The 72,089-nt window shown below is 38.3% G+C and overlaps 2 protein-coding genes across 2 annotated transcripts; both read left to right on the top strand.

Moving 5' to 3' along the window:
* Positions 1-1,186: 1,186 nt before the first annotated feature.
* On the top strand, positions 1,187-28,955 carry TMBIM4 (transmembrane BAX inhibitor motif containing 4). The gene is made up of 7 exons (XM_045829581.1): positions 1,187-1,389; positions 11,723-11,831; positions 13,279-13,384; positions 16,942-16,975; positions 19,383-19,500; positions 24,794-24,839; positions 25,381-28,955. Exons 1-7 carry the CDS (start codon positions 1,293-1,295, stop codon positions 25,585-25,587), a joined length of 717 nt encoding a protein of 238 aa, XP_045685537.1. The 5' UTR covers positions 1,187-1,292; the 3' UTR covers positions 25,588-28,955.
* Positions 28,956-32,510: 3,555 nt separating this feature from the next.
* On the top strand, positions 32,511-41,117 carry LLPH (LLP homolog, long-term synaptic facilitation factor). The gene is made up of 3 exons (XM_045829722.1): positions 32,511-32,581; positions 34,102-34,313; positions 40,483-41,117. The coding sequence occupies exons 2-3, from the start codon at positions 34,109-34,111 to the stop codon at positions 40,659-40,661; spliced, it is 384 nt and encodes a 127-aa protein (XP_045685678.1). The 5' UTR covers positions 32,511-32,581; positions 34,102-34,108; the 3' UTR covers positions 40,662-41,117.
* The last annotated feature ends 30,972 nt before the right edge of the window (positions 41,118-72,089 follow it).

A 72,089-nucleotide genomic window follows, 5' to 3' on the forward strand; every position in this document is an offset into this window, starting at 1 on the left:
AAATTAAAAAATGGAACTGCTGTATGACCCAGTGATTCTGCTTCTGGTTATATATCCAAAGAAACCCAAAACACTAATTATAAAGACTATATGCACCCTTATGTTCATTACAGCATTATTTACAATGGACAAGATATGGAGGCAGCCCAAGTGCCCATCAATAGGTGAGATGATAAAGTGGTGTTACATATGCAGTGGAATGTTAGCCATAAAAAAAAAAAAATGAAACCTTGCCCTGGCTGGTGTAGCTCAGTGGATTGAGCCCAGGCTGCGAACCAAAGCAGCGCAGTTTCGATTCCCAGTCAGGGCACATGCTTGGGTTGCAGGCCACCGCCCCCCAGCAACCACACATTGATGTTTCTCTCTCTTTCTCCCTCCCTTCCCTCTCTAAAAAAATAAATAAATAAAATCTTAAAAAAAAAAATGAAACTTATGTATATTTACAACAGCATGGATGGACCTAGAGGGTATTAAGGTAGGTGAAATGAGTCAGTCAGAGAACAACAAATACAATACGATTCCACTTATATGTGGACTCTAATGAACAAAATAACAAACAAAATAAAGCAGACTCATAGACACAGAGAACAGACATGATTCCAGAAGGGAGGAGAGTTGGGGAACTGGGTGGAAAAGGTGTAAGGAATTAAGAAGTTCAGATTGGTAGTTACAAAATAGTCACGTGGATGTAAAATACAACATAGGGAGTATAGTCAATAATACTGTAATTACTATGTATGGTGCCAAGTGGGTCCTAGAAATGTAAAGTGGGTCCACTTTATAAAGTAGATGATTGCCTAACCACTAGACTGTACACCTGAAACATATAAAATGATAATAAATGTAAACTGTAAATAAAAAAATAAAATTAGAAAAAAACAAGTAAAATTTTCATCTGAAAAATTTTTTAAAAAATGCACGCTCAGTGTGATTATTGAAGGAGTACACGTATGTCTAACGGAGGGACTGCTAGGACTTCGCTTCAAATGCGTTTAGCAACTCTGAACGCCAGAGGATTATAAAAAAAGCTCGTCGAGGGCAATCTAAGAGAGGTTTCACTTCAGAAGACGCTGAAAATGTGACGTGTCTTCTCTCCAACCCCAACCTGAGCCACCGTTTCGTCCGTCTAACCAGTTTCTGAGGCAAGAGAGCGTGGATTGGCTAAGGCTTCTCTCCGCAGAAGCCGTTTGGCTCGTTCGGGCTGGGTTTCTTCATCCGGAAGTGGCCGACGGCCGTTGAGGTCTGTGTCGCCTTCCTCGCTCCGAGAGGTAGTTGGGGCTTCTGCTGCCGACATGGCCAGCTCTGACCCCCGCTATCCCTGCTCCTCGATAGAGGATGACTTCAACTATGGCAGCTGCGTGGCCTCTGCCAGCGTACACATCCGAATGGGTACGTAGCCTCCTCCTTCTGTCCTTCCACCCTCGTCTCCCCTGGTCGGTGGTGCTGCGCAGTCAGTCTCGGGAGGCGGGTTTCCGGTTTCAGAAGGGACAGCGCCCTCCCCGGCCGGTCTCGGAGGGAGAGCGCGGGTCTCCTGGGCTTCAGAAGGGAAGCCCTTCCTTCCTCTGCCTCCTCCCCTCCCGGCTCCGGGAAAGAGCGCCTCCCCGCTGTCGGTGCTCAGAGGCACGGCCGGCCTTAGAGAGGCTTTCTAGCCTCGTGCACAGGGATCGAAACTGGAGTCCATGCTACTTGAATCCCGTCGTCTTCGGTGTAGAAAGGGGCAGATGGAAATCCTCAGTGGCCTTACCTTGGCATCTTTAAATTAAAAGATGGTTATTAAAACTATGGTTATTTTTGCGGTGAAAATAAGTTTATTGTGTGATCATTTTGAAGCACACCAGCACCGAGTTATCTGCTGGCATGTTTGTGCGTTAGGGCGTGCGTTAGAACGCATTTTAATTTTTTATTTGTCTGTCTCCTTTGCTGGATCGTAAGATCTGTGAGGGATCTTATCTATTCTTGTTCACTATTTTCTCTCTGCAGGACCTAGAACTCAACATACGGTTGAGTATTACTGGGGCAGTTGTTCGAAATGGATGCTTTCTAAGTCAGTCAACATACAATACTAGTTTTAAGTTAATATGCAATATCCAATGGGCAGAAATTATTCTGAATTTAAAATGCTCAGTCTCACTTAAGTGGAATTCATTGTCCGCTGTAGTTCAGCCAGTTGATTGCAGGAGCTGTCCCAGATTTGCATCGTGTTGGAGCAGTTGGGGTTTGTTCTGGAAAGCTAATTATGAAGCTCTGATGCACTAAGAATCTTGATTTCTAGTATCTGTGTTTTTGAAATTGAATTTTGGAATTATTTTGGCAAGTGAGCTCAGTTTTTTAAAAAATTAAACATTTTTAAAATTGTGGTAAAATATACATAATATTAAAAGTTAACTGTCTTAACCATTTTTAAGGTACTAAGGTTCAACAGTGTTAAGTATATTCACATTGTTATGCAACCAACCTCCAGAACGTTTTCATCTTGCAAAACTGTACACTCATAAAGAATTGCCCACTTACCCCCTCTTCCCAGCCCTTGAACTACCTTTCTACCTTTTGTTTCTCTGAATTTGACCATTCTAGAGACCTCACATAAGTGGAATCATACAGTGTTTGTCTTCTTGTGACTGTCTTGTTTAAATTGGCATGTTTTCATGGTGCATCCCTGTTGCAGAATTTCCTTTCTTTTTAAGGCTAAACAATATTCTCTTTTATGTATACAACAAATTCATTTGTTGGTGGACATTTGGGTTTCTTCCACCTCATTGTGAATAATACTGCTATAAAATAAGTATAAAAATATCTTTTTGGGACCCTGCTTTCAATTGTTTTGGATATATACCCAAAAGTGGAGTTGCTAAATCAAATATGTTTTGGTAAAAAATTCTATTTTTCCATCAGAAAATCCCAGTTCTTCCTGTATCTCTCCTTGACTTTTCACACAGAACACTTTGGACATTTCTGGTCACTAAATGTGTGGAGGTTTGGGTTTTTTTTTCCTCCCCATACCAAGCAATTCTTTGTGACACTATCTAGGTGTCCTACAATTTAACTCAATTCTGACACTACTTACCAGGAGACAGTATCAAATCCCACAGGTTAAGGGCTCAGTTCCATAAGGCTGCTTCCACTCCACTTCAGATGCCAGTCACAAGTAGTAGGTCCCCAGGTTACCCACTGCTTTTGTCTGACTTGGCCACATATTGGAGATTCCCATGACCCCATCGTCAGATTTGATAATTTGCTAGAGTGGCTCACAGAACTCAGGAAAACCCTTTTATTTTCAAGTTTATCCAAGGATAGAGATGAACAGCCAGATGAAGAATACATAGGTCAAGGTCTCTTGGGGTGGTCCCAAGAGCAGCAGATTCTCTCCCCATAGAGTTGGGATGTGTCATCCTGCCGTGTGCTGGATGTGTTCACCAACCAAGAAGCTCTCTTAACCCTAAAGTATTGGGACTTTATGTAGGCTTCTTTATGGAGCCATGATTGACCTTAAGTGCATTTTCATCCTTTTTTTCTAAAAAAAAAAAAAGGTGGGGGAGGGATTGGGCTGAAAATTCCAACTTCTAATCATGGCTTGTTGTTTGGTGACTGGCCCTTGTCCAGGAGCCATCCAGAAGCCAACCCAAGAGCCACTCAATAGAACAAAGACACTCCTATCACCCAAGACATTACAAGGGACCAGCCGTTTTAGGAATAGGGGTGAAAAACCAAATATTAGAACAAAAGATGCACCTAGTGCTTTTATCACTTAGGAAATTATAGGAGTTTCAGGAGCTCTGTGTCAGGAACCAGAGACAGACACCGAGATATATTTTCTATTTTTTAATAATATGGTAATTCTATTTTTAATTTTTTAAGAAACAACTACACTGTTTTACAGAGGCTGCACCATTTTATATTTTCACCAACATTGTGCAAGAGTCCAATTTCTCCACATCCTCACCAATACTTTTTTTTCCAAGTAGCCATCCAAATGGGTGTGAAATATCTCATTGTGGATTTGATTTGCATTTCCCTAATAATTAGTGATGTTGAACATCTTGTATGGGCCTCATATATGTGTATGGGCCATTTGTATATCTTTGAAGAAATGTTTTTCAATTCCTTTGCTTATTTTGTTTTTAATAGACTTTATTTTTTAAAGTGGTTTTAGGTTCACAGCAAAATTAAGTGTGGAAAGTACAGAGAGTTCCTATATACCCCTGTAATGGGGTGCTGAGCTAGAGATCCCCCCAAATCCCTAAATCCCCACAGCTATCACTTGGGGTATCGGGAAGTGGTGGAGTAGGGCCTTTGAGAGCTACTTCGCGTATCTGGAGAACTTGGCCAGTGTTTTAGTAATATTAAAAGCAATGCCTGCTTGGAGCAGGGGAGATGGGCATGACTCTAACCCAAGATGCATGCATATAGCCGGAGGGGCTTCCTGTGCCTGTGAATCTAGCCATGCTTGCCCAGATGGAGAAAGGCAGAAGAAAGGCTGAAGAAACCAGAGTGCTGGCAAGTGTAAACCAGTGTGGGGGGAGTTAGACAAGGGGTCGCTGAGGGAGATCGAAGCCAGGGATTTAAACCCAGGCGTGGTAGCATGCTGGGGCTTAACCATGCGGTTTGGGAGCCAAGAAGGAGCTCTCTCTTTTAGCTATGCACCCTCTCTTGCAGCCATGCTTGAGCACTGGACCATGGGGGAAGGAGAGTAGGAGAACCATGAGAGGCTCTTTCTCACTCGCTGGGGAAGGTGAGTGAGAAGGTGAAGGTTGGGGAAGGTGAAGGAAGCCTCTTGATCTTGTAGCAGCAGTGCCAGGTCTTGGCCCTGCCGTTTGAAAGAATGCAGAAGGATTCCCCGGCCCACCATGAGGATACAGTTTTGGATTAAGAACGGGAGCCTAGCCAAGCTCCAGACTTCTATTTCTTTTCCTGAGATATGGTACCCTGACTGGCCTAGTTTGGCAAGAGGAGGCAGGACTCGTGTGTGTGTGTGTGTGTGTGTGTGTGTGTTTTAAAGGGACTTTGGGATTTAATGGCAACATTCTGCCATTACTCAAACCTGTATAACTTTTGAATAAATAGTTCTTTTTCATAAGACTCTGGCATTGGGAGTTGGTCACACTGGCAGCAGGCAAAAAGAACCCAGAGTAATGGAACCCACAGGGGGTCTCTGTAACACCCCTGCCTCTACACACTCAAAGACTCCCCCACTATCAACAGCCTGCACCAGAGTAGTATATTTGTTACACTATATGAACCTACACTGACACATCATTATCATATGAAGTCCTGAGTTTAAGCTCGGGTTCATACTTGGTATTGAATAGTCTCTGGGTTTTGACAAATATATGATAACATATATCTACCATTACAGTATCATACAAATAATTCCACTATCTTAAAAATCCTCTGTGCTGTCCCTATTTGTCCCTCCTTCCTGCCAACCCTTGGCAACCAACTCATCTTTTTACTGTCTCCATAGTTTTGCCTTTTTCAGAATGCCATGTAGTTGGAATCATGCAGTATGTGTAATCTTTTCAGATTGGCTTCTTTCCAGTTTAGATCCTTGTATTTCTTTTTCTTGCCCAGTTGCTCTTTTGAGGATTTACAGTACTGTGTTGAATAGAAGTGGCAAATGCAGGCATCCTTGTCTTGTTCCTGATTTTAGAGGAAAAGCTTTCAATTTTTTACTGTTGAGTATGTCCTTTATTATGTTTAGGTAGTTTCCTTCTATTCTCAGTTTATTGAATATGTTTTGCATTGATTGAGATGATCATATGTTTTCACCCCACCATTATGTTAATTTGATATATTATGTTAATTAGTTTCTGTATGTTGAACCATCCTTGCATTCCAGGATTAAATCCTACTGGGCCATGGTGTGTAATCCTTTTAATCTGCTGTGAATTTTGCTTGCTAGTATTTTCATGAGAATTTTTCATCAATATTCATCAAGAACATTGGTCTATAGTTTTCCTGTACTGTCTTTGGCTTTTGTATTGGGGTAATGCTGTCTCAGAATGAATTCAGAAATGTTCCCTCCTCTTCAGTTTTTTGGAAGAGTTGTAGGAGGATTGGTGTTAAAACTCAGTTTTTTAGTTTATGTTTTTTAAACCAATATGAAATCCTCAGATTCTAACCCACCATAAAGTTGACATTGACAGTGTGACACATTAGAGTAATTACGAACTAGTATGGAAGTACTAGGAGTGGATAAGAACTCCTGGCTATCTCATGGATGCCAGCGGCAGAATGAAAGTTTCTCCTAATTCCAGAAGTGATAAAGAAAGAGAATGAGTCCCTTCAAAGAAGGACAGGAATAAAAAAATGGAAGCCATCTCAGGAAATTAAATTTCTGTAGAGGTGGAATCCGTGTGTGAATAGAAGGCATTCACTAGAATGATCTTGTTGAGTCAAGGTACTATCAGTATACATTTAATAAGTAAACTACATTTTTAATAAGCAGCCTTTTTTTTTACTACATGTAAAGGCAGTAAGGAAATAAAAGGTTTGGAAGTCACAGTTGCTGTCCTAAAGGTATTAGGTAGGACAGTAGCAAAACTAATCTGTGATAGCAACTTAATTAAATTCTGAAGTGCCAAGTCCAGATGGAGTTTAGGGAAGGAACTAAGAGCACTGAAATATGGAGAGAAATTACTGACAGTGTTATTTGAACACTCAAAGCTAGCATTACTTTGATTGTATATGTAGATTATTCACAAAATTAGGGCAATAATCCCTTTTATTCTTATATATATTCCATTTCAAAGTGCAACCTTGTTCTTCCATTGGGAAGTGAAATCTATTTTCCCCATCCTTGGAATATGGGCTTAGCCATGTAACTTGCTTTGGTCAATGAGTCATTGACCAATGTGACATAAGCCCTGGCTGGTGTGGCTCAGTAGATTGAGCATCAGCCTGAGAACCAAGGGGTTGCTGGTTCGATTCCCAGTCAGGGCACATGCCTGGGTTGTGGGCTGGGTCCCCAGTAGGGGTGCACGAGAGGCAACCACACACTAATGTTTCTCTCCCTCTCCTTCTCCCTCCCTTCCCCTCTAAGAATGGGTGAATAAAATCTTTTAAAAAATGTGACATAAGGAACTTCTTAAGAGGTATTTGAACTTTGGAGTTCACCATCTCCTATTATGGGAAACTTTCTGCCCACTGAGAGTAATCTCAGGCTAACACTCTAGAAAGGAAAGACAATATGGGGAGCTATTTCAGCCATTGAGCTGAAATTCCAGACAGTGAGGCCATCCTTGACTATCCAGCCCCAGTAGAACCAGCCCAGAGAAGACTCACCCAACTAACATAAAGGTTGTAACCTAGTAACTTAAGCAAAAAAATATATAAATAAATAAAAATTAAAAAAGCTTGTGAACTGGAATATTTAGGAAACCTTCAAGAAGGAAGTGGAATCCCATTGGAAGGCGGGGTTTAGATATGAATGCTCAAAAATTTTCTAGTAAAAGTATTGTCATTTGCCCTAGAATTACAATCCCTGAAATAATGTATACCTGGACTTTACAGAAAACTAAGCTTCAGAACACTTCTCTAAAATAACAATGATTCTTTGCAGTGAAGCTGGGGGACTAGAAACCAGATTTCATAATCCCTAAATTAGGGTTGTCAAACTCATTTTCACCGGAGGCCACATCAGCCTTGAGGTTGCCTTCAAAGGGCTGCATGGAGAGCTCCTTGCCCCTAGTTAAGGAGTAGTTACATTTATGCTGTCCTAAAATTACCTTCAGCCCTTGGAAGGCAACTGTGAGGCTGATGCTCCCCCACCTTGTGAAAATGAGTTTGACACCCCTGCCCTAGATGAATGCTTTTTCTATTTTGTCTGCATATGTAGACTATTTTTAAACAAAAAATTAGTCTTATACTTGATTTACTTCTGTATGTCTCATATCACTATAACAATTCTGAACTAAATACCAGAAATAAACATTTGTTTTTTCATGAATATTTAAATTCTGCAAGAGCATTTTATTAACTTAGGAGCTCTGATCATTAGGATGGTAACTAAACTGACTACATCTAAACTTTTTAATATTTGGCAATCTGGTAGATCAGGATTTGATGAACACTTTCTACAAAGGCCTAAATAGTAAATATTTTCAGCTTGATGGTGCCATAAGGTGTCTATTGCAACTAGTCAGCTCTGTGATTATAGTGCAAAAGCAGCTGTAGGGGGAAACGTGAATGAGTGAGTGTGGTGGTAGCCAATAAAACTACTCACAAAATCAGATGGTGGGCTGGATTTGGTCAGTGGGCCATAGTTTGCTGACTCTTGCGGCTGGAAAAATACTATCTTGTTTTAATTAGCATTTATTTAGCCATGTGAGTGAAGGTGAACATTTTCCTTCCTTTATAAAACTTCATTGGACTCTGTACTGATATTAGGGATATAGTAGTGATCAGATAATATTTCAGTCTTCAGCAGTATTATTTGATTGGGGATAGGTAAGCAATTAAACAGAACGTTAGCTATGATAAGTTCTCTGAAGAAAGTAAATAGTGATGGAATAGACCCTCAGGGTTTATAGTGGCAGCTCTTTTAAAGAATGTTCAGGGAAAGGAGGTGACAGTTGTGTGAGAAGGAGCTAGCCAGGTGTATTAGCTATCTCTTGCTTTATAGACTATTACCTCAAAATGTAGAACCTTAAAACAACAAATAGTTACTATCTCACACAGCTTCTGAGAATCGGGAATCTGTGACAGATTTGGCTAGTCTGTCTGGCTCAGGGTCTCTCATGAGATTCTGGTCAAGATGTAGGCTGGGGCTGCAATTGGCTAAAGGCTTGTCTGAGCTGGAGGATCAGCTATCAGGAAATCTAATGTGGCTGTTGACCGAAGAGCTCATTTCCTTGCCACCTGACCCACTCCATGGGCTGCTTGAGTGTCCTCAACATGGTGGCTGGCTTCCCCCAGGAGAAGGTGATCCTTAAGAGTAATGAGGAAGCTGTAGAGCTTTTTATGACCTTGTCATGGTAATTATGCACACTGTCACATCTCCATTATTTTATTTATCAGAAGCAGGTCACTAAGTTCAGTCAACACTCAATGGGAGGGGACTTAGGCTTCATCTTTTGAACGTAGTGTCAAACAATTTTTAGGCATACTTTAAACCACCACAGTTTTTCCTTTGGCCACAAATTATTTATTTTTCTTCCACATGCGAGCCAAGGCCCTCTCGAATAGTTTGGCATTAAGGAGACAATATTTGTACCCATATACCCAGGATCCACAGTTATGACAGGCATAATTTGGTGGTTTTTTGCCAATAAAATTATTCAGTAAACTTCGAAGGTATCCTGTGCTTCTTATTAAGATTCATTCCATTAGATAAAACATAAACGGCTACTTCTGCCTGATTCTTTTTGTTAGAAGTGAGTCACTTAAAGCAAATGTCAAAAATTGTGGACGTATTTTAAACTACTATTCCATATAAAGAAGATAAGGGCATTCTACGCAGAAGGAACAGCAAGGACAAAGGCCCAGAAGAAGGAAGACTTTGGCATGTTTGGGGAATAGAAAGGTGGCTAATGTGGGTAACACATATGAGGAAAAGGAAGAGTGGTATGAGATGAGGTTGGATAGGTTCAATATACCACTCCTGGCCTTATAGGGCCCATAAAAGCTTCTAAATTTTGTTGTAAGTGTAAGGGAAACCATTACAAGTATCAAAGCAGAGAATCACAGGATCTGGTTTATTTTACAAAAACAATCACTCTTACAGCTGTGTGGAGCACAAATTAGGTGGGGCTAGAGTGAAAGCATGGAGACCAAGTAGGCTACTCCATTAGTCTAGGTCCAAGATTATACAGACTTTGACTAGAGAGGTAGCAGTAGAAACCAAGAAGTGGACATGTTCTACATTGCAGTTGGAAGCAGTAGTAGTTGTTAATGGGTTGGGAAGAGGGAGGGGAATCAGATGACTCCTACATTTTCATCTTCATGGATGTTGGTACTGGTTACTGAAGAGAAGACTGAGAGAAGGACAGAATTAAGTAGAAATGAAGTTATTGCTTTGGCTGTGTTAAGTTTGAGATATTAGAAGGAGAGAAATCAGGACTCAAAATAGAAATAGAAGATATTGCTGTTGGGCTTGTCTTTTCATACTGAATCTTATTTTTCTCTGTGATCTGTGTGTGCATATCCTTTGCCACTTTTTATATTAGTTATTCAAAATGGGTATCAAATGTTGCTTTTTCCTGGCATTTAAGGTCTCCCCCACCCACTTTTTTTTAATCCTCACCTCAGGATATACCTATTGATTCCAGAGAGAGAGGAAGGAAAGGAGAGAAGAGGAGAGAGAGAGAGAGAGAGAAAGATAAACATCTGTAGGTTGCTTCCCCTATGTGCCCCTCCTGGGGAGTGAATTCACAACCTAGGTATGTGCCCTGCCTGACCAGGAATCGAACCTCTGACCTTTCAGTTTATAGGATGATGCTCCAACCTACTAAGCCACAGCAGCCAAGGCAAGATCCCATTTTTAAAGAGTATAGAAAAAGCTGTGATCTGGAATATCTGCATAAGGATTATTTTGGCTAAGCACAGGTTTCTGCAAAATGTTTTTTAATTACAAAAGTAATACACATTTGTTAGTGATATATAAAAAACACAGCTTAGCAAAGAACTGAACATGAAAATCATCCTTAGTCATACTACCCAAAGAAAACTATTATTAACACCCTGGTCTGTATTCTTCCTTTTCTATCCCCTGTCAATATTCGCCATTCATTAATTCCATATAAATTTATTTGGCTGAGTGCTAATGGCATGAATATGAATAAGACATTCTCCATATTATTAGGGAGACTGTAGTCTTAATAGTCTAATGGGAGTGAAAGACAAGTAGGATTTATCAATTATAAAGTAAAATGATTAGAAGTATGTTTAGGGTCCCTTGGGAACATGAGGAAGAACATTTAATTTAGACTGGGGGAATATGTCAGGTTGAATCTTGGAAGGTGATTAGCAGGTAGCTAAGAGAATGAGGGGAAGAAATATGTTATTATCAGTATACTTACATAGAGGAGGTCGGAACTGTTAATATTTTATTTCTGAAGCTGGTGGTAAGTTGGGTGTTCAGTGTATTATTTATATTACCTGTATAGCAGAAGACTTTAATTAAAGTATTTTTAAATTATTAGGCCTTGGAGTCATTCATGGATATTGATAAAATATTCTGAAAGTAAGAATTTCTTATTGTATAGAAATTAGAGGCAGAGGTACTATAAATGAGAAATAAAAATAGGTGTGTGAAAGTAAGTTTATATATTGTTTGCCTTTTAAGGAGAAGTTTTGTTTTAGGGAAACATTTGTACTGCTTGGAAATTAAAATTACTTTGTAAATTTATATGTAACTATATGCTTTCTACTCCTGCATATCAGTTTCAATATAGAATTCTTTAAAAATACTGTGTTTTTAATCTTTTGTTTCGTTGTATGGTGCTGTTTACAAATATGCGTTTAGTACTATCTTTTTATTTTGATGAAAACGCTTACGTTCTGGCCCATAAATTTTGTTAAGTTCATACTTCTTAGAGGATAGTTACCATTAGAATTGTCTTTCTTTGGAAGCATTCTCTTTAAGTTTTAGTTACAGATTACATTATTTGGATTAAGATTTAAGAAAGAATACATATAAAAATTTAATATTTATGAAAAGAAATTTGATCTTGCTGTTTTATGCTAAATGCTTAAGAAAATAATCATGTGTAAATTTTTTTTTTAGCCTTTCTAAGAAAAGTCTACACCATCCTTTCTCTGCAAGTTCTCTTAACTACCATGACATCTGTGTTATTTTTATACTTTGAGTCTATACGGACATTTGTACATGAGAGGTAAGATGATTCTAAATCACTTTCAGCCACTGCATATGATCAAAAGGGCATAAACAAAGTTCTTTTTTTCTGTTAACTTTTTATGTTTGAGTATAAAGAAGGTTCATTATTGACTCTTGTAAATAAGATTAGTTTTGTTTTGGCAAATATGTTTTCCCAAACGGTTGGTTCTCTTTTCATTTTAATGCTGTTTTCTTTAGCTGTGCAGAAGCTTTTTATTTTGATGAGATCCCATTTGTTTATTCTTTCCTTTATGTCCCTTGCTCTAGGGGACATATCAGTGAAAATATTGTTGCATGGAATATCTGAGATTTTCCTGCCTATGTTCTCCTCTAGCACTTTTATGGTATCATGACTTATACTTAAGTCTTTTATTCATCTGGTGTTTATTTTTGTGTATGGTGTAAGTTGGTGATCGAGTTTCGTTTTTTTGTGTGTAGCTCTCTAGTTCTCCTAACACCATTTGTTGAAGAGGCTATTTTTACTCCATTTTATGCTTCTGCCACCTTTGTCGAATATTAATTGACCATAGAGACTTGGGTTTATTTGGGGGCTCTCTATTCTGTTCCATAGGTCTACGTGTCTGTTCTTATGCCAGTACCAGGCTATTCTACAACAGGGTTTTACTTCTGGACTTTTTAGCTTACAGTTTTGTAGGGTTAAACCCTTATCTCCTGGAATAGTATTCAGAATTTTTACAGTGTGCAGTTTTTAAGACTTAATTTTTTTTGTGCTTTTATTAGACAGATGCCATGTCCCCAAAGCCTAATAAAATGCTTGAAAAATAAAAGTATTTAATAAATGTGTATTTAATTTATCTTAGTGTTGGCTCATTACTAGGATAATTTCACTGAAAAGTTTTCAAAGGAGCTCCATGTGATTTATCTCAATGCTGTTTAAGATCTGACCTCCAAAGTGATTATTTTCAAGGCTAAAATAGATTCTTTATTACAGGAAAGGTAAAATAAGAAATAAATATTTCCTTAAGAGTACACAATTTCTATCCTCCCTGCCCCTACAGAAGGAGTCTTGAATTGTTAGTTTGCGATTTGGGGAAAATTCTTTAATTTAAATTATAGTTATATAGCAAATACCCTAAAAAAGTAGGTATAAAATATGTTTATTATTTAATAGCTTTTCTTTGTCTTTTAGTTAAAATGCAATATCCTAGTTGCAAGAATTATTCAAATATGATAGAAATTCATGAAGTAAAAAGGAAATTTTTTCCCTTTGCATTGTGGGCTCTTTTCTTTGTCTGGCTGCTCCTCCCTATCTCATGCTCCTCAAATTTCCCAGATGGAAGAATAATTTTCTTACCGTTTGGTGTGGATCCTTCCAGACTTTTTTTGTACTTTCACAAACACATAAAATAGACATGTTATTAAATTTGATAATATTATTTATACTATTTTTTAAACTCGAAACTACTTTTCATTTTGTCTTTCAGTCCTGCCTTAATTTTGGTGTTTGCCATTGGATCTTTGGGTTTGATTTTTGCATTGACTTTAAACAGATATAAACATCCCCTTAACCTGTACCTGCTTTTTGGATTTGTGAGTACTTTGACAATTATCTGTCCCTTTAACATTTATTACTGAGTTTTAAGTTTATTTACCTAATTGAATGTGTATATGTATAATCGTAGAACAAATTAATGAGATTTTTAAAAATTTGAATATTTTAGGAACTTTCCTGTAGTCTCTTACTCTGTAAAATGTTTTAAACTTTGTCAGTTTCAAAAGTTTTTTCTGTGTTATGATGTAGTTTAAAGAAATAATGAATTGGAATCATGACTGCCAAATATCTAGAATGTTTGCCACTATCTGGTTATGTGACATATGACAGGGCATGTACCTGTTTTCTCATATGTAAAATGAAAATATTAAAGTTGATTATCCCTGTGATACTTTCTACCCCTAATATTCTGTGCTTTTCTTGAGAAAAAATTATATTGTGGCCTTCATTTCATAGCCCTTAAATTGAAATCTTTATGCCTAACTCCTCAATATTACTTTTATCTTATTACACTGTTTTTTTAAAGGACCATTTTGTTCAGTTGATGTGCTTTACTAACATTTTTCAAAATCATTGTTGGGGGAACTCAAGTTTAAGTTATGTTTGTTAAGATACTTGTGAAAATTAAAATCTAAGCTACTACTTATAAAAACTCAGTCTTAGAATATGACCAGAATGAGTTGGTAAGGCTCCAGTTATATATTTTTAAAATTATTTTTCCCATTCTCATATCCAGTGTGACTTGGGTTCCGACTTAAAAATTTATATCAAAACATTCCAAACTAATGTTAAGAATATTTATAGTCAAATAAGATTGAAAATGCTATTTATCAGATTAAACTGCCTTAAACTAAAGAAAGTTTATGAATTCTGATAAGTTTTTGGTTAATATGATGAAATAAAAGCTCATGACTTTGGAAATTTCAGTTATAAGAAATGTTATTTATTTAAATATTAGGCTCTTCTGTTTGCCAGGTATCAATACTCTAACTCAAGTTATCACTAGTAGTAGAGAGTTGATTTTAAGGATATAAGTAAGATCTTGGGAACCCACCAACCCACCCCATAGGGCTTCAAGGAGAAAAGGAACTAGAAAGAAGGTTCTAGAAATGATGCTGTTGTAGGATATTCAACAGCAAGAGTTTGTGGTCTCCTCTCCCTTCTTCCATTACATTTCTTCTCTATTGTACAGCTGTCCTTACACAGAGTTTTCCCCTCTGCTCTCTTTGGGTTTAACATGGTTTATTGTGGGCTCTCATGTGATTCATGAACGTTTTAGCTTTAGCTCCTGCTACCATTCTCTGAGTTTAGATTTCTAAGTGATCTGATTGGTACAGCTAATTAATGACATAGGTCATAGCCAATATGAGTTGACAGCCCCTGGGTTAGATGCCAACTCCTGTCCCAGTCAGCTGTCCTAAGATAGAAAGAGGAAATACAAAAGGAAACAGCATCATGTAGAGTTCCTCTTCAACTCTAAATATAGGCAGTCTGCCTTCAGACTCTTAATTGATTTCTATGTGGGACAACAGTATGGACCAGCATTTGCCCAGCAAGGAGAAGAGCCACTAGAAAAGCATCAGCCAAATGCTTATGGGCAAGATATGGTCACTTACTGCTACAACTATTGATCATTTAGCTACAACTAGCTAAAAGTGGCTTCACAAATAAGGAAGTATGTAAAATGCATTTCTGATTACTCAGAGACCTCCGATACTAGTTTATTTTGTCCTGTTCCACCAAAATAGGAAGGAGATGGATCTCACTTTGCCTTAGGAGGCTGTATGTGTGTATGTGTATATGAATGTGTGTATATGCGTATATGAATGTGTGTATATGCACATTTAAAAAGAGGCATTATTTTGTGATGGTATGTTTTCCTAGTTTTACCTTTCCTTTTGTTTATATTGTTTTTTTCTTCTGATACTTGAGTATGGTAGGATTTCTTACCTTAAATCATGTCACAAGGCTTTCTCCCATAGGCATCTGCAAAACAATGAGGAATATTTCCTCTCTGTATCCTGGTCACTGCATGCCCTCCAGCCAAGTAACCAAACACAGGCATCATGCAGATAGTCTGTGAAACTTGGGCCCTGGAAGTAGCTAGGAAGACCTTTTGTCATAATGTCTAAGTTTCTGTGGCTTCAAAGAAGGACTAAGAGCTGCTGTTTTTAAAAGTTTGGCTCTTGTGGGTTCTAGAAGTACTTTGTGTTAATGGATAAGAGACTCCTGGGTAAGGACAAAAAAGGGAAGAAGGAAGAAAAGAGAGAGGAAGGGGGAAAGGGAGGAAAGGAGGGGCAGAAGCGGGGAAAGAGAAAGAGAGGGAGGGAGTCTGTCCTGCATTTGTCAGCTCAGTTGGTTTATAGGCAAACAGCCTGGTAGTTAGTAATAAAGCATCTAGAATATTGCCCAGAAAAAAATATTTTCTATCATCTTTTGCTACTACGTCCTTGACACTATCAACGACAAACATAACAAAATGTGTCAATGGCATCATTGTCTCCACATTATAATTTCTAATACCATTTTTGCTCTGGTTCTAATGATTTATTGATTTCAGGTAGCAAAGGTTTATAGGGAATGCTTCTATGTATCATTGTACAGCCACTGCTGTTACTTCTAGCTTTGCTTTTATGATAAGGTCTATCAGATGGTTGATTAAAAAACATCTAACTAGAGTAAGCATATAAAACAAGATACAGATATATAATTAAGGGGAAAAAGAAGCTAGAGGTTAAAGCTAAATATTCCTAAGTCTTTTATTTAGGATCTGAGTTCAGCTGCTTCTGACATGGTTTAAACAAGATGGCTTATTTTTTTTTCATGTAAAAAATATGAATGTTTAGTGGAGTTGTCATGGGCCAGGTACCCGCCATGGTTCAGCTATTCCTAGGGTGATGTGTTACCACTATATCTATATTCCATCCAGTTATGTGTTAAAAATGAGAAGAGGAAGGGGAAAACAACTTTGTTTTCAGAAGTTGTACACATCTTTACTCACGTGCTGTTGGCTAGAATATAGTCCTGTGGCCAGATTTAGTGATATAGGATACTGAAAAATGTAATGTTTAATCTTAGCAAACTGTGTATCCAGGTAAAAATTTTGTTACTAAGGAAGAAAGAGAGAATATTTGGAGACAGTTTTAAGAATCTGCCACACCAGAGTGCTATCTATATATTTAATATTAAATTAAGAATTAGCAAATCAATATAGTTAATATTCCTGAGTTTGAGTGAGATATTTAAGTTTGTATAAACATCCACGTGATTTACAATTTCATTTTTATTTATATTACACAAAGAAAATAGAATTTTCTGTGTTATTTCTATAATCTTCCTTTTATAGATATGAAAAATTTAGCTAGAGTTTAAGGAGTGATGGGATCACAATTAGAATCTAAATATTCTCACTCAATATATTGAGGTCTCATTTTCACTATGGTGGGCTTCTCTGTTCCATATACTTCAAAAGACTGCTCTGAAGCTAAAATGAGATCATGTATATGGAATCACATTGAACTAGAAATTGGAACCATGTATATAACATAGTATAAATTTTGCATGAATTTATATAATTCCAATTTCTTTTTCTTAGACACTGTTGGAAGCTCTGACTGTGGCCTTTGCTGGTAAGCCATAATTGTGCTTCTGTATGTCATACTTACTTTTTAAAAAATTTGTGAACTTTATTTTATTTTTAATTTTTGAAATTTATTTCTTAGCCCTGACTGGCGTAGCTCAGTGGATTGACTGCGGGCTGCGAACTAAAATGTCACAGATTCAATTCCCAGTCAGGGTACAAGCCTGGGTTGCAGGCCATGACCCCCAGCAACCGCACATTGATGTTTCTCTCTCTCTCTCTTTCTCCCTCCCTTCCCTCTCTAAAAAATAAATAAAATCTTTTTAAAAATTATTTCTTAAAGATTATATTTACAGTATTTATTTTTAGAGAGGGGGGAAGGGAGGGAGAAAGAGAGGAAGAGATACATTAATGTGTAGTTACCTCTCACACACTCCCTACTGGGGACCTGGCCTGCAACCCAGGTGTGTGCCCTGACTGGGAATCGAACGGGCAACCCTTTGGTTTGCAGGCCAGGCCAGCACTCAATCCATTGAGCCATACCAGCCAGGGCTACACTTACTTTTTAATGTAGATAAATATTCTGGGTAAAAAGATATTTGGGGCTAAATCTGAACATCATGGAGTATTATATTTCAAAAATATGGCAGAGGATGAAGAATTTCTAAAATATAAGCAAAAATTAGATGTTTAAACTTTCCATATTCAGCTGAGCTTAGAGGAAGCGCAAAAGAATTAGAAAAATAGGAATGGAAAACAATATTCAGTTATGTTTATCCATTTATAAAAATAAGACACCCATAGCTAATCTTTTCCCTAACTTAAAGGGATCTTAGAGGAGCTGATAACATGTTTTGAGTCATGTACTTTCATCACAGCTCAGCCTCTTAAATTGCCTGCATCATACTATGTTTTTTATTATATCCTCATATTTTATCAAAACAAAAAAGCTAGTAATTTCTGTTTTGTATTTGGTGTTAAATATGTGTTTGAAAGGAAGTGTCTGCTATAATTACTCAATGTACCCTATGTAATGCCTCAAGTGAAATATTTCATGATTTGTTAACAATTTAAAACATTATCTCAAAATGATTAATCTGGAGAATCAAAAGGGTCAGCATTAACTGTTACTATCAATAAATTGTTAATCCTTATGGTTAATATAGTTATCTATTTTATCAGTACTTTTTAAATCTTTCTGTGCTAGTTTATTGAATCTATGTATTCCACCTTTTTATAAATGAATCAGATAATAAGAAAATAATAACTACTAAAATAAATAGGACTGAAATTTCACACCACAGGAAGTATTATTATTTACTTATTGTTAGTATTATTATCTATTCTGTATTATTAATGTTATTATCAAGTCTAGCTCTGCCCTCCCTGACTCCCACCATTTGTAAGGGATGTAGAAAAGAGGTTTATTTCATGGTTATTAGAACTGGGGTAGAAATACATAGGTGGGATAATTTGAGAACATCATTTTCCTCATTATGATAATATCTTTCCACATAATTGTATACTGAAATTACTGACAAGAAGCAAAAGTGATTTCACGTTTTATCTTATGCATTCACCTTCCTAATCCTGTAATGGCATAAATAGAAGAATTCTAATAATGTAGCACTTAGAATAGAAAGAACTTGGATAATTAATCCCTGACAAATTAAAAATAACTTAAATGATTTTGGGTTCAAAGCAGTTAACTTCCTTTAAAGAGGTTATAATTTATCATAAATTTATCATTTAATGATAAATTTAATCACTTAACATTTGATATCATTTATCAAAATGTTAACCAGTTGCATTGCATTAGCCATAGTAAATCCAGAATATCATTCTAAATTATGCAAGGAAATTTGGTATACAGTGTACTCTGAGATACTGCAGATTTGGATATAAGGCAAATAGTGGTTGGTTTCTGTTCTCTGCAGGGTTGGTGAATGGCACACAATGCGAAATAGCTCCAATATTTTTCTTGCCCAATTTCTTTGATTTGGGCTGATGAACTTGGTGCAGTTAACCAGGTGATTGCTAGAACTGCTGTATCCAGGAATGCCCAGCCAGCCACAGTACCCAGAATCATCCCTATTGATATCTAAGCCATAATGGACAATCACTACAGATAAACTGCAGCTGTAACAGGGATTGGGTGAGAATCAGTCCACCATATCCCTAAATTCCTAACTGGCTAGCTATATAATCTCTGGTCATTTCTTTAATTTCATAATAATGTGACTTCCTTATTTTGTATTAATGAATACTTTGGAGCCTATTGCATTATGGGTGTGGTTTTACTGTATCAATTAATATTCAAGGCTAAATAAGGAATCTTTTCATAATTGTTTTTATTGCCAAGTAGCACAGTTAAAAGCATTTCATTTAAGTCCTAGAAAAAGCTATTTTACATTATGTTTATATGAATGTTTAATCAGTATTTTTCACTTTTACAGTTACTTTGTATGATGTGTATATTATTCTGCAAGCTTTTGTACTGACTACTGCAGTATTTCTTGGTTTGACTATGTATACTCTACAATCTAAGAAAGATTTCAGCAAATTTGGAGCAGGGTAAGTTACATATTCATGGCTATGATAGCTACCTTTAATATTATAGATAGTTTTGAGAGAAGTGCTATACTGTCTTTTAAAGTGGAGTGTAATGAAAGGTCATCTCTATGAGTTCTAGGACCTGGCCCTACTCTCCCAGAATATCCAAAGACATGAAAAGTGGCTTTGAATCATTTCCTTCCTCTCTATCTTGAAAGGGAAGTAAATGCTGCCCCTGCCTCCCCCCCCAAAAAATCAGGTTTCCAGAGAGTCTAGGCTTGTGTTCTTTATGAATTTTATGAATGGTATGGAATTTACCTATATTATTTAGGTCTTTGTTTTAACATAAATGTTACCAAGACCATCCACATCTTTGTGGTAAAAGCAAGAGTTTGGAGGTGTCTTTATGAACCTTAAAGTCTTTCGATCCATTTGATTAACCTGTATCTTTCTTCAAACTAATAGATACATGGAATGATCCTTTTTATATTACGATAATGGTACTTTGTTGCCCTCACTTGTTAAGAATGAATACTCTTTAAGCTCATCCTGGCTTCCTGTTGGCACATAATCAGGCAACCATTTTCTGTTCTTTTTCCTGTTACAACACTAAAAATTTACAAAAGTGTGGTCTTGCAAAACTTTCTTTTCTCTCCCTTTTTTTCCTGGTTATCCAGATTACCAGAAATCTCTGGTGGGATAAAATATAGTTGGTTAGGCAACACTGATAATTGTGCAACATGCATATAGTTTTATTAAAATGGAGTTTGATTTAGGGGCAGGTAGTATTTTTTACTCTTATTGGGGGGGGTGTTTCATACATATTTGTGGCTCTATATGATGAAAGATTTGCTCTTTGCTTCGTCCTGTCCCAGTCTCTAACTGCCCCACTTCTTCCCCATCCATTCTACTATAGTCTCTAGAATTCCTTCCTGGTATTGGGTTAGCTGAAAAGTCCGTATTTTTTTTTCTGTAAATTAAAAGATACATTAAAAAAATAATAAAATAATAAAAAATAATTGAAATAAAATAAACACTTGAACAACAATTAAAATAAAATAAAAAATAAAAGACACATTCTTCATTTTCACCAATAACTTTATTGATTTGGATATTTTGAGTATGTCAGTTATATCCCGCAATGTATAATATTGATTGTTCTCAATTAATGTCTCAATTTGACTGCTGTCAACTTCACCTGGTCTACTAACCACGATGGAGCTTCATGCAACAAATCTCCAGCATGAAACTTCACAAACCAGTTTTGACATATTTGATCGGTCACAGCACCTTTTCCATACACTGCATAAATCTTTTTTTGCATTGCAGTTGTGTTTTTACCTTTCTTGAAATAATAAAGCATAATATGCCGAAAATGTTGCATTTCTCCCATCTTCAATATTAAAATGGCTACACAAAAATTCACCAGTTTTGATGTTTTTTTTTAAATGCATGCTGATATGACAGCTGTCACAGTACAATCTAACAAAATTGTTCTAGTGAAATTAAAGACAATTAAGCATTACTAGAGCCATCTTAGAAAAAACAAACAAACAAACAAACAAACAAACAGATTTTTCTGTAAGATGGAGAATCCGTAAGTTGGGTAGAATTTTTTGGCCAACCCAAGAAATAATCTCCCCTATATTTCCATCTCTTCGTAATATCTTCTTTCTTCTTCCTTATCTCAGATGAAATTTGATTCCTCTCTGAGAACTATTCTCTAGCTGTTCCTTCTTCAACTCAGTGGTGGGGGTTAGTGTTGAAAACTGCTTCTGTTCCCTGGTGCCACTTTTCATCATCCCTTCAGCATAATAGAAATTCATTACTTTAAGGCTTATGCTTTCTGGTGGTACACTTCCTATCCTTCCTCATTACTGTCATTGATCCCCTTGTTGGTCAAGCCTCCCTCTTTTTTGAAGACCTTAGCATCAAACTACATGTTAGGCCCATCCATCAGCTTTGCCTCTCAGTATCTCTGAACCTCTTCTACCGCAACAGTTTTCATTTGCCTGCCATCGCCACTTTGTGGACCTTACCATCACTAGGTATTGTTCCATTGGTGAAATCTTAAATGCCAGTGTCCCACTTTCTTTCTTCAGCCTTCTGTCCTTCTCTCTCTTGAATTTCTTTACTTCCACAACACCATTCTATGGTGCCTGTTCTTCAGCTACTGTTATTGTCATAATAAACTGTCCTTCATTTCAGACCTAGGAGTCTCATGTGTCCTATTAGCTTTCATGAAATTGTGCCAGGCTAACTCATTAGTTTCTAAGGCAAAATTTCAGATGATCTGTAGTTCTTAATCTCACCTTCCCATACTTCTTGGTGTAGAAGCTCTGGAGTTTCCCCAGGGTTTAAGTATGTAAAAGCAAGTCCTGATTCCCTTTCAATCTTGAAGGATCTATGCTATGAGGTGGTAAGATACTTCATTCTAACTTATGTGTGCCAGATGTATCCTGACAAGTTTTGTGGCCATTTCACCAAGAGAGCTGAGGACTGGAATCTCACCATACCCTCAGTTCACTACACTGAATTATAATACATATATTTAATTTATTTAGTTCTGTTGTTAAAGAACATATTTTAAATGATTTTAGTCCTTTTGCATTTACTGAGATTCATTTTATAGTATCGGGGTTAATATCCTTTGTGTACTAGAAGATGTATATTTTGCTGTTGAATGACTAAAAAGTGTCAAATAGGTCAAGTTGCTTGATAGTATTGTTCAAGCCTTCTGTATGCTTACTTATTTTCCACCCACTTATTCTATCAATGTAAAAGTGGTACTAAATTCTCCATCTGCAAGTGTGGACTGGTTATTTTCTCCTATCAGTTCTATGACTTTACTTCATGTTATTTGATGTACTCTTTTTAGGTGCATAAACATTTAGGACTGTTATGTCCTTTTTGTATATGTGTCTTAGCATTTCACAGATGTTAATGCTTATTAAGTAACCTAACACTGGGCTCCCATGGGCATAACCTCTGCACAGTGTCAATGCAAAGAAACCATCAGCCAAGTTTAATTTTAACTAAGTCCACAGTTCTTTTTTTACATTTTTTTATTATTGTTCAATTATAGTTGTCCCCATTTTCTCCCATTACTCTCCCCTGCCCTGCCCACTGCCTCCTCATATTAATACTTTCCCCAGCTTTGTCCTTGTCCATGGGTCCTTTATACATGTTCCTTGACTTGACCCTTCCCCTTCTTTTCCCCATTTTCCACCTCCCGCCTCCCCCCTGGTCACTGTCAGTTTGTTTTTCCTTTTAAAGACCCTTTTATCATTATGAAGGGGTCATCTCTGGTAATATCCTTGCCCTAAAATCTACTTTGTTAATGTAGCTACCCTAGCTTTCTTTTGATTGTGTTAGCATGGTATATCTTTTTGTTTGTCCTATCTGTTCCTTGATCCTCTTTTCCTCTTCTACTCTTTTGGGTTGTTTGATTCTATTTGTCTACTTTATGGTTAATAGCTATAGCTCTTTTAAATAGAAGCTGCTCGAGGTTTTACAGTGTACATGTTTACATTATCACAGTCTACCTTCAAATAACATACCATTTTATGTATAGTATACTTATTGCTGTTCTCCCCTACCTTTGTACCATAACTTGTTGTTCTACATATTATAAACCTTATAATACATTGTTAATAATTTGGCTTTAAACATTAAATTATCTTTTTAAAAGATATGAAAAATAGATGACTTTTATGTTCATCCACATATTTACCATTGCTGTTCTCCATGTCTTTGTATAGACCTAATTTCCATCAAATGTTTTCCTTCTGCCTGTGGGATTTCCATTTAACACATCTTATGGTGCTGGTCTGGTCTCAGCTTTTGTATGTTTGAAAAAAATCTTTATTTTACTTCTGTTTTTGAAAGTTATTTAATTTTCTTTATTTATTTTTTGTACTTTAAAGATGGCACTCCCCTGCATTCTGGCTTGTGTAGTTTTGGACAGGAAGTTTGCTGTCTTTCTTATCTTTATTCCTTTGTACATGTTTTTTTTTTTTTTAAATCTCCTAGCTACCTTTAAAATTTTCTTAGTCATTTCATTAATATTTTCAGTAATTTGACTATGATATTCCTGGTATTTTTTTCTCTGCTTCTAGGATATATCAGTTTAAACTTTTCATCAATTTTTGAAACGTTTTTGGCTGTTATTTCTTCAGATACTTTTATGTTCCCCTTTTTCCTTTCCATTGAGACTCCAATGACGTATATGTTAGACTTCTTTTTTTTTTTTTTAAAGATTTTATTTATTTTTAGAGAGGGAAGGGATGGGGGGGGGGAGAGAGAGAGAGGGATAGATAGATAGATATCAATGTGCAGTTGCTGGGGGCCGTGGCCTGTAACCCTGGCATGTGCCCTGGCTGGGAATCGAACCTGCAACACTTTGATTCGCAGCCCGCACTCAATCCACTGAGCTACGCCAGCCAGGGCTTAGACTTCTTAATGTTGTTCCACAGTTCACTGATGCTTTGTTCATTTTTTTCTAGTCGTTTTTCCTCTGTGATTTTTGGTTAGTTTCTGCAGCTGTAATGAAGTTCAATAATCATTTCTTTCTCAGTGTCTAATCTGCTATTAACCCCAGTCAGAGTATTTCTCATTTGACATACTGTATTTTTTAGTCTATGGAAATTCAGTTCCATTTGTATTTTTTAACTGTATTTCTTTCACTTTTCTCATGATGATGCTTTCCTTTATATCCTTGAACTTATGGAGTATATTTTTAATGTCATTGTCTACTAATTCTATTTTTGTGTCACTTCTAAATTTGTTTCTATTTTTTAGTGTATATATTTATATATATAAATGGTATCGTACAACTTTAGCAGTGGCAAATTTATGTACATAATTTCTATAATACATTAGAATAAAATAGAGAATACATTTGGGAACTTTAATAGATATGCATATTCACAGAATAATCTGTTATTTGGTTTAAAATGCAATTACTTTTTATTTGTTCATGTATGTATTTTCTAGAAGTTTTATAGATTTCTGTTAAAATACTTCTAATTTATTTCTACTTAAATCAGAATTTTCTTTGCATTTCATTTGAAACCTTTAAAAATTGACACTCTTCACTAGTTTTGTATACCATTTTAACAAGTGTTGAATAGACAGCTGTTCTTTCAATTTCTGGGTATTCTACAGTATTCATTGTATGTTTATGAATTCATACATTTAAATTATTTTTTGACAAATATCAGGATGCATTTATTTCTTGAGAAAATATTGAATGGGTTTACAAAATTTTTTATAAGGAACAATATTCTAAATTATTAATATTTTGTTTTTATAGACTATTTGCTGTTTTGTGGATTCTTTGTTTGTCAGGAATCTTGAAGGTGAGTTGTTTCAGAATAGTAACTTAAAATATAATTCTAGTCATCTCAATATAAATAATCTCAAAAAGCTATGTAAGGTATATTCTTATGATAGGACACTTGGTTATAATTATCTGAAATATTTGTATATAGAGTGAGTATAAAATTATCTTTTGAAAAATCAAGGTCTTATGTTAACATCATTGATTGAAAAAAAAGATGGACAAATGAGTTAAATTACACAGAAAGTAGCCCTCATTTGTAATTGCTAACTTCCAAGTGGCACATGCAATTATGAAAAAAATATTTAATATTTGGGATGCTACTGTTCAAAGTCAAGTGGGTAATTTAATAGGGGATTATCCATTGATTCATCCATTCATTCTTTCATCCAACAGAAGCCAGAGTGGACCTGCTCTGCCTTTCTCTGCTTTTAACATTTGTATTCAAAGTTGTACAACATTATTAAATATATATGTAGCATATGTCACAAGAGCAAGTAACTTAAGTGTTTAATAGGGTTCTTTAATACAAACGTACTATTTTAATCTTTTGCCTACAGTTATTTTTTTACAGTGAGACAATGGAATTGGTTGTGGCTGCTGTAGGAGCCCTTCTTTTCTGCGGGTTCATCATCTATGACACACACTCACTGATGCATAGGCTGTCACCTGAAGAGTATATATTAGCTTCCATCAGCCTCTACTTGGATATCATCAATCTATTCCTGCACCTCTTGCGGTTTTTGGAAGCAGTTAATAAAAAGTGATTGAAAGCAGTATGTAGAAACTAATTCATTCATAAGAAGTGACTGCAAGTAGGATACAGAAACTGATTCATTAATAATACTTTATTACTGACTCAGTGATAAAGTTAGAGACATAATTGACTATTCAATACTTTTATTAATTTATTGTGTGCTCTGTACTTCAGAGCTATTACTATAATACAGCAGGTTCTTGGATAATGTCATTTCATTCAATGTCATTTCATTATAATGTTGGTGAGAAAAAAAAATTGATTCCCAGCCAAGGCCACTGTTGGTGTGATGTTTGAAAATTCTCCCTATGTCTGCATGAGCTTTCTCCAGGTACCCTGGTTTCCTTCCACATCCCAAAGATGTACACATTTGGTGAACTGGCACATCTCAGTTGTCCCAGTCTGAGTGAGTGGGAGTATATATATATGTGCTTCCTGAACCTTGAGCTGCTGAGTAGGCTCCACTACCCACCACTCTAGAGAAGTGGGTCAGAAAATAATGATATTACTTGTTTTTATTGATCTTTCTTAAATTTATAACTCACATTTATTTCAGTGTTTAATATTACAAGTGTTTTGGGTCTGTATTTAAAAGTTTGGTGTGCTTTTGTGACCAGAAATATGCCTACAGTAAAAATTGGTTTTGTTATATATGTTGTTTTGCTTAAAGTTGCAGTTTCCAAGAACCTATTGATGACATTAAATGAGGATTTACTGTATAACAATCTAATGTAATATACACATAATGTAATATAATATATAATGTAATATAACATTAACTACAACTATATTACTATTATATGACTAATTATATGTAAGATATAACAATAAAATATTAAATATATAATTACTAGGTTATATAATAGTAATATAAATCTTACTGTCCTTTATGGTATCTCATTTCTAAATCCTTGATTTAGAATCTCAAGTATGAGGGATATCAAAAATCTTTAAAAATTGTTTTCAATCCTGAATTTGCCATACATACATTGTTCATCTGAAATTCAAGAATAATTTAATGAGCCCTGGCTGGCGTAGCTCAGTGGATTGAGCGCAGCTGCGAACCAAAGCATCGCAGGTTCAATTCCCAGTCAGGGCACATGCCTGGGTTGCAGGCCACGGCCCCCAGCAACTGCACATTGATGTTTCTCTCTCTCTCTCTCTCCCCCCGCCCCCTTTCCCTCTCTAAAAATAAATAAATAAAATCTTAAAAAGAATAATTTCATGAGATTAGATTACAAATATCAATTTATCTTTGTCTAATGGTTTCATCTAATTTTTCCTTTAAATAACAGTAGATTGGATTTTGATTTTAAAGTACTTGTGTCCTTACCAATATAAATTATAAATCTCCTTTTACAAGGAGATTTTAATCTTATTTAGAAAAGAAATATTATAAAAGATAAATTCAAAAGAGAATTAGTTATATAAAAATGTTAATGACGCTTCATTATAAAGTATATTAAAAATTAGAAGCCTGCTTTAAAGTCAGATATTTTGACATAAAATTTGACATTGTTAATTTTCTTAAGTGCAGGTTTCATTTTAAAATTATAGCAGTGAACTAAGGGCCAGTGAAACTTTGGCAAATTTCCTCACTGTATTAGTTTGTTAGGGCTGCCCCAACAAAGTTCTACAGACTGGGTGGCTTAATCAGAAATTTATTTTCTCTGTTCTGAAGGCTGGAAGTCCAAAATGAAAGTGTTGGCAGGGCTGGTTTCTCTGAGGCCTCTCTCTTGGCTTATAGATAGATAGTCATATTCTCCCTGTGCCTTCACATGGTCTTCTCACTGTACTTGTCTGTGTCCAGATTTCTTCTTAGAAGGACACCATCATTAGATTAGGGACCCCCAGTGACTGCATGTTGCCTTAATTAACTATGTAGGACCCCATTTCCAAGTACAGTCACATTGTGAGATACTAGGGGTTAGTACTTTGCAGTGGTCTGATCTGTTTGTGTCCCACAAAATTCATATGTTGAAAGCTAATGCCCAGTGTGATGGTTTCAGGAGGTACAGCTTTGGGATGTGACTAGGTCAGGAAGGTAGAGCTTTCATGAATGGAATTAGTAAAAAAAGAGACTCTATAGAGATCTCTTACCCCTTCTCCCATGTGAGGTTACAGTGAAAAGACATGTAGTCTGTGACCCGGGAAGAGGGCCTTTACCAGAGATCAGATCTGCCGGCACCTTGATCTTGATCTTTCCTACCTCCAGAATTGTGAGAAATAAATTTCTGTTGCTTATAAATTACCCACTCTCTACTACTTTGTTATGGCAGCCCTAATAGACTAAGATAGACTTCATCATATGATTGGGGGAGGAGCCCATAACACTCACTAAGCATAATTTTTTTTCAGCTGTCAAGTTGAAATAAATTAGAGCAATATGGAACCCTGGTGAGGTGGCTTAGTTGGCTGAAGCATCATCCATGCACCAAAAGGTTGCATGTTTAGTCCCCACTTGGGGCATGTACAAAGGCAACTGATCGTTGTCTCCTTCCCTGTGCCCTTCCTTCTTTTCTCCCTCCTTTCCCTCCTTCCTTCCTCCTTTTCTTTCTTTTCTCTCTCTCTCCCCATCCCCCACCCTTCCTCTATCTTTAAAATCAATAAACATATCCTCCAGTGAGGATTAAAAAAAACTTAGAAAAAATTTAGTAGTATGTAATTAGGTTCAAGTTTTAGATGTAAAATTGACTATCATTATCAATTAATTAGTCATTGAATATATAATTGCACTAATGCTGTACTTAAGTTCAACACGGCATAGTGGGCAAGAGCATATAGATTAGAATCATTGCTGTGCAATTAACTGATGTAGCCTTTGGCAAGTTATTTATCCTTCCATACTTAGGTCTTTTGCAGCATCTTTATAAGGGTATAATAGTACCTATTGTACTGGCTGATACATGAATTAAATGAGATAGTTATAGCATATAAACTAAGAGGTTAGTTAATGTCAGCTGCTATTATTAATAATTTTTTCAGTTCAAAGGTAGAATGTACTGAATTGGAAGTAAAGATACTAAATAAGCAAAAGCAGATTTGACACTTCAAAAATGTAAAACAGTGCCACTGTTCTCAGTAAATTTTTTTTTTTTTGGTTTTGGTAATACAGTTTTTTAAATTAAAATGTAGACATGTAATTAATCTTTCTAAAATGACACATTTTCAAAAATTAATTTTTGGTGGGACAAATATTGTAATTTCTAAGAGTGTAAAGAGATCAAAAGACGAAGAAGTTTGGAAACCCCTGGTGTAGACTTGGAGTGGTGAACACACAACACAGTGTACAGATGATGTGTTGCACAGTTGTGTACCTGAAACCTGTATAAGTTTGTTAACTAGTGGCACACCAATAAAGTTAATAAAGAAAAAAAGCACTGGTGTAGAGTATTATGTTTTATAAATGAACAATAGTTATTCATACATTCTTCTATCATTGAATTTTATATGGTTCCTCCTTTTTTTACCATCATTCTCAGTCCTGCTCTGATAAGAGAGTTTGCCCAGGAAAGAAACATACCTGTAAGCAGAACTACTGGATAAAAGAGTGTGTGCAACTTCAGTTTTTTACATCAAGTGAAGATGAAACTATGCAGACTCCAGACATACTAAAAAAAAAGTGTAATCAGAAGGACTTAGAATGATAGGCAACTCTGATGCAAGGTACAAAATGGTAGCCAGAGAGATAGGAAGAAAACTAGGAAAAAGCAGTATTGGAGAACTGTTTTCACTGAGTGGAATTTGGGGGAAGAGGTGCAGCAGACCCTGTCTACCTGCCTTCATTTCTTCTCAAGCCTGGCTTTGATCCACTTGATGCATTGGGCATCAGTGGTGTCAGCAGCCAGCTGTGGACCTTTTGGAGTAGCTGGGAATTTAGGTTCTTTTCGCTTGTTCTTTTCATGTAGGAGTGTCCAACCTGTGGCCCCTGGGGCTGCATGCGGCTCAGGATGGCTGTGAATGTGCCCAACACAAAAATGTAAATTTATTTAAAACATGAGATATTTTTGTGATTACGTTTTGCAATGTAATTAATGTGTGACCTAAGAAAACCCTTCTTCCATTGTGGCCCAGAAAAGCCAAAAAATTGGACACCCCTTGGTAGAGCTTTGTCTTGAAGTTCCCATCATCTAGGGCCTGGGTAACATGGAGTCACCCTCTGAACCCCAGAAGTCTTCCTGGTTTTTATTCAGTGATTATGCAGATCAGGGCTTCCATGGAAGAGCCCTGACTGCAGGGGCCCCACTGGCTGGTGTCCATAGTGTTAGTATTCCATTTAAATGGAGAAGCAGCCTACTTCTTGTCAGGTACCCAACTGTGCTTCCAGTCCCACAGGCTCCATTCAGCTCTGCGAGGGAGCAAGAAGCAATGTCCAGTTTAGTCCTTAAGCCTTGTCCCTCCATTAGGGGTTAAAGTTTCCTGAAGACTGTGGTTTGGTTTCCTTCATCTTTGTATACCCAGCATAGTGCCTATCACAGAGTACACACACCCAGATGTTTGACAAAGGGAATTAATTAAGGATTTTTTAAATATACCAAGGCCATTTATTCTGTTAGAACAGCTTTTATACAAACTGCTGAGGAACTTAGGTTAAAATGTTTTTTTCCAATAATGCAGTCTAAAATTCAGTTTTTTAAAACATTAGTAAATGCTGAATTATGGCACCAAGACATTATCATAAGTCTTTTTTTCTCTTTTCTGGTGCCAAATGTCTATTCAAAAGCCTTGGCCTGGTATATTAAGCAAGGAGCAGTCAATTTGGATTAGTTAAAAGTGAGCTTTCTCAAATTTAAAATGCAGTGTGAACATTTATTTTTGGAAGAAGTGGCTAAGTTCTAATATATGGTTAACTTGTAAAATAGAAACTCACTTGCTCTATAAGAATTTAATGTATTTAAAGAAAGTAGGTCTCTCTGGAATGTTGGGAACCGCCCTGACTGGTATCAGAAGCTGAAACCCCCGCCTAGCTAAGGCTAAGGGAACGCCCTTGGAACCGTGAGCCGGCAAGGAGATAAAAGCTTATCTCCCTGGCAGGAATGCTGCTTCTGCTGCTGAACCCCAAAAAGCTTGGTCGGTTAGCCAAAGACGGGTAAGATTCCCCACGGGGGGAACAACCCAAGCCAGGCACAATCACTTTGGGAGGCCCCCAAAAGAAGGACTTGGGGGGCTGCAGCAAAAGGGGGTGATGGACCCTCACTCCTCGGCTTTGACAAAGCCTGAGTCAGCGTCCGGAAGAAAATCTCCTTATCTCTCGGTGGCCTTAGTTCCCGCGCTCCACCTAAGCCTGAAACAATGACAGGGTGGTGCAGCTCGGTACTGGGAAGTGCGGATTTCCCGGGGTGATCAGGCCTAAGAAAGAACATGTAAATTACTGTGAAACCTTCTTTGTTTAGAACGCTCTCAGTTGAATGAGAAGGGTCTTAGGAGGAAGTTATTTTGTTCCTCAGCCTTACAGCTCTTTGACCCCCAACTCAATAGACGGGCAGAGTTCTTTGTTTTCTATAGTTCCCTACTTCCCCTAATGAGTGCTGTACTTTACCTGAATTATTATGCAGGATGAGCCTAATAAAAGCAGGTATGGACGGTAAATCAGCGCGCTCCCCACTAGGGGGGGTGGCCATTCTGTCCCTACTTCCCCACAGAAACTAGTTTGTCTCTGTGCATGTTGTTATTTCTCGCGTGTTTATCGTCGAGCCATCCACAGCGTTCCGTGGTCACTGCTAGCCGGTGACCCACGCGCAACACTGGAATGCTTTTTATATACATATGTACATATATACATGTATATACATAGCTCTTTTCAGCTGTCAAGAAAAATTCAGTACATTCTGAATTTACTAATTTCCATATGATGCAAAGTTCCCAAAAGGACATGGATTTACAGAAAAAAGGTACCCACAAATTGTCTTAATAAGAACTCTATTAGCAACCAGGCAGGAATTTACTAGGCCATCATGAAAGATGATACATTTACTTATTTTTCATGTTGTAAGTCTCTAAAAAACATCCCTGAGGAATAGTATTGTTCTTTGTTTGAATTGTAATGTAAAAAGAAAGCCCTAGGAAGAACTGAGTTCATGTCACCTACCTACGGATCAATTAGGTTGTATTAGGTTCTTTCAAGAGACAAGAATTATCCAGGCTCTGAGACATTAATTACCAATATCACAAAGAAGTGTTGGAGTCAAAAGTACATCACAGACCTGTGTGGTTACATATTAGGAGCATATGTAAAATAATTAAAAGCACTAGTGTTGTTTGTGACCAATGTGACTATCACCTAAGACAGCTGTCCTAAGTTTAGCACCTTATGGCATACATTACTAATTAGCCAGGTAAACATTGGTTAAACCGAATTAGTTTGATCATTTTACCCTTTGAACTTGTCTTTTGGATGGGCAAGGCTTTTTTGTTTTGGTTATATATACCTCTTCTTTGAAGTATAACTGACATAACAATAAATTGCACATACTTAAAGTGTACAATTTGTTAAGTTTTGACAGACGCACAGATTCATGAGACCATCACCCAAAATGGGAAAATGTAATTAAGGGATGCAATAAAGACGATCTCAATTCGGCCTCTCGGTCTAAGGAAATCCATTAGATTTGTGTGAAGGTGTGAGCTAAAGGTCGGCTCTGAGCTCCCTACCTGACAGGCTGGGTCAGCTGGCCAGTCACTCCTAGAGTTAAAACCTCAGGGGAACCCGCTGGGCTGGCCCCCAACCTCCGCTGGGATTCTCTTCCGCATTCTTCAAATTCAATTTAGCGACCGGTTTGGGAAGAGCCAGACTCCAAAATCTGCACATGCTCCAAAGGCAGGAAGCGCGTTCGTCGCCGAACTCCAGGAGACCCCGCCTCTAGGCTTCCCGGGACACAGGGCTCCCGGCATGCAATGCGCGGGGGGGGGGGCGGGAGAGGTTAGTTGTGGCAGGCCGGAAGACGGAAGTGAGGAGACTTCCGGTTGTCGTGCTAGTGTGGACTGTGAGTGGTGATCCTTTTCAGGTGAGTTGGTGTCCAGCGGGGCGTGGGTCTTGCGCCTGATTCTAGCCTCTCGTAGAGAAACTTGTTTGTAGAAACTTGTGTCGTAAAGAAACCTGGTCCATCACTGGACAAGCTTGAGCCCGACCCAGAGACAAGCCTCTCGTGAGGGCGAGGGTTTCTCATGGCCTTGGTGGCTACCCTTGGGCTTCTCCGTGCTCTCTGCGAACTGAAGTTCTCCCTTCGTCTTCTCACTCGGGTGAACCTCTACCCTGAAGGTTGCTTAGCGAAATGCTTCTAATCCCGCCGCTTCCAGGGCTTGTGTTGTTGTACACAAGAAGACAGTGAGTTTGTTATTGCTGGCGTCCAAAAAGAAATGTTACTTCAATAGTCATTAATTCAACAAATCTTTATTTAGCCTTTGCTGTATATATCCAAAGAGCTGTGTATTGGGAGATCTAAAGGCGAAAGACCTAGTGGATCTCACAGTCAACCGGAGATGACAGAAAATAAATAGTTTCAGACTGTAGCACATATTGAAAAGGAAGGAAAAGAATGACAGCATGGAGAATAAAAGGAGGGGAATTTACAGGGTCTGAGAAGGCCTTTCTGACCTATCGAAGGAGCAAGGCTTGAAAAGATCAGTTGTCAGGCACAGGGAAACAAATGTAAAGTTACTGAAGTGGACATAGTTTGGACTCCCCCCGACCCCTTCCCAGTCATGTCTTAATGATTTATATATAATTGCGTTATTGATGTATAATTGACACAACACACGTCACAACCATAAATCCATCAACACAATTAAGATGAAGTTATAAATCAATCAAAAGTTTCCTTCTAAACTGTTTAATCCCTGTAATCCCTTCCCACCCCTCATCACATCCCCACTCTCCTAGCATTGTCACCAATTGGACTTTTTTCCGATGTAATTGGTTCTGGGGGTGAGATGGAGCATGTGGTGAGATAGTTGAAAGTGGGGGTGGGGGTCAACTCACAAATATCTTAGTAGATCTTGAATATATTGATAGGAGGTGAGAAGTCATCAAAGAAAGGCAATCGTGTGCTCTAGGTTTTTAAAAGCTCACACCACCTTGTGGAGGATTTGGGGCTGGGAATAAGGGATGGAGAGAAAGCAAGAGTGGAAACAGTCAAGTTTAAAATAGCTAAATTGACTTGAGGTGGTGGATAATGATGACTTAGGTTGTGTCCTGTAGAGTGAAATCAGGATTTGGGGGGAAATTAAATTTTTGCACCTTGTATGGAAACTCCAGAAACTTTCAGAATTGGCTTCACTTATAGCTAGTGACTGATGGGAGTTTGATCTGGTGTTCTTAATTCTTTAACAGCTGTGTATAGCCATGTTGATTCTCACATAAGTTGCACATTAAACCATCATAAATTATGAACAGTAAAGAGTCTTACCTTCTGTTTGTTCGTGTTTTGTGGAGGTGGAGATATCTTTTAATCTGGTTTTCCAAGCATTTGTCCCTTTTTGATAGTAAATACTTGCTTTTGAATATGTATCTTTGTTGACTTTCCAGATAAAACATGGCTAAAAGCTTACGGAGTAAGTGGAAAAGGAAGATGCGTGCTGAAAAGAGGAAAAAGAATGCTCCAAAGGAACTTAGCAGACTAAAGAGTATTCTTAAAGTAGACACTGATGTCTTAATGAAAGATGTTCAAGAGATAGCAACTGTGGTGGTGCCAAAACATTCTGAAGCGAAAACTCAGTGTGTGGTGAAAGACGAAAAAGGTGAGTTTATGTGCTTCCTTTTAAAAAAAATTCTTTCTTGTGACTTTTTTCTTTTTTTTTTCCTTGTCTTTGATTCATTCCCACACATGCTTCCTTACAAACCTCCTGCCATGCCCACATGATTCTTTGAAGGCTTATAGTGCTACTAGAGATTTTGTGTTAAACTATTTTATAGCCAGTTCATGTGAACAGGTATGTTTTCATATGCAGAGTGGGCCTTTGATGCTTACACAGTAGCCTAAAGGTCTCGGAAGTAGACAGTGCTTCAGGAGTAGACAAACCTGGATGCCATCGTTCGAAGGTACACAACTCAGTAAAAGACTAGGCAGGATAAAAGTAGGTCTTTCTTCATTTTACCCCTTGCGAAAACTAGTTCCCTCTCTAAGAGTCCTATGCCTTTGTATCATTATCCTGAATATCAACATTTCCTTGTATTTGATTTTGACAGACAGATTTTAGGGACCTCTATATTTTAATCATAGTCTAAAGTTGGAGGCTGAGTATAATAGTTTCAATACAGGGAAAGACTCGCTGGTTTTCACGTGGTTAATACACCACTTTGACAGCAAAATAAATTAAGTACTCACAATACCTAGGGTCTTAAAATACAAGTATATTTATGTGGTTTCTAATAATTAAGGGAAAAAGTAGCATTCCTTAACCTTCCAATCCTAGAAATTTCCTTTCCCATTCTTCACAATGATAGTTTCTTATTTTTTCTTCACATCTCACCCCCATGAATGAAAATTACAAAAAGCTTTTTACTTCAACTTTGAAAAGTAGGAAAAATCAACAGAAAAACCCTCACCTTCCCACTGTCCAAGTCTATAAAAATTTGAATGTGTAGTCTGTTTTCCCTCTTTCATTAATACTCTCTCAAAGGCAGTGTCTCCACCTGTGTTCTGAATCCTCTCCATTCTTGGGCTGTGCTCATGCATCCTACTTAGCAGTATCTCTTTTCTGCTAGGTCATTCACAACAGCTTAAATATATTCTGGAATGTCACATTGAGAAAGAGAGAGAGAAGCATTTAGTACATTGATGTTGTTCAACTGTCACTTCTATTTCCAAGACATTGTCATGATCCTAAAAGGAAACTTTATACCCATGAAGCAGTCTATCCCTATTTTCTGTCTTCCCCAGCCTCTGGCAAACACTTATATGCTTTCTGGTCCCTTTGGATTTACCTATTCTGGATATTTCATATAAGTGGTACTATATAATATGTGACCCGTTGTGTCTGATTTTTTTCACTTAATATAATGTTTTTGAGGTTCATCTATATACTACCGTGGATCGGTACTTTCTTTTTAAAGCTGAATTTTAGCCCATTTTATGTATATACCACATTCTATTTTTTCCATTCATTTGTTTGTGGACATTTAGGTTGCTTCCACCTTCTGGCTCTTTTATAGTGCCACTATGAACATTTCTGCACAAATTTTTGTTTGTATATCTGTTTTTAGTTCTTTGGGATATATAATTATGCGTGGAATTACTGGGTCATGTGATACTTCTGTGGTTACTGTTTTTTCCTCAGTCACACCATTTCACATTCCTACCAACTATCTACAAAGGTTCTAGTTCTTTCACATTCTTGCCAGTACTTATTATTTTCCATTTTTTAAATTTTTATTTATTTTTTCTCCTCACTTGAGGACAATTTTTTAATTGCTTTTAGAAGGAGAGGAAGGGAGAGATACATGAATGCGAGAGAAGTATTTACTGGTTGCCTCCCATATGTGTGTGGACTAGGGAATAAACCCACAACCTAGGCATATACCCTCACTGGGATTTGAACCCACATCTTTTGGTTATGAGATAACACTCCAACCAACTGATCCACACCAGCCAGGGTGGGCGGGCTTGCTTTCTTTCCTTCCTTCCTCCCTCCCTCCCTCCCTCCCTTCCTTCCCCATCCCAGTAGGTGTGAAGTGGTATATCATGGTTTTGATTTGCATTCCCCCATTGACTAAAGATGTTGAGCTTCTTTTCATTGCTTGTTGGTCATTTGTGTATTTGGAGAAAGATCTATTCAAGTTCTTTGCCCCTTTTTTAATTGGATCATTTGTCTTTTTGCTGTTGAGTTGTAATTATTTTTGCAAGTTTTAAACTGATTTTATTGCAGTGGGTTAATCAAAACATGTTTAATATTTAATAATATATATATATGTAGTTTCAAAGTTATATATTCTGCATACTAGTTGCCCATTCATTCCCAAGTCTCTTGGATTTGTCCTCTAATTTTATTTTCTCTCCTGTTTCCTGTTATACTTTGAAATTTTTTTGAACTTTATTATCTGGTTCTTGTGTAGAGTTACTTGGTTTTATATATTTGTAATTTCTAAAATTTTTTCTTTTTTTTACTAGTCTGAGATTCTTTATAGATCTATTCCTTCTCTGATATCACTGAGGGTATTAATTACAGTTTCTTTTACAAATTTTGATCTTTTCTGTGTGTTGTTTATGTTTCTTTTTGGGTTCTCCTTCTTTCTTCCATTCCTTTATTTTTGTCTCTTCCTTATTGGAGTCTTTTCTCCGATGTCTGGTATCAGTACTTGTTTATATCTAAAAGTGATGCACTGAAATGTTTGTTGGATGGAAACTTGTGGGGAGGTGGCAGGTGTGAAGTAGGGCTTATCACTTGCTAGACTTGCAGAATGATTGGATTGGCCCTGGAAAGCTTTGTTGTGGGAGATCTCTTTCAAAACCTATAGGTCCTTTCTGTTATCTCCTGCCTGGGGGGTAGTCTGGCTGCCCTCCTGTTTGGAGTATTTCAAGAACTGAATGGGATGGAACTGAGGTTGGGAGGATCTCCACATTTAGTAATCTACCTGTTTTCAACATGGTTCCTCATCTCTCCCCTCAAATTTATGTTTCCCTTCTGTTCTTTCAACTACCCACTTAATTTCTTAAGCCACAAACCTTGTAATTACCTTTGATCCCTCTTTCCTTTATCTCTGACATCTAAACCATTAGCACATCCTGAGTATTTCCAAAAAACACCTGAAATCTATCCATTTTTCTCATTTATGCTTTCACTCTAATCATTATCTCTTGGCTGAACTACCATAGCCTTTTTGCTTCTAAGTTCTCGTTCCCTTCTGATTCATTTCAGCTTATCAAGCAGTGTGACCTTTTTTAGAATATAAATCAAATTTTATCATTATTGTGCTTAAAACACTGCATTGTCTTTTCATGTGCTTACCAGAGTCTACCATGTCCTACTTAATCTGATTCTGGTGCAGAGAGATACAGAACCACTCTTTTAAAAACTGCATACCACAGGCCAAAGTTTGCTTTGTTATTCTCCTTAACAGACTATCGTAAACCTCATGAGAGCAAGGAGGATATTTGGACCACTATATCCCTAGAACATAGAATAGCATCCAGAATTATCATTCAATAATGAGTTATTGAATGGCTAATATATACCAGCCACTATTCCAGGTACAGTGGAAGCAGTGATGAATATCAGAGAAGTGGCTTTCATTCTAGTGGAATTTACATTGTTTTGGAGGAGAGAGAAATAAACCAGATAAATGAAATAATATAATGTCAGATGGTAGAGGTCATGGAAGAACTTCTGTACCCTGGTCAGTTCCCAGGGAGGGACACTCTGGCCATGTCCTTCACAATAAATAAGATTGGTGATGGATGTGTCATAGCATGGTTGTGCTGAGCTTCCTGCCATGTCTCTTGTTAGTAGAGCTGAGTCTGTAGGAGAGCTGGATCTCTTTGTGTTTTCTGGATAGAAAAATGTGGTAGGATATATCCAGTTCTTCTCTATTTTCCATCCATCTCTGTCATATAAAGCCTCTACTTTCTGCTACTCCACCTCTTCCAAGTTCATGCCATTAGAAGTGGACATTCATTCCTGATTAGCTCATTTACTTCTAAGGCCTGTCCATTAGAAATGTGGGTACATTTCTTATTGGCTCAATTATCTTATTTAGCTCAAGAATGCACTTAATTTAAGAATTATAATTCACATTTGCTCAGAACCATGTACTTATCCCTAATGCAGTGACTCAAAAATCACACATCTTAAATGGTCCCTATTTAACCTTTATTATTCCAAAGAAGGACATCCATGACAGTGTTCTTTAGAAGGTATCTTAGTGGCTAAATATATGGTGTCTCTTTCCTCACAAATACTTTTTGTGTCTTTCATGGTTGTGGGAACACACAGCAGCATGTGTGTGATTTCATTGAATGTGTTGTAAGGGGTTTTCTTTTTTTAAAATATATTTTATTGGTTATGCTATTACAGTTGTCTCATTTCCCCCCTTCACTCCCCTCCACCCTGTATACCCTCTCCCACCCACTTCCCCCCCCCTTTAGTTCATGTCCATGTGTCATACTTATAAGTTCTTCAGCTTCTACATTTCTCATACTATTCTTACCCTCCCCTTGTCTATTTTCAACCTACAATCTATGCTACTTATTCTCTGTACCTATTCCCCCTCTCCCCTCCTCCCACTCTCCTGTTGCTAACCTTCCTTGTGATCTCCCTTTCTGTGGTTCTGTGCCTGTTCTAGTAGTTTGCTTAGTTTCTTTTGGTTTTGCTTTAGGTGTGGTTGTTAATAATTGTGAGTTTGCTCTCCTTTTACTATACATGTTTTTTTATCTTCTTTTCTTAGATAAATCCCTTTAACATTTCATAAAATAAGGGCTTGGTGATGATGAACTCCTTTAACTTGACCTTATCTGAGAAGCACTTTATCTGCCCTTCCATTCTAAATGAAAGCTTTGCTGGATAGAGTAGTCTGGAATATAGGTCCTTGCCTTTCATGGCTTGGAATACTTCTTTCTAGCCCCTTCTTGCCTGTAAGGTCTCTTTTGAGAAATCAGCTTACAGTCTGATGGGAACTCCTTTGTAGGTTACTGTCCCCTTATCTCTTGCTGCTTCTAGGATTCTCTCCTTCATTTTTACCTTGGCTAATGTAATTATGCTGTGCCTTGGTGTGTTTCTTCTTGGGTTCAACTCCTTTGGGACTCTCTGAGCTTCCTGGACTTCCTGGAAGTCTATTTTCTTTGCCAGAATGGGGAAGTTCTCCTTTATTATTTGTTCCAATACGTTTTCAATCTGTTGCTCTACTTCTTCCCCTTCTGGTATCCCTATAATTTGGATGGTGGAACATTTAAAGATGTCCTGGAGGTTCCTAAGCTTCTCCTCGTTTTTTTGAATTCTTATTTCTCCATTCTTTCCTGTTTGGTTGTTTCTTTCTTCCTTCTGGTCCACGCTACTGTTTTGAGTCCCAGTTTCCTTCCCATCACTATTGGTTCCCTGTGCATTTTCCTTCACTTCTTTTATAGTAACCTGCATTTGTTCATCTAATTTGCGACCAAAATCAACCAATTCTGTGAGCTTCTTGATCACCAGTGTTTTGAACTGTGCATCTGATAGGTTAGTTATCTCTTGGTCACTCAAAAGGATGAGTTCTGGGGCACTGATTTGTGCTTCTGTTTGAGCCATCTCTCTCTCTGTCTGTCTGTCTTTTTTTTTTTTTTTTTGACTGGTCGTTCCTGTTATGGTGAGGGGCAGAGCCTTAGGTGTTCACCAGGGCTGGGCACCCCAGTCTCTAGATTGTGACATTGTATGTGAGGGCGGGGTCGAGAGGGAACAATGGTGGTAGCTCCGTTCTCCATGGGACCTCAGTCCCTTCCCTGGGATCCTGGGTTGCACGCTCTGCCCTGCTCCACAATCGCCGCCTCACTGGGTCTGCTGGCTGCTGCTTGTGTACTCAGCGTCTACCTGCTGCGATCTTGCGCGCCCCAGATGCCTTATGCGCTCCCGGTTGCCTTATGTGCCCAATTCTCCCTGTTCTGTGCGCCGCACCCCGAGCACCCGACTGTTTGTCTCCGCCCCTCCTACTGGTCTGGATGAACAGGTCTACTTCAACTTCTTGGCTGTCTGACTTCCATTCAGATAAATTTTCTGTCAGTTCTGGGTGTTATTCTGCCTCTAAATTGTTGTTCCAATCTTGGTTGTGCCAGGGGTTTTCAATGTGTAGTCAAAGTGCTATACACAAATAAGAGATTTTTTTCTTTTGTAGTTTCAGGCCACTTTCATTTCTGATATTCTTGTTGCATTAATATGCTTTTTTACAGGGTGGTTTTTTCATTCAGGAGTATTAATAGTTTTTCCTTTTTTTAAAAAAATTCAGATGACATGAAAATGGAGACTGATATTAAGAGAAACAAAAAGAGCCTTCTAGATCAGCACGGACAGTACCCCATATGGATGAACCAGAGGCAGCGAAAAAGGCTGAAGGCAAAGCGAGAAAAAGGGAAGGGGAAAAGAAAAGCAAAAGCAGTGAAGGCGGCTAAGGGATTGGCCTGGTAGACTTTTAAAAACGTGAAACGTGGCACATGGGACGGATCTTTGATTAGAATGTATACACTGATTTCAACTTCTACCAAATGAAAACTCCATTTCCATATTGTAACTGGCCTTTTTCTTCAGTTCAAACTCAACATAACTACTTAAATTTAACTCCTTAAATTTGTTTTGGAAACTTAAATAAAATATTTTCTTTGATGAATGAAATATATATTGATATTTTAATTGGATGCCGTTTGGTATGTAAGGATTACCATCAGACATTAAAATTCTATCAAGTATTAATGTAGTTGTGGCTGTTTTTGGTATTAGTAAAGATAAATGATATACTAACCCAGATTTAAAGAAACTATATAGTGTTATTTAAAAATACAATGTCAGTGGATCTTACAAGTAGTACTTGTTTGAGTTTTGATTTTGTATAATTTATAATAAAAGGTATTTTGTTTAGGTCTTGAATATCTTTTCTTTCATTTGTCCTTAAGGTATTCTAGTAGTAATGACCAGATTCTTCTTTTAAATCTTTAGATAGAATATTAACATGCACAAGTTAGTATGATCCATCTTTTAAGGAGATTAGACATCTTGGGCCTGGTTTGATTTTTATTAGTCTTTATATTATGTAACCTAACCTGCAAGATTTCTCAAAATCAGTTTTCCCAGATTGGTAAAAAAATATATTTCATGGTCACATCATTTTGGAAAATGCTACATACTTGAAGATGTACAAACAGTGTTTACTTAGTATTGGATTAAGGAAACTTTGAATTAAGTGGAATAGACTACACTATTGGAAATATTGGTAAAGTATTTTAAACTTCGCATTTCCTCTGAAATTTCACTGTAATCATATTTACTGTCACTTTACATTCATTGGAACAACAGATATTTATTTTGAGTCCCTGCTGGGTGCCAGAGACTTTTCCAGGTGCTGGGACACAGGAGCCACACAAGGTGTCTGCCCTTACGGGCAACGGCTCAGAAGAGGCTGTTTACATCAGAAGAAAACCAGGTTAAAGTGAGATGTTACAGTAAGGTCGTCAGGACACAAATTTTGTGCCAAACTGCTAGGCTGGGACACAATTTACAGACAAATAGGACCTGACTCAAATCTTTTAGGAGTTTTGAATCTATAAAACTTAATGCCAGTAAAATGTTAAAAATTATTTTAAATAATAGACTTTTCTCAGTTTACTCTGGTTAGTTCACTGAAAAGTTAGTGGATAATTTTTAAGCAGTTTTCTTGAAGTAAGTAGATGTGAGTTGGAAAATAAATGTCATTCATGGCTTTTTTTTGCCTCTTAGTATAGTTATGAACAATAAATGGAGTTTCTGAGGAAAAAATAAGTAATGTTTATGAAGTCAAGTTGCTAACGTTATCTAATTTAGGCACTAAGCCTAAGTATACTAACTAAATTATTTACCTTTTTTTCCCTATTGGGAATTGTCTATATCAGCGATGTTACATGCTGAATGTTTGTTTATATTTTGGCAACATTGTCAAGTATTTTTTAACTGGATTTTCCTTAGTTAAGGTCAGAGGCCACTGCCCAGGATATGTACATGTTTTCTGTTGCGGAAAACCTCTAACTGGACTCCAATGGTCGTTGCTTTGAGCTTTCATCCAGGGCCTCGTAATGATGTAGGTATGTTCACTTAAATGTGTCCAGTTGTAAAGTTTGTCCAGCCAGGATTTAACTTAACAAAATTGAAAATCAGAACACCACTATCAAAAAGCTGACTTGGGAAATATGTTCTAAGTGTCCTGGAGCCTCTGGCAATTGCCTTGCTCCGAGTTGGTGGGCTGCACTTCTGGCCAGATTCCCCTCCAAAGGAGGGCATTTAGACGGGCATTCAAAATTGGGTGCAGGGGTAAGATCACTGTTGCTGCTTTATTGCTAAAGATTATAAATTAAGAAGTATAGCAACGTCCTTTTATCTTTTAAGTGAGTAAAAGTTTCTTTTTTTGAAAGTTAATCATTCTATTTGACTCATGGTTTCCAGGGAATTGCTGTAGAACCAGCAGATGGAGCTCAAGCTAAGCGCCAAATCATTTTTGGAATTAGACTGAGTGGGCTAAATCACAGTCTGAATAGAATGTAACATTTTATGTTTGTTTTTTAAGAAATTAAAATATTTAAGGATAATTAAAATTGCCTTCATTTTATCAGTTGCTTCATATGTCAGGCCTTAGTGTAAGTTATTTAATCCTAAACTGTTCAGTTAAAGTTATTAACTCACCCAGCAATCAATGAGTTGGCTACTTAATATTATCTCTGTTACACATGGGGAAACTGAGGCACACAGTCCATACAGTTAAAACTGGAAGAGGTGGGACTCAAATACAGACAGGCTCCGGATTGTAAGAGTCTACAATCTTACAATGCTATCCTGCCTCTAAAGAAGGTGCAAACTTGCTAAGAAAGAAAGGTAGTTTTAGGAAAGAATACCTATATTGATTCAATCCATGATGCAAGCTTAGGATCAGATAGCATATTTTAGCAGAGAAGTGATTTATAGACCCCTTCTCAAATCTCTGGGGCTAAACAGGACTGTAGTTCCCGAGGTAGCACTCCCCTAGAACGGGCTGACCCAACCCCAAAGGTGAAGTCCAAGATTAGTAGTGCCCAAGCTACTAATCAGAGAAGAAATTGGAACTGCAGTTGAAACTCTAACGTAGAATAAGATAATGATTTTGATCCCTTCTTTTTTTGTTTTCAAATGTCACATTGATGTAGGTTCCTTTTTCTCCCACTAGTTCACATGCTGTCTAGCATAAATGTGTAGCAGAATATATTCACTTATTAGAGAGTTTGGATGTTTTCAAAATTTGAGTCTTAGCAGGGATATGATTTTTAGGAGTTGGAGAAGAAAAAAACTGGCTAACAATGACTTGATTTAAATATCCGAAATGGACTGGATAATGATGGCAAGGGGTAGTATGTGGTTTAGACTAGTGAAGTGGTAGCCACAAAGTAAGATAAATGGGAGAAATGTAAAGAGACTTCAAGGAATTGCCAAATTTATAAATACTTCTACTGAGATGCAGATGTTTGGACTGTTGACTAAGCTTACTATTTAAGTGACTGACTTTTGATGCCACCTGGCATCATGTTAGGCATAAAATGGAATTCTGTTCCCCTGTATTTGCCAGCCTATAAAAATACCATTGCAGCAGATGCATACCAGTTTTACAAGGAACTGTCGGAGGGGAGTGGGAACTGTTAAGTACTCACACCAGGTCAGCGCCCCCTGCTGTTCTCAGGGCCCTGTCATGCAGCAGGAAAGCTGGGGCCAGATTTGTGTCTGCCTACAAGAGACCCAAAATTTTCCACAGTTGAATGCCAAGGGTCTTCTCCACCTATTTTAGAGCAGGAGAAAAACAGAATGTGATGACATAAGACTCATTTGGTAGATTAATAATAATAACCAACATTTAGAGAAAGCATACTGTGTTAAACATTTCACCTACGTTATTTCATTTAACCCTTAAAACAGTACTGTGGACAGGAACAAGTATAAAAGACACATGGACAAAAACTAGGGGGGAGTGGAAATGGGAGGGAGGTGGGGAGGGCTGGGAGGGTTGGCTGGGAAGGGAGTAAAACAGAAAACTACTTGAACAACAATTAAAATAAAAAAAAAAAACCAGTACTGTGGAATCAATACTCTTATTATCTATCCCTCTTTTCAGATGAGGAAACAGTTTTGAAGAGATAAGTAAATTGCCCAAATTCATGCGACCATTCACTAGTGAGCACGACTGCTCCAGAGTGTAGACCGAATGAATGTGTGTGATGGGGAGCTTCAGAGACTGATTCACCCTAAGGAAGAACTTAACCAAGATGTTGGGAGGTGGAACAGGCAGCCTTAGGAGCACTGCCCTGTTCAGCTATGGCTGGAGAGCCACCTGGTTGGAAGGTAGCAGAATGGATTCAGATATTGTACAGCAATACCCACTTACCTGCAGGGGATGCAGTCCAAGATCCCTAGTGGGTACCTGAAACTGCAAATAGCAGTGATCCCTATATATACTATGCTTTTCCCTGCACATGCTTAAACTATGGTAAATTTAATTTATACATTAAGCACAGTAAGAGATTAACAACAACTAATAACAAAGTAGAAACTTTGTAACAATACAGCTGACCCTTGGACAACACAGGTCTAACCTGTGGGGGTCCACTTACAGGCAGGTTTTTTCCAATAAATACACAGTCAGCCCTCCTTGTCCCTGGGTTTTGCATTTGCAGATTCAACCAACCACAGATTGGAAACTGTTTTTGATCTGCAGTTGGCAATCCAGGGATGTAGAGGGCCAACTGAATGTGCTGTTCTACACCATTCCATATAAAGGAGTCCTGCATTGCAGATTTGCGGGGTTGCAGGGGGAGGGGGAGTCATGGAACCATTCCCCACAGATGCCAAAGAACAACTGTACTTAAGGTTTTGGACAGTCAAAGTTATACAATGTTTTTCTACTGTGTGGGAGGTGGGGTTGGTGCCCCTAACCTCTGCATTGTTCAAGGCTCAAGTATATACTGTAATAAGTTATGTGGATGTGGTCTCTCTCAAAATATCTTCCTGGACTGTGTGTACGGTGTGGATGCCCAAGACAAAGGGAGATTCCTGTTTCTGGCAGGATAGAGGCTGGACGGCTCAGGTTTCATCGCACTACTCAGAATGGCGTGAATTGTTTATTTCTGGAATTTTCCATTTAATATTTTCAAACCACAGTTAACCACAGGTAACTAAACTGAAGAAAGTGAAACCTCAGATAAGGGGAGACTACTGTACATGGAGTTTGGATTGAAAGCTGCAAAGGTCCTTTCCAGTCAAGAAATGCCTTGCAGGAAGTTGTCACATCTGACATGTATTGTACTTGCTTTGCTCTCTCTGTATAGTCTTTTGGCACAACATGATTGCAGACTTTAGTATCTTTTTGTGGAAATAACAAAATTTGAAACTTTCTTAAATTTGTTAATGTTAAGTCTGGTATTCATTCCACTAAGTTCCACTTTAAACTTTGGAAAAACGTTATAAACATCTGCTTTAAACAATGAATGGGGTAAAGTCCCCTGCATTTTGATTTAAAGAATGGCATAGTTTTATAATACACTAAGCTTATAATATGCAGAATGTATTTAATTTCCTAAAGCGATGACTTATCTTGTCATTGCACTATCTTATGAAACACTTTCGCATTCTCACATTGTGTCTTTATAGTTTTCAATATCAGCAAAACCTTTAAATAGTCTTAGTTGGGTAACTGCTAGTACATATGGTATTTCTGATCCATGTAATAAAGTACATTTGTCATGTATCTTGTGATCTGCATACCTTTCAGCTGTTACTTCATAAATCTATTCCATCGGAGAACTGCTTTGTACAGCAGTGGTTGAAGCTGCTTTTAATAAACTAATATTTTGTGTCTCATATGTAATCAACAGGGAGTATTATAGACTTGTGCCTCTGTGGAGAAACATTCCACTAAACTTCTTTTCTCTTGACAATAATGGGGAAAAAAATAGCTTGGGAAAAGCACAGATGTTTGAGAACATATGTTGTTTGCTCCTAAAAGTCAGCTGAATATCTTTTGTATTGCTCCAGGATTTTTTTTTTAATGCTTTAGAGAAGAAACAGTTTGAGATATGTGATGGGGAGAAGACAATTACAAATTTGAGAGAGAGACGAACATTGGGTGCTATTTGTCAAAATTCTAAAATACCTCACTGTGCTCACATAGAGAGGTGGTGTGCCTGAGCAGAGCTGTAGGCAGTTGGCCAAAGATTGGCCATTCCCACATGCTTCCCTGTTCAGACATAAGCAAGCATTGTGCTCTTGTTTCAGTTTTTGTTCTGTCCCAAACTTCCAACTAAGTGTTTTAGAAAAAGCACAGGTATTTAATAATTCAGGTAATCCCTTGAGTAATTGGATAGGGGCTATTGTTTTTCCTCAGCTGTAGAAATTTGCTCAATGAGTCAACTCTCCACAGACTAGGCAATTGGTTATTGATAACTGTATAGGAAAATATTCTTGGAAAATACTTAAGAAAAGGAAGCTATAGGTGAAGTTGGTATGGACGACCTTTCTAAGCCTATGAATCTTTAAGAAGAGTTGCCATAAAGAGAATGGGAACCAGCTGTTCCAAATCTCCACTGAGGAAATGGGTTTTAACTGTAGCAGAAGGGATTTGGGTTAAATGTAAAGAAGAACTTCCTGCATGTGAGTGTTATTTAAAGCCAGGTATAGGTTGAAAAGAGGCTGTTGAATTATCTCTGGAGGAGAGAGAGTGCTATTGAGCAAAAATGAAAAGGAACTCATGGACGTGGACAACAGTGTGGTGATTGCTGCAGGGAGGGGGGGTGTAAGGGGACTAAATGGTAATGGAAAAAATACAATAAAGATTAAAGAAAAACAGGAAGAAGTGGAAGGGGGTGGGGATTGGGAGATTCCCACATAATTAAGATGTTAAAATTTAATTCTGCCTGATGGTAATAAATCCTATATGCTCTTTTCTCACACTCACATCTCAAGTTACAAGGTTTAAAAGGTCAGAACTGAAGAGCATACTTTAGTTGTTAAAACTAAAGTGGCAGAGGACCCCATAGGTCTAGAGGTCCTCTTGGTGTAATTCTTAATTGAAAGGAAATGCTAAGGTGTGACCAATGGATGAGGAAATTGACCCATGGTTAATTTTCCACCCTTGTCATTAAAGACTGGTATACACACTGAGCTCACAGTGCCAGGGAGGAATTTGATATTGTGCAGTTTCTGGAGAAGCAAATGGTAGGCTGAGGCCACTTGGACTTGGGATAGGTTGCAAGGCTGGGGAACAGGGATGGCCATGTTACTGCTGGGCACGTGCCAGCTGAATATTTTGACCAGGAAATCTCCAGTGAGACCACAGGGTTGTAGGTCACACGTGGCACTTCGAATTCCAGAGGGCAGAAACTGAAAGGACAAGGAAGGTTGACACCTTCTTCTTCCCTCCTGCCTGTCACTGCCCTGCCCTGGTCCCCATTTGGGACACTCTAGTGAATTTCCCTTTTCTTTGCATCCCTTTACTTTCAGTCTTTCTTCTCTAGTCTGTTTTTCTTGCATATTACTTTAAAAAATTTTCAAATAAAAACTTAAAACTGTGAGTCAAACATTTTTAATTTACTTTGTAGGGGGGAAAATCCCACCATATTTAGTTGTAAGTGGATTTTGTTTATACAACACACCCACATTTTTCTTTGTGATTCGTGAACAAGAGTAGAAATAGATTTCTTGCTTTTATGCTGTTTCTCTTCATCACTTTGTCTTTCTTCCTCTGTATTTCCCTCTCCCTCCCCCATTCTTCTGTGTGAGCATTACTTTAATTTTTTCCCTTGGTCTCAAATCACTTCCCTTCTTGCATTCTTTTCCTATGTCCCTACTTGGCTCTTCCTTTTTATCTCAGTCTTTCTACTCATTATGTTTTCCTTTCTCTTCCTTTTCACCCTCATCTCCTAACATTAACTGGGTGCCTGAATAAAAATTATGCTTTACAACAGGGACAGGCAGAGGGGCTGGTCATCTGTTTTTGTAAATAAAGTTTTATTGGTAGAGAGTCATGCCCACTTGTTCATGGCTGCTTTTGTGCCACAAAATCACAGTAGTTATGACAAGAGACCCTTCTCTGGCCTGCAAAGCCTAAAATATCTACTGTTTGGCCTTTTCAGAAAAAGTTGGCTCCTTCCTGCTTTAAATATTTACTGTACTTATAAATAAACACTTTTGTTCTTATTTGGAAATTACGGTGAGTTGGATCTGTTTCATGCTCCCATCCTTAGTTAATGAAATTCGGTTGCATTTTATATTTGCAAGCCCCACCGCCCAGTCCCTGAATCTCTTGCTTGAAAGCAGTTGTGTCCAAAAGAAAAAGACACCCTTTTTCTTGTGTGTGTGTGTGTGTGTGTGTGTGTTAGAGGTGTTCCCCACCTTCCATCTCTAACTGAGCTTCTTTTAGTCCTTGGACGCCCCCCCCATCCCCCCCACCCCCTCCCCCGCCCAATCATTCCATTGTAAAGCTTTTCAAAAGTCTCATAGCTAACTTTCCCTTTAAGTCTATGAACCATTTTTGGAAATGTTAGATGCTGAGGAAAGGACTCTGTTTTAATTTAATATGGCACCTAGAATACTGGCACATATGAAAGCATTCCAATTTAGTTTGATTTGGTGGGTGGTCTAGCTGAAAATGTTTTACCCAAATACACTTACAGGTTGGTTTCATTAACATGAAATTAATACGGACAAAAATAGTATAGGATTTAAGGCTGAAACATGTTTTAGAGATCACCTATTTTAACCCTGTGTTTTTTAACAAATGAGGAAATTGAGGTCCCAATTTTTGCCAGATATTAGGAGTTCATAACGGAACCCAAGAGTCTAGGTCTCTACTCTCAGACCAATCTCTCTCTAAACCATAATGCAGTGACAACTAGTCACACAAACAGTAACATTCTGCCTAATGTCAGGATTCATTCTATTCTTTTTCTTTCTGTAAAAACAAGGGCTGCTAAATGAAATGATTGTGTATGACTGGTGGTCTTTTCTTCAGATCTGTTTCTGCTGTGGTTAATAGCCAGATCTTTTCCACTGGTAGCTGTGCCCCTTTGCCTCATAAGTGGTATGACATCTTTTAACTCAAACAAAACAACAAACCCCCTTTCCCTGGATTGCTTTTTCTTTTTTTTGGCTCTAATTCACCTGTGTAGTTGTCCATTTCTTTTTGTTTCTGTGACTTTTTTTTTATAAAAGTAACACATGGATTCAGTAGAAAAGTAGCAAATCTAGGAAAGTTTAAATGAAATGCAATCATTCCCAATTCAACCACCAGAGATTATGTACATGTATGTATATTTTCATGATTGTCTTAACACTGTATCATTTTAGATCCTTTTTTTCATAGTTTTGTATCATGAAGATTTTTCCCATGCCTCTGAAAATTCTTTGAAAGTGTTGTTTGATAAGTTCCCACTTATTTTGTCTTGTGGGTAAACTATAAATTTTCTTATTTGCCCATTTTTGGACATTTAAACTTTTTTCCAGTATTTTTGCTATTAAAATATTTTCTTGTGATATTAATGACCATACATGTAAATCCTTATCTGGTTATATTCTTGTAGAAGAATTCCAGAAGAGTATGAACTTTTCTTTAAAACACTCTTGATCCATATTGCCAAACCGCTTTCCCAAAAGGCTGAAACTATTAATCCTTCCAGGAGTGTGTGGCTGCCTTGATGCCTGTCTGGGGCACACTTGAAGGGCTGTAAATTAAGCCTTTTACAACATCCCCTCCGATATGTCACTCTCCAGCTGGGGAACTTCCCATGGCTGCAAGATCAAATCTAAGCTTCTTAGTGTACACTCTTCCAGTTCTTCACTTCCAACTGATTGCTCAGCCACAGCAATCTGGCATCGGTCCCCATCTGCCTGCCTGGAGGCATCGAGGAAACAGCCCTGGATGGACTGTCATGAAACCAGAGTTCAAATCCCCACCCTGCCACTTAGTGGTATGTAACCTTGGGCAAGTAGCTTAATTTCTTTGAGCCTGTTCCCAAAGCTTTAACATGGAAGTAATAAAACAGACCTTGCTTTGTGGGGCTCCTGTGAGATGATATATGTAAAAATGTTTTTAGTCTGTGGAGCACTGTCTAAATATTAGGGGTGTATTGCTATTGCAACTACTCAAAGTGTGGTTGTTATCAGTGCTGCCCATCACATATTTGATTCCCTTTAGGCTCATGGGAGGATTTCACTTCCCCACCCCTTTATTTGGATGTGGCCGCATGACTGATGTTGGCCAATGTGATGTGAAGTGACATGTGTACTTAAGTATGAAATCTTTTAAGGGCTAGGCCTTAGTCAGCCACTCTCCCATCCTCTCTGCCATGGTGAAGGGCAGTGCTGCAGGGCTGCTCTGTGAGCCAGGATTCTGCAGAAAGAACATCAGTGTGGAGAAGATCCCTGACCAACCAGGGATGGACAGGCATGTTGAGCAAGAATTAGACTTTGTGTTTCTAAAGCTACCAGGTTTATGGGTAGTTTATTATTGCACGCTAACCCAACAGTACAAGCCTAGTCTCAGTCCTTTCTTCATAGCATTCGATGTCACTGAAATTCTTGAAAACTTCTCTTCCTCTAACTTGGTGTTATTAATACTCTTGATGTTTTTTTTCCATCTCTGACAATTCCTCCGTCTCCATTACATTTCCTTCCTTCACTTTCCGCTGAAATATGGATACGAGATGAGCCCCTGACCCCATCGTCTCCTTTTGGTATATGCTTACCTTTGCCAACTTGGTTCACTCTCGTGGCTTTAAATAATATGTCTCTTTAACCCTCTGTGTTTGAAAGGTTTCCAGTTTGGGGATCATTGGTGCTTACCTTTTCTTATGCCTTGAGGGCAGGGATTCTAGACTGGAACCAGATGGCTCTTCCACTTACCTCCCAGAGAGAGACTTAACCTCTCTGCACCTCCGTTTCTGCACCTATAACATGAGGATGACTGAAGTTGTTACCTCATAGGTGGTCGCGAGGATTAAATAAGAAAGCACAAGTAAAACACTTTCAGTGCCTACCTAGCTCATGGTAGCTCACTGTAAAGGGTGGTTGTTTTGTTGTTACACATCTTCTTATCTTAGTCCACAAGTTCCACTTTCAGTTTCTGGTAAGATAGGCTTACAAGTAGAAGCCCCCAAATAAGCATTTTGTTGTAGGTTAACATTGCTTTGATGGCTGCTGTGAGGAGTGAAAAATTGGTGCCCTCTCCCTGAAGATACTTTGTACAGTGTTTGCTTTGCTTTCTGATTGAAGTATTATTGCCTTAAGGTGGATCAGGACTTCTGAGCTCTCACAGTAATCCCTACTCCCTGACGTTTTATGCACGGTCACCTGACTGACCTCAGGAGGACATCTGCCTTCAGCAAACCCGCTCTACCACACTCCCTAATCTCTCCCCTGTGGACTTCCAGTCTCGACTTCTACCGGCTTTGCCCCTAAGAATATTAAGAATCTCTCTTTTTGGTATTTTTTGTTATGGTAAAATATACATAACATAAAATTTAACATCTTAACCATTGTTATGGGCACAGTTTAGTGGCATTAAGTGCATCCACAATCTTGTGCTGCCATCACCTACCGCTGTCCACTTCCAACTTTTTCACCCAGGAACTCTGTACCCCCTAAGCAGTGACTCTGCATTCCCTGTTCCCTGCAGCCCCCAGCAACCACTGTTCTACTTTCTGTCTCTGTGAACTTGTCTATATAAGCACCCCTCACAACAGTGGAATCGGACAATATTGGTTCTGTGTCTGGCCTCTTTCACTGAGCATGTCTTCAAGGTTCCTCCAGGTTGTAGCGTGTGTCAGAATTTTATTCATTTTAATGGCTGAATAATATTCTTCTGTATAGATATATTGCATTTCGTTTATCTATCAGTAGATGGTTTGGGCTGTTCAGAGAGTACGTTGAGGTCCACAATGCTGGCTCTGGATCCAAGTCCTCCCTTCTCAGATGAACTTCCCTTCTTGGGATCCCTTTGTTAGTGCCCCTTGCCTGCCTTGAAGTCATATGTTAAGTGACAAAAACACTGGGGAAGCGGTGGGCAAAGAGCAGAGGGAGAATTCACAGACGATATGAATGTGACAGTGAGATTTTTATCCTTTTTGCAAAAAAATGTATGATTTTAAAAATAGTCTTGGTTAACAATTTATAATCATCTTGTAAGTTTCACATTTTTTTGGTAGCTGATTTCTTGTGGGTTTTCCCCCCAGTGCTTTTTAACTGCTAAAAATAGCTTTTTCTCATTTGGAGAGTTGGTGGTGGGAGATACACAGAGTCCCTCAATGCTGTACTTATGCTGACTTGTGACACCTATTATTTTATTTGGAGATTTAACTTCAGTATTTGGGGGGTTTTATAGCTCATGTCTTTGGCACTTTATTTTACGTTTCTCCTGGGAGACCATTCTATGCTTTGGTATATCCAGATAAAAACCATACATTTCTTAAAGGATCTGACGCATATTTGGCACTCCTTTAAATGTTTCCTTTTACTCTCTGTTCCTTCCAGCAACATCCAACACACTGTCATGCAGATAGTAGGCTCGCTAGAGTTTACTACCTAACAAATTGGTTAGTCTATTGATTCCAGCTTTCCAAAGTGCCTCCTTTTTTCTTTTCCTGGACAATAGGATGTTTGAAATAGTCATCTCCCCTTATAACCACAGACATTCTAATTAGGATACATTCAATACTGATCTTGAGCTACAATACAAATGATCAGTTTATATTAGCCCTGCAGATAGAAAACAACTTTCAGGGGCAGAGATTGAAGGTTTTCCGTGCCGAATCTTGTCTTCTGCTCTGGGCCTATGCTAGTTTGCCGGTTTATGTAGTAAACTATCTTAGTGCTGATTCTAGTATCTCGACTCCCTGAGATTTACCAAGGACAAATGTGATCTTAACGTTGTATTGTATTTAATTTCACAGGTTTTTTTCATAACCTCAATAGTCTGTATCTGCAATTCTGTTTCCTTTCAAATGTGTTAATAAAATGCTTGCATTAAGATTGGCTTTACTCCAGAACCTGATAATGTCATTCTTCAAGTAAGTGATAAAACTCCTGACAACATAGCACTTGGGGATTTGGGGATGCATCCTAACTGTACAAGTGGGGAAACTCTCAGTTCCTTATAGAGTTAAATCAAGGTCAGACCTGGTTTCCGACACGAAGTTCAGATGCATTGGCAGATCCCCATGCTTGCATTTATTATACTGTAATTTGGGGCTTAAAGAGTTATATCCAGTCCATCCCCAACATCTGGTTAGTGTTTATAACGATCACATTTGATCCTAATGTAATTTTGTTGGGGAATTCACTAGAATTCCTCTGTTGGCTGCATTACAACTGAACATGAGATCTGCTAAAATATTACCAAAAACTAGTGACTATCCATAGAGAATACAAAAATACATAGATTTCATCCCCCCTCCCATCCCCCTGCCGCTAACACATCACGTTCATCTATCCGGGCTTCCTTGTCTCCATTGATAAAAATGAGGGTGAGGCTTTCACAGCAGCCAACATTTGTCAAAGGTCTGGAACCTTGAAACTCGGAGCAGGCGCAACAATCTTTCAAGGGCGATTAGTGCACACGTGCGAGCACAATGGTGGTGTCACAGACTCCACAGATACGGATGACATGAGCTCGGTGGAGATTTGTCCTTTCATTTTCACTTTGATTTAGATGCTGTTCCTTAGGGTTAGGAAAACATCACTTGGGAAGCAGAGCCAAAGGTTAAAACCACCCTCCCCCCATCAATGGAAGCCCCAAATGAATCAAGTTGAACCTTTTAAGGGCTGTTAAAGGGAGCCTTTAATTATGTGAGGCAGACAAGGGAGGGGGACACGTGGGAAGGTTGCAGTTTGAGGACCTCCCAGCCCTGCCAGCAGGAAGATCATTAGCATATTTCATGTAACTTGTGCATAGCTGTGTACCCTTCCCATCAAATAATTTCAACATTCCAAAAGAGACAGATGGGAGAAGAAAAAGACAGATAGAGGAGGACAGAGACTATAACAGTCTTTAGCACAGGAAAATTATTTCATTAAATCTGAACAGCACATGCTTTTCTGATGTATAGCATATGCAAGTCTATGCAAATTATTTAATGGCAGTGCACTCAGAGTAATTTCCATTTCCTCCCTCACTTGTGACGGGGAATATTCCTTTTAATCAGATTAGATGACATCCTCTACAAACTTTTGGGGGTTTCAACTTAATTTACCATGCTAAGTAGTTAGGGTAATTTGAAATAAAGCAATCAGTGGGCTGAAAAAAAAATGAGGCCAAACCTCATTTCTGTCTTTGAGATGAGGAGCTGCCTGGCTGTGTGAGCCCCTAGGGACTTCTTAGCCGCACCTCCCCCCCACCGGGTCCTCTCCCTGCTCCCCAGCACCCCAGACCTCAGCCATTTCCAACAGCCGGTTGCCTTGTTTCAATGGCATCTGGTCGGATCTGTTTCCCAACCACAGAGTTTGCCTGCAATGATGCATTTCATTCCACCTCCCCCCCACCCCCACTGTCACGATTTATGGGGCTGCCTCAGGCAATGGTGGAAAGATGAATTCACACTCCTTAGCAACTTTTTCACCTGGGGAGGTCATAAACCCCTGAAGGGGTCTTCGAAATGGTCTGAAGGGGCCTTGCAGATATTCCATCCTAGTGGTTCTAGGGAAAGGGAGCAAAAGGCATTCAGTCCATTACCATGGATGGGCCAGGAAAGCTCCTGCGGGCAAACAGGCAAGATGGACACACATCAGAAAGTGACAGCTACCTGTCAGTGGTGCCTGTGCTGCAAGAGTAGTGCCAGTCCTTGGCAAGGCTGGGAAGCTTGTTTGGGGACATTGCTCACAGTTGAGGGAGCTTTTCGTTGCACAATTCCAGGGTGCCATTGTTTTGTAGGCCTGGGGGATCTGTACACTTGATACCTATACTTTTCCAGCAGATGGCAGTAAAGGGTCTTGAGGAGAGAGTTATAAAATCACATTAAGTTGCAATTTGGACTAGAGACTGGTTGGCCTCCCCTTTCAATGTCCTCTGTTTTATGGGTGGTGGTGTTTAGGGAAGGGAAAGATTTTAATTGCTTAAACTAATTCCCTGCAAAGTGTTAGCAGATGAGGTTTAAATATCATTTATACTAAGGCTGCTAGGGATTTACTAGCCATCAAGATGTAAAAGAGAGAAATTTAATGGCGAAATTTCATGTCCTAAGACAAGTAGTAAAACTTTCTTTCCCTCTTTTTTCTTTAAACCCACTTTCCCGCACCCCCTCCCATGGCAAAGCCTTAACCAGAATTGTGGTTTTGAAGTACCAAGCTTTGCTCCCCGTGGCACAGGGAGAGGTTTCTTCTCAAAGGTTTGTTTACAACCTTTGGAGGTGACAGAAGTGGAAAAGAACAAGCTGCAATTAATTAACTGTTTAAAAATTATTAAGGACATCACATAACCAAAGTAGGTCCCTCTTGCATGCAGGGAGGAAATCGGGCTGCGGTTTTCTGCATGCCTACTGTTTTTCCACTCATTGTGTTCCTTAATTCCCGAGGAACACACTTGAGGTTGTTACTGTTTCTCCCACTTTACACAGAAGAGGACGAATGTTCAGGAAAGTTAAGGGATCCAAAGATAGTCTCTCAGTTAGCATGTGGATTCAGATCTTAACCGGCTTGACCCCGAAGCCCAACCTTACGTCAGCAGGAGAGTGTTCTACAATGGGGCAATTAAAAACATGGGATGGAGAGACGTCTTTCTTCTTCTTATTTTTTGACTAGGTAAAACATATGCATGACAAATTCATTTATAAGGTCACGAGTAGGTTTCTGCCCTTCCACGCCTCCTCCCCACCCTGCTACATTCTCATTGGTGACCACAGTTAATGTTTCCTGTGTACACACTTTCAGAAATACTTTGTGCTTTTATAAATGTGTACATACATATTCTTTTCTCCCCCTCATGTAAATGATGGCCCACTACGCACACTGTTGTGTTTTTTTTTCACTTAATAATGTATCTTGGAGGTGACTTAAATAATTCTTTTCAACAGCTGCAGGTTGGGAATACCTTGTATTGTATGTTATGTACCATAATTTTATTTAGCTGAAATTTATTTATTGAACTGATATACATATTTAACTGAGACTGATGAACTTAATAGAGGTTATATTGTCACATAACGATATTCCTGTCAGGGTAGCCAGCCTTAGAAGCTTCTTGATGTCTCAAAACTGGAATAAGCATATAGTCTCCCAGAATGACTGAACAGCAGGTACACTTTTGAAGACAGTTGTCTTGTGTTTTAAAAATATGTTATCACCTCTAACATGTGTGCCTTCACACACACACTATTTAAATTAAAGATTACCAAAGAAAGATGCCCATGTCTAAAGATGTTAAAGAAAATTTAGCAGTAGATATAAGATCCTTATGCTTCTTTTATAATTCAAAAATAACCCTTTCTTTAAAAAATTATTTATTGATTGATTTTAGAGAATAAAAGGAAGGGGGAGAGAGACTTATTGTCCCACTTATTTATACATTCATTGGTTACTTCTTATATGTGCCCTGACCAAGGACAGAACCTATAACCTTGGGGTAGTAGGACAATGCTCTAACCAGCTGAGCTACACAGCCCAGGATATAATGGTTAAACAATAAAACATAGTCTATGGTCTGTCTAAACCTCAGCTCTCTTTCTTTGAAGTAGGATGAGACAGATCAGTAAGAAAAAAAATAGGAATAGATCAGCCTTCCAGGAGGAAAACAGAAGGAAATAATAACAAAGGAAGGAATCTATAGTCTCTGAAGATAAAGAGGGAAATTCCTGTCTAATCCAGTAAACTTCAGTCTCTTTGGATAGAAGGAATCCTTTTGGAGCTGATGAGAATACTTCTCTGCTTTCTATGTTGATACCTTATTAAGATAAATTAGAACTTTAAAAGCATTCAGAGTTCCCCCAAATGTGGAATTTATATCCGTTTAACTTTATTTGTTCCCCAGAAGTTCCAGGGAGCTTGTTGAGACACACATACACACATACACACACACAACAAGAAGTTATTTTTCCAATATCCACCTACATTTAAGGTCAGACCCTGTCTAGGAATTTCTAGGGTTATCAGTGGAACATCTGTAATGATGAAACTTTCAAATATTCCACATAGTTTTATTTTTTATCTAATTAGTATAGGTTTTCTATTCAAATAGCAAATCTATTAAGTATTAACAGTTATCCAATAAATCCAGCATGGTACTTTTATTTCCACATTTGTGCTGTTAATGAAATTTTGCCCTATTTCCAGACCCCCTCCTGATCTATTTATTGCAAGTAGATGTTTGATCCAGAAGTCCAGGGGCATGGGGCTGGCCTGCAGCTGCACTGTCTTCCTGCTCCTCCCACACCACGCAGTAACTCGCACCACGCCCCACTCCATCTCCCACTCATCTCCTTTTCCCTAATCAAAAAGCTGTGCTATAAGCCTCTGGGAAGGTGGGGGCCTCTTGCATTTGCTTGTTGCAGTGAAACTTAAAAGTAATGGTGCTAACGCATAGGGAGAGAGAGTGACCTCCACTTTACTTAAAGCTCTGCTGCCAAAATAGAGCAGCTACATGTGACACGATGAATAAATCATGTGAGCTGGCTTGTATAGAATCATGAAGTTTTAGTTTGGGAAGAAACCTTAGAGGCCATCTAAGCTAGTGGTTTCTGAGCCTGGCCATCAACATCAACTGAGAAATATTAAAACACACACATGCACACACATGCACACATACTAGCAGGAATTAATTTACACCACATCATGTAGGTGCAAGAAATGTCACATCATTCATCTAAATCAAGGTAGGGGACTTCTCTTAGGGTCACGTAAGTGTTCCTGGGACTTTTGCATGGTTACAATAGTCAGCTATTGCTGCAATGATGTTGTATCACAAGCTCAGTGGCTTGTAACAATAAATTTGTTGCTTCTGCTCCCTGGTCTGTGAGGTAGACGGGGCAGATCTGCTTAGGCTACAGGTTGGGTTCAGGTCTTTCATTTTCCTTCAACCAACAGCTCCCAGAACATGTTCTTATGGAAAATGACAGAAATGCGAGAGACAAAATGAACTACACAAGTCACCTTCAAACTTTGCTTCATTCACACCCACCAAATTAGGTCACGTGCCCAAGCAAACACATAGTGTGGGGCGGGGGGGCACTGCAAAGTTATGTGGCACCTAATGTGAATGTAGAGCCCTGTTACAGGTAAAGAAGTGAACCAAAAAGCCTTATCTTGATTTGTCTTCCAAGATGTTTTACTCATGGTTTTCTGCCTGCTTCACTGGTTATTTCTTATGAAGTTTTTTTTGTGGATCCTTCTCTACCCAAACATTGAACATGGAAGATTCCAGGGCTCATGGTTGTGCATTCTTCATCGGCTTGCAGCCCCTTGTCATCACACTGTAGACCAAGAGTGTAAATACTGAGGACACCACATTTTCATCTCCAGCCAGTTCTGAGCTTCAGACACATGTGTCCTCTTGGATGCCTAATAAACATCCCAAACTTAGTATGTCCCTTTCAAAACTGCTCTAACTTTCTCTTTTCAGTAATTGGAAAATCTGTCTTCAATTATTCAGGCCAACAACCTTGGAGTCATTACTGAGCTTTCCCTTGCATACCCTCACGTGATCCCATCTCTAGGCAAATCCAGTTGGTTCAACCTGCAAACTAGAACCAGCATCTTACCAGTCCTCACCAACTTCTCAGCCATGGTCATCTCTCACCTAGAACACTAAGACAGTCTCCTAACTCGTCTCCACGCTTCTACTTTTGTTACTGGAAGGGACTCTTCCAGTCCCTTCAGAGTGATCCTTTTGAACTGTAACTTACCTTAAGTTACTCTTCTGCTCAAAACCCCATTTCACCCAAACTAAAAGCCCAAACTGTGCCCTACAACACTGCAATTCTCTGCCCTTACTTTTCTGACAGACGTCTCCTTGCATTCTCTTCCTCCCTTAATCTGCTCTGGCCTTGCTGGCCTCCTCGCTGTTCTTTAAGCATACCAGGCATACTTGTGCCTTAGTGAACTGGCTTTCTCCTTCTCAAATCCTCTTCCTCAATGCATCTGCTTCTCTCAGACATCTGCTCCAGACAGGTCCCTCTCCTCTACCTAGTCTCTGTTCAATTGTCACCTTCTCAATGGGATTCTGGCCAATCTATCTCATACGGAACCTGATACCTTGCTCCAGTCAGGATCCAGCACTCTTGATTCCCTTAACCTGCTCTAATTTCTTCTTTTTCTATAGCATTTATGACCTTCAAACAACATATAATTTACTAATTTATTCTGCTTGTTTATAGTAGGACAATTTGACAGGCGGAGGTAAGATGTCTTGAAGAAAGCACATGTTTTTGTATTTATTCAAGGTTCTCTACTTGCCAGGAGTAGCCTTTACTTGGTGCAAATATAGAAATTACTTACACAATAGAATACATTTATTTTTCTCATTATCCATGATAAGAAAAGTAAGACTATTTGGTTTCCAAACAATTGTAAACACAATTATAAGTGTGGGCACTGAAATTTCAAAGGCAAGTGCAAGCATGGACATTGATATTTCTCAATTAAATACAATCATGCTGATAACAGTATATTAATTTTTATTTTAATTTAAATGAAAAGACAAAAATTGCTCTAGAAAACTCTCTGAATCTCCCAGAATACATCTATGAGCCCTAATTTTGGAAACATTGCTCCATGGAATGTTAATTCCTAAGCAGATTAGAAGGCCAGCTGAAGCACTGAGCCCTGAGCTTGAAGTTCCTGGGATGTTTCATTACTTGGTCACCTTGTAAAACAAGTGTAAGTCATGCTATCCATCTCCCCCCCATCTCCAGTAGATCAACTCCAAAGTATTAGATAAGCAGGTTGAAAAGAAAAAGGAAACCAGTATTTATTTATCACCTAATAAATGCCAGGTGTTTTTGTATGCACCATCTCATTTATTGTCCCAGTGGAATTACTGAATTATTTTTCCACCTTTACAGAGCAAAAACCAAACTTGGGGGAGTTCAATGACTTACCCAAGGTCACATAGAAAGAAAGTGCTTGGCTTTTTAAAAATATATTTGAAAAATTTTAAACTTAAACATTGCAAGAATGGTATGAAGAAATCTATACTTTTTACCCAGAGACCCCATTCCAATTTTCCAAATTTCCTCAGTAATGCCCTTTACAGCAAAGACTCTCATTCAAGGATACGCGCTGCACTCCATCGTTTGTCCCTCATCTCTTCATTCTGGAACGGATCCTCGGTCACTTCCTGACCCAGACATTTTTGAAGGTCATAAAACTGCTATTTTGTAGGATGTCCTTCAATTTGTGTTTTTCTGATGTTTTCTTGTGATTAGACCCGAGCACATTTTTAGCTAAAATGTCATGGATGCTGTGTTCTTTTCATTGCATTTTATTGAGAGACATGTGGTGCCTATTTGTCTTGTTACTGGTGGTGTTAATGTTGACCTCTTGGTTAAGTTTGTGGTGTCCACCTTATCTCTCTACTGTAAAGTTTTTCCCCATTGTTATTAATAACTATTTTGTGGGGAGGTACTTTAAAACTATATAAAATCTCATTCCTCACCCCACATTCGCCCACTGATTTTGGCATCCACTGATGTTCCTTCCGAGAGTTAATTACTACTGCAGTGGTGGCCCTTATGGTGGCTTTCCAATTCCATTATTTTTTCCTGTATTTATCGTCTGGCTTTTTACTTTAAGGTTGAGCTTTCTCTTCTTTTCATTTTTTCATTTATTCATATCAGTGTGGACTCGTGAATTCCTTCCTATCACATGGATTGTTATCCATTACTGCATTATTTATTTTGATGCTCAGATTGTTTTAGATTTGGACAGTGTGAGCTCCTTCAAATTGGTTTTGAATCCATGTCTTCTAGATCTATCATTTCTTTTATTGTAACTCTATTTACAAGGCATGGGTGAAGCACTCAGGTGTTGAAATCACCAAAATCTTGGCTAAAATCCTGGCTTTATCTTATCTAAATTGACTGATATTGGGCCAGTTGTGTGCCTTGCCATGTTCTCATTTACTTACTTGTAAAGTGGAATTAAGATTTATTTTATAGGTCGTAAGAATTATAGGAGATAATGTGCTGTATTTAAGAGATATGACAAGTGCCTGGTACACAATTAGTATGCAATAAATGGTAGCTACTATAAATAATTATGAGCCACACTATTCTCACCTTTAATGGGGACACAAATACATCTCACAGAATCAATTAAAAAGATTAGATGAAGTAGCACATATAAAACCATGTAGCAGAGATTAGTATTTAAAAACATAACTATTTTTCTCTGATCTTCCATTTCCTCATCTGTATAAGGTCAACACTATGCAGGGACAGATTTGTGAAGATTAAATGAAGTTACATATGTAAGACTCCCAGCCCAGTGCCTGGCACTTAGAACGTACTCCATAATTAAGAAGTATTGCTATTGCAGAGCAGATTTAAGAACGTCTGGAGAAGTTTTACAGAGGGAGATTACCGCTTCATGTGAGGAAAACCGTGCACGCGTGCGTGCGCGTCATCAGTCAATGACCATCGCTTACCATTCTCTGAGTCTGAGTCTCCTTTTCACTGGACCTCTTCTTCCTCCCCTGCACTGAGGCAAAAGCACACTTAAATGTAATTGGTTTGGTCAAGTGCAGTGATTTAGAGATGCACTCACATTCCCTAATCTCATTTTTATCCACTTGCCTCTAACAGGGATTTTAATCAGCTTCCCCACTGATTTACTTCACTTCCTGTAATAAAAGAGCACTCAGAAGTGACGTGAACGACTCAGAGGTGGTCATGAGGGATCAGCACCTCGGCTGAAATAGACATAAACCTATTTTAATAGTAAAAGCAACAGATCAGCATTAGTGTTTGTAAATTTGTAAGTCCTGCTTTAGTTTAAATTTTCCGTTTTCATTTCAAAACAACTAGTATGCAGTAGGTCTGCAGTCAAGCAAGTCAAATGCCAAATTAAGTTTGTTCTTCATAGCTAAGACTGGTGACATGAGACATTTAGGCTCTCAAAAAGTAGCTAGAGATTGGAAAGTCTCACCGTGTGATTGCCAGCCTAGTACTATCCCTTCTCATTCATTCATAATAAATGCCAAAGGCATTTCATAATCAAGTGCTGTACAAAAAATGAAATACAGTCAGTCCAATGCTTTCAACACAGCTGGGTGGTACAGAAGCTCAAGTAGTCCAGCAGGGAATCTAAGAGCCTCTTGTGTCTGGTATGCCAGCACTGTAGTCATCACACTACATGGATTCTTTCATTTAATTTTTACAACAATATTGGGTGGTAAATACTATTGTCATCTCAATTTACAGACTAGGAAACAGGTAAAGAAAAGGCTTTAGTGAGGTCAGCAGGCAGTGGCTCAGTGAGGATTCGCACAGAGGCAGCCTGACCCGGGAGTGCAAGCTCTATCCCCTTCTAAATACCAGAGGGATTAGAGTTTTGTTATTACTGCTCTTTCGTTTTTGATACTTCTATTTGATTATGGAGCTGTCGGCTGCACTGGGAATTGGCTTCGAGCCGAGAAATGACATCAGAAGACGCTGAATCACTATTGTTTTTGCCTGGTTCCTGGCTACCCACTGCCTCTGACTATCTTATGGCGGGTCCCATTTCTTAGAGAAGACACAGGGTGCTGCTCATGCATTTCATCATGGAAAAGCTGCTGTTAAGGGCCTGTTTGTTTTGTTCCTATGCCTTTTTTGCAACAGTGATATCTGGCTGGGTGAGTTTCATTTAGCTTTTTTTAAAAAAAGATTTTATTTATTTATTTTTAGAGAGAGAGGAAGAGAGGGAGAGAGGGAGAGAAACTTCGATCGTGATCAATGATTGATCAGATCAGTCGCCTCTTGCACGCCCCCAGCTGGGGACCTGGCCTGTAACCCAGGCATGGGCCCTGACTGGGAATCGACCGGGTGACCCCCAACCCACTGACCCCACCAGTCAGAGCTCTTTTAGTTACTAACCTCACTAGTCCTCTCTTACTGAACCTGTGCTCTGAAGGCTTGGAGGAGATGTTCTATACTGTTCCTTCTAGCTTCACCTGCTGAGTTTCTAAATGGCTATTTTATCATCTCTGTTCCTCAGCCTCTCCAGAAATCTGCCCTCATCAACACCCCCACTGTTCTTTGACTCTTTCACTCACCCTTGTAATTTTTCTCTTCCTTTCTGTCTTTTAAGAAATCTTTTCTGTCTTGCTCCCCCCACCCCTTTTCCCTTTCTCACCTTTCTGGTGTTTTCTTCCCTCTTGACTCCCTCCCTCTCTTCTTTCCTTCTCTTCCTGGCATCCTTTCTCTCTGCCTTTCACTCCCTGCCTCTCATCCCCTCATCCTCTCTTTTCTCTCTCTCTGCCTCTCCCTCACTCTTTTCTGTATCTCTACTTTCTCTGAATGTTGTCTTCTCTCCCTCTTTTCCCCACCACTTCTTTTTCCTTTTTTCATAGAATTCAGCACACCTTATTTTTCCTGTGCTACACTGTTTATACACGATCAGATCCCTGGAGAAAACAGAAGGATTGATCAAAGAAAATTCAGTTGGGTGGTCTATTTATTTCAAAAAAGAGAAATGAACATTTGGAATAGATAGAAGTTTGGGCACTGAAAACACATTATCCTAGCTTCTCTGTGCATCTCTGCCACTGCAGATCAGACTGAGGTTCAGATTCAATAGGAGTTATGTTTTGTGGGGGTGCCACATTCTAAGTGGCCCTCTAGGATAATCTGAGCTCCTTGCTATAATAAAAATAGCACTTACAAATTGATAGTTTTATTTTTAAAACTTGAAACAAAGACTAATCCTCAGAAAACCCACACTAAAACCTATACCTCTGTTAGTATATCAAGTTGAAAATTCACAAATTCTATCAGCTAGATTTAGGCTCTGAATGGGCAAAATTGATGAGGTCAGTATTAACTTACATTCTTTCCCTGTCCCACACAAATCTATTTTGCATCCCTTCATCTTTCATTAAATTATCGAAGACTTACCCTATTTTAAAAGGCTTCTTCCATAGCTCACACATACTAGGGAGAAAAACTACTGTTTTGTTTTGGGTAGTGAATCCTCCTTTTACCTACAGACACATGGGTGTCAGTTGGATTTCAGCAGAGCACCTTTAAGGTTGCATGATCTTTCAGGAAAAAACATTTTTTTTCTCCCTAGTTTCCTTTTTCTTTGTTAACTGAAGTGAGACCAGCCTTTTTAAAGTAAAACAATGTTTGGGTACAACTTTTATTTTTAAAATCACTCATGCTTGTAGAACCTGCTGCTGAAAATTCTTGTTGTGGTCTGGGACTTTATATTGTATGCTCTTGTAAACACTTAGGTTTTTTCAATGTTTCCATTTTTTGTTTCTCTGAAGGAGAGACTGATTGCTAAAATCATCAAAGTGCATCCATACTGTTGCATGAGTCATACTGTTATTTTTAATACAAATAGACCTGTGTTTATGTGAAGAGGTGAAAAAATTGCCCTCGATTCTTATTTTCTACCAAATTTTTCCCACAATTTCTTTTAGAGACCTTAGATGGTCATAGCGTTTCATTGATATTGGTTCAAGAGGGACTCTGCTCTTCTCAGAATCTTGGATTCCAGCCTCAAAATATGCATCAGGTTTGGAATTTAATGTCACTTTTTGAAAATAATTTTTTCATAAATTTTTAAAGAGATCCGAAGTCTGATTTGATCAGGTAGTCTCTGCACAGAGACCTGCAGAACAATTTGTGATTTGTGCACAACCCCTGTGTACGAGGACCACAGCTGCTCAGTCCCACCCTCACGGATAGCTGGGATGACTCTGAAGCCCTCCTGCTGTGCCTGAGGTGGGCTTACATTCGAAATAGGCCAGGCTCTTGGGAGTGCCAAACCCAGAGTAGCTCCACAGCGTGCCAGGCAGGATGATAAATGGACTTGTTAGCGAGGTATGGAATACACACAAAGGTCTCTTCCACCTGAGACACAGAAAACTTTAAAAGGGAGGGCAAATTTAGTTTCTGAAATACAAATGAAAGTAGAAAATGTCATGAAAAGAGCGTGCACTCAGTGTGGAGATGACAGAGGAAGAAAGACGTGCTCTCAAACACTGGACCGCAACAGAGAACTGGCTCAGAAGGTCCCTGGTGAGATAAGCCACCTCCTGCAGCTTTCAGTAAGCTCATGACTTCTGAAGGGGTGGCATGAATCCTGCCAACTGCTATCTTTACAGAGAGATCATCGTTTTAGCAGCAACACCCAACATCTCCCCTCCTGTCTCATCAGCTTCGCTCTCCTGGGATCATTCCATGCTCCTGAGACAGTGTTAGACACTGTTGGCCAGGTCTGCTTCCCCTTCTCATTCTGATGCTAAGACAGAGCAAGGCATCTCACTACAGTTAGGTGCTAGTCTATGGCTCCTGGTGCAGAATGTAGCCTAGGCTTTGTACTATTACAAACATCCTTGTTCAAAAATGAGATGTATAATTTCACTGGAGCTCAGCAATTTGGATGTCCCATCAACATAGCTGACATCTTAAAATTGGGCTGCCATGGAATCTGTGGATATATGGCAACAAGGAGTTTGCTTTGTACTGAAAACAACCTTCCCAATCCGGGTTTCTCCATCAAGACTCATTTCACAATGGCCGGTAGATGGCACCATAAGCATCTGATGTCAGATCCCAGGCTGAGAATATTTATCTTCTCAAAGCTCTTCTCAAAATATTAAGCAAAACTTTGACTGAAATGCAACCGTATTTGGACAGGCAGGTTTATTTTACTTTGGTGCTTTGTTATTAGAAACATGCGTATGTGTGTGTATATATTTTACTATCAAACCGTAAAGTTATGGAAAGTATCCTTGATAGGACGGACCATAAACTTTTACAGTATTATTTAGGGACAAAATTTTCAATTTCTTATTTAAGATAATTTTTTCTTAATATGAGGTTTAGTGGTTATGTGTCACACTATTGCTCAGTGAGACTCAGGAGAATATTTTTCATGGTCTAAGTATCCTTGTAAAGGAAACTCATTCATATAATAAGAAGCAGAAATGCAGCACAACACGCCGTGTGTGTGTTTTTAAAAGAACAATGTAAATAAATGTTTTTATTCTAATAAATACATCTGTATGGAGATACGCACACAAGTACATACGATTCTTGATCAAGATGAACAAATATATGGATATAATTTAGTATAAGAATCTCACCCCCATTTCAGACTCCACTCCACCCCCAAACCTTAAGGTGTTAGAGTAGGATATGACTTTTAGAATTCGGTTGTAGGCATAGCATTTGGAAAGGAAGCTATTCCTTAACTAAACAAGCCATTACCTTGGGTGGAAGTGTGAACAAAAGCAACTATCTCTTTGCTGGTGTACTATTTGCTAGGTAAGCAGTCAAACAAGATGTGGTGAAGTACAAACAAATACTACAGGGCAGATGGCAGGGTTGAACACTGAAGCCAAATGCCCAAGATGTCTTTAGAACAGAAGCAAAGTCGGGGGCCAATTATCAGAAGGGTATTAGTGAGAGACACCAAGGTTCCAAAGGCACACGAAAGAGGAGAAACCATGGAACGTTCAGGACTCAAGACAAAGTGCACACGGAACTTGTGACTAGAACTTGTGAGAAGGGGTATGAGATTAGCTTCCTGGGATGAACATTATGGTAATTTTATTCCATTTGGAGATGCAAGATCTACATGCCAGGATGCCTCTCTGCCCTTCTTGTTCTTCTTGTTCTCGTCCCCCTCCCCATCCTCCTTCTTTGTAAAGTATTTGCTAATTTGCTGATCTCTTGTTAATCACAAACACTGATTAAATCTTTAATTCAGAGTGTATTTAATTTTTAGCTTTGACACAGTTATATTTTATAGAAAATAAAATCATCTGTCTTTGAGGTATCCTAGTTTCAAAGGGGAGGAGGAATCATGGGGATGTCCAGAGAGGGTGAGCTGGTATTGGGCTTCTGTGGGAATTTCAATCATTTGGGTTGAAAGTTGGTTTGGGGAAGGCCCTCAGGAAGTTGAGAGGGAGAGGAAGGCAGGCAGGACTGGAGGAGAGAAGGCCTAGTCAAAGGCACCCATGCCCACAGCGTGGTGATAGCAGTGACAGAGGTCTCAAGTGTCACCAGGAGCATTGGTCTGCTGGGGGAAAATGCTTTTGCATGTGGAATTTGGAAGAGACTCAAAGGTAGCTGGCTTTAGGAGTCTTTGTACCGCCCTTCCCTGAGGCAGGCATGTTTTCATGAGCTCAGAGGCCTTGGTGCACATGAATGAAAATAGCAAAAGGGGGGCTAAGAGCAAAGGCATGTTGACTTCAGTTGAATTCGAAATATAAGGAGAAAGAAATATTAGAGTTTACCAAATGGAAACAGGAACTAGTCTGTGGAAAAAGCAGTTTTATTCTTAGTCTTCCAAGCAGATATTTCATATGGCAAGCCATAAAAAAATAATATGAAGACTGTTGAATTGCCTGAAACACATGAAAAGGAACTCAACCGTTATTCCAGCAAACAGTTAATCATGAGAACAATATTGCTTTAGTGTCCACAGGAATGTTTAAGACTTTTAAAGGGAGGGAGCACAGAGAGAAAATATACCTAATTGCTTCTAAATGGCAAAAACAAGCTAAATCTGATGCTCTCCATTTCATTGGGGAACTAGGGATGTTTAGACATTGGGGAGTTTATTAAGTTCATTTCACAATGAAGTATCACTGTGTGGTTCTAGCTTTGGTGTCAGATCTGGTCTTGAGTTGATGATCCAACCCATACTGTGTGATTTTCAGCAAGTTGTATAACTTCTCTGAGGTTCTGTTTGACAGTGATATCTACCTCAAAGATTAAATGTGAGCATGTTATAAATGAATGTAGAAATATTATCACTCATGAAAATGAGTATGTATTGAATGCCTGCTATATTCTAAACACAGTTCATCAATTAATTTTTTTTAATTGAAAAAATGTCTTCTTTATTATTTATGCCCTAGATGCTGGTTCAAGGGGGAGAAGCTGTTTTTTTCCCCAAACTGAGAAAGCTAATGTGCAAGAGCTGATTTTCAAGCTCCTCTGAAGACAGAGCTTATTCTTTCCTCAGTGAAAACATGGGGAAGGAAAGGATTATCACTATTTTAAAGAGAGAGAAAAAAGAAGAGATATATTGTATTTGCCTTGTGTGTTTTTATTGTTATTCTTTCTAAATTTTCTCCTGGATCCCCTTCTGCTATGTTCTGAAATTAAATGTTGCATAGAAAGAAGTAATTACTGGGGACTTTAGCCCAACATCATATATTAGAACTGCTTCTTAAAATAACTGTGTATTTGGAGGTTCTACTTACAGAATAGATCAGTGGCATGGACTTGGCTTTCTACTCTAATCAACAGAAATAATTCAGTTGGGGGTGGGGAGTAAGAATTCCAAGTAAAGTAAAATGCTACTACTCAACATAGCACATTTCTGTCATGTGGCCCTGGCTGTGCACTAGCAGTAATAGCTAGAAGAATTAAATGAATTATTTTGACTGCAAGAATTATTACTGTAGAAATATGTGAACTTATAACCAAAGACACTGAAATTGAGAACAGGCTGACAGTGACCAGAGGGGAGGGGATTACAGGGGAAGAGGGTGAAAGGTTTGTAGGAACAATTATAAAAGATGCATGGACAATAACAAGGGGGGGTGGAAACAGGGGAGGAAAGTGGGGAGGGATGGGGTGGTGGGGAAGGATGGGGGGAAAGGCAGAAAACTGTACTTGAATGACAATAAAAAATATTAAAAAGAAGAAATATGTGAACTTGGAGGAAGGGTAGTGCCAGGGTCTGTCCCGTGACTGGTACAGATAGTTCCTTATGTTTGTCTAAAATCTTGATTTTTGTATATTTTTATTATTGGTATTGTGAATTTGTAGAACTTCTATTTGATTCTTTTTCAAATTGGCTATTTCACTTTTTACAGTTTCCTGTTTCCCAATACAATTTTTAGGCTTAGCTTATATATCTTTGTAAAATGTAAGCATAATTTTTTGTAGTCTTCATCTGATAATTTTAATATCTCAAATGTTTATGGGTCTGTTAGCTGTTGTTTTTTCCAGTTGTCAATTGAAGTTCTTGCTTTCTGTGTGTTTGGTTATTTTTGTCTATGTGCTGGACACCACATTTAGGATTGCTTTGAGTCCTAAACATCTTTTTTTTTTTTTTTTTCCTGTAGAACGTATTATTGTGCTTCAACCAGGAGCCTGGGAACACTCCCAATCTGGGGGCATCATAATCTGCTTTCAAGGCTTAAAGTTTCCCAAATGACCCAGGTAGATGCTAGCTATAAATCCATGCGAAGACTGGGCTGCTTCCAGGCATCCTTATGCTGATATTAAGTAAGAGAGACTTCATCATAGTCTTTGTCTTTGGCACACTCCTGGCTTTTACTTTTATCCTCTTCATCCTTTGAAGTCCATTCAAAGTACAGCTTTGTTTCAGAACTATTTCTGATGCATCAGCAAATGTCCTCAGGGCAGAGCTGCTTTGAACACTGGGTTTACCTCTCCAGGGCCTTCATCTGGATTTTGGCCCAGGAACCTTAACTATTTTGTGAAGAACTATTTTGCTTCTGTTCTTTCTCTTTCATGGGAAGATTGGTCAAAATGGCTTAGTTCTGCCATGTTTGGAGGATTGCTAATGCTGTGGTTTGTAAATAATGGGATTCTGAAGTGGGTGTGAATATGTGCTCATTTCAGAAAATGGTATCTGTAAAATGGAAACTAAATACACAGGATGATTAATATGAGCATCGCTGCAGAAAGAGTATGAAGCCTGATTCTTTCCCTTCTTCTAGCTCCTCATTGGTGTGGAATTTTAGGGGCTTTTAAAACAAACAAACAAACAGAATATGGAAGCATCTTTTAAATAAATCTGTAAATGTATTAGTTAGTTTTGCTGTGAAATAACAAACCACAGTTCATCAGTGGCTTACAATGATAAGTGTGTAACTCTTGTACGGGTCTATGTGTTAACCTGAGTGCAAGTGGAATTCAGGTATGCTCATCCTTTCTTATTCTAGGCATCCAGACTGGAAGAGTAGCAGTTTACTGGGGCATGTTTTCCCCATGGCAGAAGCCAGAAGCTCCCAGAGAGGTGAGTGGATACAGGTGATAACTTTGAAGGCCTAAGCTAGGAACTTATGTCCTGTTCAGCCTGCATTACACTAACAAAAGCAAACCCATGTCCAAGACCAACATTGGTGGGGAGGGAATCTGTAAAATAATATGCCATAACTGGGTGTTCTAATTAACTGTCAGATGCTATGAGGTAGTGATGATGACAAATTAGTAAGTATTTGGTTCAAATTTGTGGATATAAAACTATGCTTTTAATGAATGTGAAACTCAATGAACTTGTTCCTGTAAGTTATTTGAAAGCCTACATACTGAGGGTAACTGGACATTATTGGCAAATAGCAGTGGATGCTTTTCTGCATCCATTCCTATTGCTAATAAATATCTCAAAATGACCGTGACTAGGTAATCATTTAATAAATATTTTCAAGATACTCCATATCCAAATAGACATGGCAAATAACATATATGATCTTAATAATGTTGAACAAATCTAAAAAATGTAACCTAATTCTTTCAATTCAGTTTTTATTTCTGATTACATATTAATATACAAGACATTTTTTAAAGACTATGAACATTCTTTTTTAAAAAGTAGATTCCTATTCTTACATTGAAAATGCTTTGTCATTCTTAGTCTATCAGTGACAATTTTTGACATAGTTGTATTTTCTATATTGGTTTTTGTTTGTTGGTTGGTTGGTTTGTCAGAGGATTTCTTCACATTTCTGGTCATTTTACTGTCTGCTCATGTTTAATATTTGGACTTTGAAAAAAAGATGATTAGAACTTTGTATATGTGGTAGGGGCTTGGTGTATGTGGACTGTTAGCTGGCTGAGCCATTTGATTGAAGACTTTCATGTTGAGCTAATCACATGATCTAGAGAGGACTTTCAATCCCCTGCCTGAATATTGGGATTCTGGAAGTTCAATGGAAGAAGAAGGCTGGGTGTCTCAACATAAAGAATGTCATTTCTCACTTAATTATTATGTTTTCAATATGATATCTTTGCCTTTAGTCTAGACCCTTCATCTTACTTTCTGTAGAAACTGAGCTTCCCATCTTCTGATTGGGGAAGAAGGGCAATTGGCCAACTGAATGGAGTGGGATAGAGGGATCTGGTGAGGAGTGAAGTCTATTCTCAAACACATTTCCAACAGAGTCTTCTGTTTTTAGCTCCATCCTCATCGTTGCTTCCTGAGATGCTATACCACTAATATTTGAACCTTTTCTGGGTATCCAGTGTAATTCAGATTGCTTATCAGCATTCTTAGTTGTTAGCTTACAATTTAACTCTTAAATCTACTAAATGTATTAACATTTGTCCATTAGCTTTCTAACTTCCAAAAGGTTGTTATTTTCTCTCTCATCCTCTTCATACTTTGGGTATATACTTTCAATTATTTTCTTTATCGTTGTTTCAGTTTGGTTTTGGGAGAGAACAGAGGGTATTGCCATCCTTAATCAGACATCTACTTTACTTTTATTGATGAAGTTTATTCTACTTCTGCCCATAACATGTTTGGACATGAATTTGTATTCAGTTACTCAAGAAGCTTCTTTTTTAATGCTGTCAGACAGGAATCTTGGTTTTAAGTAGTGACAAAAGTGGGCACAGACCTCAATCTGTGAGCACATCACTTTGACTGTCACACTGTTTGTTTCCCTATGCAATTGCCTTT

The sequence above is a fragment of the Phyllostomus hastatus genome, unplaced genomic scaffold (assembly GCF_019186645.2).
Source record: "Phyllostomus hastatus isolate PE091 unplaced genomic scaffold, TTU_PhHast_1.1 phas_scaffold_93, whole genome shotgun sequence".
NCBI lineage: Eukaryota > Metazoa > Chordata > Mammalia > Chiroptera > Phyllostomidae > Phyllostomus > Phyllostomus hastatus.

Coding starts and splice junctions, on each gene's coding strand:
- TMBIM4 (XM_045829581.1), top strand. CDS start 1,293: ATGGCCAGCTCTGACCCCCGCTATCCCTGCTCCTCGATAGAGGATGAC. Junction 1,390..11,722: donor CAGCGTACACATCCGAATGG/GTACGTAGCCTC, acceptor TTTTTTTTTTAG/CCTTTCTAAGAAAAGTCTAC. Junction 16,976..19,382: donor TCTGACTGTGGCCTTTGCTG/GTAAGCCATAAT, acceptor TCACTTTTACAG/TTACTTTGTATGATGTGTAT.
- LLPH (XM_045829722.1), top strand. CDS start 34,109: ATGGCTAAAAGCTTACGGAGTAAGTGGAAAAGGAAGATGCGTGCTGAA. Junction 34,314..40,482: donor TGTGGTGAAAGACGAAAAAG/GTGAGTTTATGT, acceptor AAAAAAATTCAG/ATGACATGAAAATGGAGACT.